The sequence below is a fragment of the Macrotis lagotis genome, chromosome 4 (genome assembly GCF_037893015.1).
Source record: "Macrotis lagotis isolate mMagLag1 chromosome 4, bilby.v1.9.chrom.fasta, whole genome shotgun sequence".
Classification (NCBI taxonomy): Eukaryota; Metazoa; Chordata; class Mammalia; order Peramelemorphia; family Peramelidae; genus Macrotis; species Macrotis lagotis.
In genome coordinates, this window is record NC_133661.1 from 250,849,311 (window position 1) to 250,921,399 (window position 72,089).

General features: G+C 40.5%; 1 protein-coding gene and 1 long non-coding RNA gene across 2 annotated transcripts; one reads left to right on the top strand and one right to left on the bottom strand.

Moving 5' to 3' along the window:
* Positions 1-5,191: 5,191 nt before the first annotated feature.
* VSX2 (visual system homeobox 2) lies at positions 5,192-35,038 on the bottom strand. Its single transcript, XM_074232066.1, has 5 exons — positions 34,669-35,038; positions 32,830-32,914; positions 28,368-28,491; positions 8,954-9,134; positions 5,192-7,412 (listed from the first exon to the last, which is right to left on the bottom strand). Exons 1-5 carry the CDS (start codon positions 35,036-35,038, stop codon positions 7,063-7,065), a joined length of 1,110 nt encoding a protein of 369 aa, XP_074088167.1. The 3' UTR covers positions 5,192-7,062.
* Positions 9,777-10,098, top strand: LOC141520368 (uncharacterized). Its single transcript, XR_012477600.1, has 2 exons — positions 9,777-9,833; positions 9,923-10,098. It is a non-coding gene; the product is annotated as an uncharacterized LOC141520368 (long non-coding RNA).
* Positions 35,039-72,089: the final 37,051 nt, after the last annotated feature.

The following is a 72,089-nucleotide window of genomic DNA, read 5'->3' on the forward strand; positions in this document are numbered from 1 at the left end:
TGCCCAGGAAGAATGCCTTCAGGTGGTGCAATGGGAATCATTCATTCTTTGTTTATGCCTATTTAATCTGGTGTGCAAATCAAAAATGCTGAGGATTTAAGCCTGAGTTAGATAAAAGGAGAAAGACTTTGCTGCAGTGGTTTGACAGGAGAGCTAGGGCAAGAAATGAGAAGTGGGTGTAGGGAGACAGGACTCAGCAGTAACAGTGGCAGATACCCATGTTAGGTTCTTTGAACATAAAATTTTCCTTTATTCAACCTCTTTAGTCCCCTGCTGAAGGGAATCTATAGGGCTATGTCACCCACCTGGCCTCTTTCAACCATCAGGATCCCTATCCATTCTCTCTACATACCTTCCTATCATTTATCTATACTACGCATATTCAGCCTTCATAAATCAGTCCCTCCAAGTGTTTTATCATTCTTCTTGTTCTTTTCTAAGGAACTCACAATCTGCTGTCTCTTGAGCTTAAGCCCAGAATAAAACCAGGCTTCTTGATACCATCTTGCCCTAATCAGCATGGGATAAACCTCTGCCACGGGACGCTTCCAGGGGCACAGGTCACCCTCCCTCACTGCCTGCTTCTTTGTTTCAGGCCTATCGCCAGATGACAACTGTCCTACTTTCTCCTTCTGCAGGTTTCCTTTGGTTCCTGTGACCTCCCAGAGCTCTCCTCATTGATTATCTGTGAACCTAATTACATATTTCTCTGCAGAGGCTTGTCGTTTCCCTGGGTTGAAATCCTACTGGGTTATTTTTCTCATCTAATTTCTAGTGTAGCAGGTTGGTAGAAGGTTGAAACAAGAGTCTGTCTTAAGTCCCTGGGTAGCATTTTATTTTTTCTTACTCTATCAACCTTTTTGGGGTAGGGGAAAAATCTCCAAAATGAATGGAAATGTGGGAACTCTTGCTCCAAATCTGAACTGTTCGATAGCTGATCCATGCAAAATCTGTTATTTTCACAATATGTCTTGTAAATCTTCATCTCTTCATTCACACAGACCCCTTAGGTCTAGCCCCTATAACCTCTCAGACTACTGAGATAGCTTTCTGACTAGTTTCCCTGCCTCAAGTCTCTCCCCACTCCAATTAGCCTTCCACAAACTGCCAAACTAATTTTCCTAAACTATAAACCCAAGTATTTTTCTGTCTGTCTCTGTTTTTGTCTCTCTGTCTGTGTTTCTCTTTGTCTCTATCTCTGTTTCTCTCTGCCTCTGCTTCTGTCTCTCTGTCTTTCTCTCTTCTCACCCCCCCCATGGCTCCCTATGACCTTAAGATAAAGTTTGTCATATAAAGGTCTCCCTGTTTTCCCAGTCTTTTTATACATCCTTCTGCCAACTCCATAATCTATCGACACTGTTTTTCAGTTGTTTTAGTCATGTTCCACTCTTCATGACCCCAAATGAGGTTTTCATGGTAAAGATACTGGAGTGGTGTGCCATTTCCATCTCCAGCTCATTTACAGATGAGGAAACTGAAAAAAAAAAAAGTTAACCGACCTGTCTAGGGTCTAGGAAGTGTCTGAGGCCAGATTTGAATTCAAGAAAATGAGTCTTCTTGACTCCAGACCCACTCACTCTGCCACCTTGCTATGGTACTTCAACTCCATGCATTTCTACTGGTTGTCCTGCATGTCTAAGGTACTCTCCTTCCCCAATTCTGCTTCCTAGCTTCCCTGATCCCCTTCAAGACTCAGATCCTCTACCACAGGAGTTGGTCCTCCAGCTGCTGGAGCGTCTAACATCATCTTCCCTCTATTTTGTATATATCTTGGGCATGCCTAATTGCTTAAGTGTTTTCTCCCCCGCTTAGACTATGAGCAACCTGAGAGCAGAATTTTTGTCTTTCTTTGTTTCCCTGGTGCCTTTAACAAATGGTTAATGGCTCCCTGGTGAGCATTTAACAAATCTTTGACTAACTCACTAATGAATATATTCTTTGTCTCATATCTTCAGTGATCACTTTTATCCTTATATCAAACCCATAAGATAGTTGGGGACTTTATTATTATCTCATTTTAGAGATGAGGAAAGAAGCCTGGAGAAATGAAATGACTTTTCTTCTGATCACAAGTCTAAGGCATCATTGAAGCATACTCAACTAGTGCTCAATAGATAAAGCCCTGGACCTAGAGTCAGGAAGACTTGAGTTCAAATAATCTAACCTCAGATACTCACTAGCTGTATGACTATGGACAAGTCACTTCACCGCTGTCTGCCTCAGTTTCCTCAACTGTAAAAATGGGGTGATAAATAGTAGCACCTACCTCACTGGGCTGTTGTGAGGATCAAATCAGATATTCCCATAAAGTGCTTAGCACAAGGCAAGAGTTGTGAAAAGTTTTAATTCTAAGTAAAATTCAAGCTGAGAAATTGTGACTTGCTTACAGTCACACAGAGAAGCAGCTCAGTTTAGTGAATAGAGAGCTGTCTTCACACCAAGAAGACCTGGATTCAAATCCTGACATATACCAACTGTGGGACCCTGGGCAAGTCACTGAAACTCAAGTGCTATTGGCAGCTAAGACTAAGTTTCATGAAGTTTCAATCTGCCTATTAGTAAAGAGTTTCTTCTCATATGTGATCCCTATGAAATCACCAATGAAACCACCCCCTTTTTCTAACTTAATATTCTTGGTAAACAACTACAAAGTTCTAGGATTTGAATCCAGGTCTTCTGACTTCAGGTCATCTTTTCTACTACCCTATGCTCTCTTGAGTCCTATACTTAATAATTAATAAGCATTTGTTAAGAGCCTTCTATGTGCCAACTAAACAGCCAGGTGGTGCAGTTGATAGAATGCTAGGCTTGGAATCAGGAAGAGTCACCTTCCTGAGTTCAAATCTGACCTCAGACACATACTGGCTGCAAGTCACTTCACCCTGTTTGCCTCAGTTTTCTCATCTATAAAATGAACTGGACAATGAAATGGCAAACTACTCTAGTATTTCTGCTGCCAAGAAAATACCAAAATAGTGTCAGGAGGAGTCAGATCCAATTAAAAATGACCAAATAATAATAAGTGTGCCAAACACTTGCTGGGGTGCAGTGGGGTGAGGGCAAGAATACAAAGAAAAGGGGCAGCTAGGTAGCGCAGTGGGTAGAGCACTGACTCTGGAGTCAGGAGTACCCGAGTTCAAATCCGAGCTCAGACACTCAATAATTATCTAGCTGTGTGGCCTTGGGCAAGCTACTTAACCCACTGCCTTGAAAAAAAACAAAAAAAAAAATACAAAGAGAAGTCTAAATGCTCTTATCACCACATCATGGTTCACTTGAGACTTAAGGTTCTAACAAACAACCCCTGTAGGGGTATTATGAGCAAGATCACAGGCTTGGTTCCAACTGGGGTGGTACAGGAGTTCCACCATCATATTGCTTAAGCAAGAGTAGGGACACTGTTCTCCGAAACAGGAGACATAAAGAAAACTTAGAACAGCTTTACTATGCCCTAGAATTTATCCAAAGCTGAAATCCTGTTCCAAGTTATTCCTCTTTCTTTGTTGGCTGCCAGTCCCTTCCCTATCTCTCAAGAGGCTTCCATCTCCAAGTCAATCTGAACGAATCTTAAGAGATTCCCTGAGTCTATAGGCCAAGTTAATCTATCTATCTACTCTCCTCACTTCACGCTTTCATTTTAAAATTCTGTCCCACAAACCATCAAGTTGGTGGGTCACTGTTGTCCTTAAGATATTTCAGTGAATGATAGCTTTTCCAATTTTATATTAGTTTTTCCATCATCTTGATCCTTGGAAATGTACTTCATTCCTCTTTGGCTGGGATTTTGCATAAATTCATCTGACAATCATTTCTGGGGATACTTTTTTCTTTTTAAAGCAATTCTATATCTTTATTTGTGGGTTGTAAAAAAGATATGGGGAGAGAACAACTATGCAAAGGGAGCAAGGGATGGGTAATCTGTTGTGCTGGTACCTAGGGAATGTTAAAAGACTCCAGGAAGGCTTTCAGCATGGGGATAACAACAATGATGACAATTATTATTTGGGCAGCTAGATGGCACAGTGCAGAGAGTGCTGGGCAAGTCACTTTAACCTTATTTGCCCCATTTCTTCCTTTGTAAAATGAGCTAAAGAAGGAAATGGCAAACCACTCCTGTATTTCTACCAAGAAAGCCTGAAATGGGGTTACAGAGAATTGGAAACAACTGAAAAATAATTTAACAGTGATATATAATAATAACAATAATAGCTAGCATTGATATAACATTTTATATGTGTTAAGTCATTTGAACCTCAACAATCCTATAAAGGTAAATATGATTTCTTCTCTTTCATAGATGAAGAAATTGAGGTACAGAAAGGTGAGGTGATTTGCCTAGGGTCACCCATCTGGCATCTGAAGTAGGATTTGAACTCAGGTCTTTCTAATTCCAAAGAGAGCACTGTATCTACCAAGCTACCTCTAGTTCATTGTATAAATAATGGCATCATTGACTGCCTTGCTCAGCGGGACACAAGACATCCTTAACCTAGTCACAACTTTTTGAAGGGGGAGCATTACCCTTTGACCCCATAAAATGATTTTGCTGATAATGTTGTCATGTAGCACAAACACAACTCCTTCTGTGTCCTGGACTGAACACTATTTCCATGAACAGATGCTGACCCTTCCTCCAACTCCCTGTTGTCTTTACTTGATTTTTATTCTTGTTAGCATCTTTACAGAAAATGACACAGAAATCACAGATTCAGAATTACTAGCGGTTGGTACAGTTTCATATCTCAAACACTTCAATATCAAGTTGTTTTTCTCACTGTATGTACAATATTTACATGGGGGTGTAGGCTATCATCTAACACAAACAGAGACAAAGACGAGGGGGATGACAGGTGGAAAGGTGGGAGAGAAGAACATATTAACCTTTTGATACAGAATAAAACAGTACTCCAGAAAAGACACTCCAAGGTCACTTTTCTTAGGACCTTCTTTTCAGGGAGTATTATCTGGAAGAGAGAGATTGGGGAAAAGAAGAGTTTCTTCTTAGGGAGCTGGGTCCTTCTTGTTATGTTTTACCTATGGCTTGGGAATATTTCAGTTAGAACAGAATTCTATGTTTGTGTGGCATATATGTGTATGGGGGGAGGATGGGTAGGTATGTTTTGGGGATGGTCATGTCAGCATGCCAGACCTGTTGTTAAGGCTAATACTCTATTAGTAGCTGAATAAAAGAGGCATATACCACCAATGTTAGGAGTACCTCAATCATTTTAATAAGTACACTGGCAGGGAAGCCCTATTAATTATCAGAGTCCATCACTTGTGCCTTACTTTTTGGTATTATTGTTATTCAGACTTCTGATTTTATCTGTGTAAGGAATTTTTATGTGGAAACTCCATCTACCATTCCAGATTGGCAATTTAGATCTAAAGTCTTTAAAAATCTTAGAAAATTTCCTGGGGCACCAAGAAGTTGAGACAAACTTGAGCTGGTGGATTACACAGCTAATATTTTTCAGAGGCAGAATTTGAATCTAGGATTTTTCTAACTCCAAAGACATATCTTTGGATTTCTAGTGTCTTACTTTACTACAACATGGTTAAAAAGTATGTGTGTGGATATATACTCCTATGCTCACATGTTTGTGGAATAGTAACCACATACATGTAGACTGTACAAGTGACTGGAGGTCAAGGGAAGAAGACTCAGCTGACACTTGTTTCCTGTCTTACTCTCTTCAGAGATCAATCACTTCCATCCTCTGGTTGTGACTGATGTAGATTTTGTTGAAGCCAACTCCCATAGTCTTATCTGACTCTGGCCTTTAGGGGATAATATAGACCACCCATCCATAAGGTCCACAGCTTCCTTGTCTTCCACTAGGATGGTATAAATGAATGAAGAAAATTCACAAATGTAGTATGGATTTCATGATAAGTGAGTCAAGTCTCCTCAAAAGCAAAGACAACCCCCCCCCCCAAAAGAGATGTTAGGCACCCATGAAGGCCAGGATCTGAATATGCCCCATCAGAGCGGGGAGCCACAGGCACCTGTGAGAAGTGAGGCTGGGAACAGTCACTTCTTCCCCAACCCAGGTGTCAGGACCTCTACTTGAGGACTCCAAATGAATCTAATCAAAGGAGAATGCTAGCACTGGTGCTAAACAGTCAGGTGAGATGATAGGTTATGTGAAAGGGAAGAGTCTCAGATCCTCCAGGCTAGCAATAATGAGCCCCGAAGAACTGATAGAAGGAAATAGAAGGGCATCAGTAGCCAAGGTAGGGGCTGGGGCATGGACAATACATGCTTGTAAAGGGGATTTTGAGTGGTTAAGAGGGCACAGTGGTTAGGAAAGAGGACCACACACATATGGTACCAGTGAGAGGTAGGTTTTGAGTAAGAAACTGTGTATTAGTAATGGGAAAAGCATTAAGTGCGAGCTTCAGATCTTTAAATGATTAGGAAATGAATGGACCTCAGGTGCTCAATGGCAGATCTCTCATGAGAGGGTGGGGATAGAGACAAAAGAAGGAAGACAGTGAGGTGGTCATATGCTATCATGTTGAGGGTATTGGAGTTAGATTTTGGATCTTCTGTCTCTTTTAGAGAAGTAAACCACAACAGGTCTTCAGAAAAAAAGTAGAATGGATCAGAAAAGGGGTTGGAATGGGGATGAGGAAATGGGGAATGTTGGAGGATGCTTTGGAATCAAGACTTCAAAAGAATCAGTAAAGAAGGACTCTGAAGGGATGGGTTATTACATCAGAGTGCAGCTAGAAACTGGGAGGCAAAGAGTTTTAGCAGGAATGGTTTAAGAAGAGTGGGGGAGTCTTTTGAGGGTAGGAGATACAAGGTAGGAGAGAGATAGGTCAATATGGTCCAAAATCTCTGATCAAGATTAAAATAGTAACTGTTCAGTGCCACTTAACAGGGGATACCTAGGGACCTATGGAATGCAGGATGAGGTTGGGAAGCATCTCTGGAAAAGTAACACAGACCAGGCCCCTTTGACCACCCAGAAGCTTGGGCCCTGCCTCTGGAGTACTCCCACCAACAAAACACCAAGAGTCCTGCAGATGCCTCAGCAGGGGGCTGCCCTTGACTTAAACCATCTTCTCATCTGGCTGCAGTGGCTTGGGTCTCTCTGTTTGCCTCTCCTCTTCAGTGGTCACCTCCTCCTCTTCCTCTGCCACCTCCTCTTGCTTCTCTGCTTTCCGGGCCAGGGCTTCCCCCCCAGATATGGTCCCCAGCACTTTGGTGCTGTGTTCCTGAGCTTTGGCCCTGAGGGCGGCAATGCTGTTTTCCCTCAGTTCCTCTTGAGAGATGGTGGCTGCTTGGGGGTCAGGACCCCGTTCTTCCTTCTCGCTCTTGTCAAGCTTGGGCAAGGCCTGACGCTCCACCTCGGGCTTCCTCCCGGTCTCCGCAGCTGCCTCCAGAGACTTTTTGTGCATCCCTAAAAAGAATTGTTGGTATTCGGGTTTAGAAAAGCGCCTGGGCATGGGAAAGCCATCTTGAACTGAAAACAGCAAAGATAAAAGAGAGGCCAGAATTAAAGGATGAGCAGAAAGCCTTGCTTCACACAGAAGTCACCCCAAGGCCTAAGGGCTGTGGGCATTAGGGAAAGGACTGAAGAAATAAAGCTAGAGAAGTGAAACCTAGAGCCAGGGAAAGATCAATGATAATTTCAGGGCACTTGGATGAGAGGACCCAGCCTGAGGTGGTATCTGGAGGTCTATTTATTCAAAGCATCTGTCAGTCAGATATTCAATGAACATTTATTAAATTCTTCCTGTGTACCAGGCATGGGAAGTGGGGTTAAAGCTGGGGATACAAAGAAAAATAAAAATATGGTCCCTGCCCTCAAGTTGCTTTTGTCACAAATTTACCCAGAAAGTAGGGAAGAAAATGAGATTTGTGAAGGGGAAAGAGGTAAGGAAGGCCATTAACCTCTAGAGCAGGACTTCTCAAAGTGGATATGGTTTTTTTTTGTTTGTTTTTAGGTTTTTGCTAGGCAATGGGGTTAAGTGTCTTGCCCAAGGCCACACAGCTAGGCAATTATTAAGTGTATGAGACAGGATTTGAACCCAGGTACTCCTGACTCCAGGGCCAGTTCTTTATCCACTGCACCACCTAGCCGCCCCATGGATATGTTTTTTTTAAAAACATAAATATTAAAAACATTGATAACTGTATTTCAATGTAATTGGTTTCCTTTATAATTACTTCTATTTATTTTATTTATGCATTCAAAAATTTAATTCTTTGAAGGGGTCCACAGGTTTCCCTAGACTTCCAAAGGGGTTCATGACATATAATAGACTCTGGTTAAACCCCTAACCAGAGCTCTGGGGTGCCAGGAGGCAGATCAAATGGACCTATGATTCACCTCAGGCCCCTGGAACTATACCAGCTCATTCATTAGTACTAAATCTTGGGGCAGAAAGATGAGATGGAAAAATCCTAAAGCAGCAGTAGAAACTGTAGCACACCCCTCCCCCATACTCATTGAAGGGGGAAGGCTCCTCATAAGAACCATTGAGTTAATAGATATGAAGGCATAACTTCCCAATAAAAGAGGATGAGGTAGGTAATATTAACTGTAACAGGCTTTTGAAGACACTTGTTATTTGAGCTTTCACATCTAGCAATTTACATTTTCTAGGATTCTGAGCTCTGGACAAAGAGATGCTTTTTCTAAGGGCAGGGCATGGAAATATGGGATCACAGGTCCCCAGTAGAGTCTACAGGGCAGGATTCTGATTTGGGATAGAAATATTTTATTTTCAAGATTTCAGGTTTCTTTTTTAGTCACTCCCTTCTCCTCCCCATCCCTTCATCCCATCTGGTTGGAAGTCATCCATCTATCCAATGCTTTTCTCTTTTTGGAATTAGTACAGGACCTGCAAGGAAGGTCTAGAGCTCTGATTCTCTAGTCTAAGGACAATCACTTTCCTAAAGGGCCCTAGTATCCTGCTAAAGGTGATGGTCTCTTACCAAGTAGCCATGGGGCACAGGACTCCATGATGCCATCCTTGGCAGATTTAAGGATGGACTCTGGCAGTGGAATAGAGTGGCGAACCATAGCTCCATACAAGCCATATTCTGCCATAACACTGCTCCTACCCCAGCACTTCTCCCGTTTCCTCCATTTGGCTCTTCGATTTTGGAACCAGACCTAGGGAGGAAGAAAGCAAAAAGTGGGGTAGTATCATGAATAAAATGCCAAATAGTCACAGAGCTAAAATGTTTTAAGTCCCTAATTAGATACTCATTAGCTATGTGACCATGAGCAACTCACTTAACTCTCTGGGTCTAACTTTCTTGTCTGTAAAATAAGGGATTTTGAATAGATGACCTGGGAGATTCCTTCTTCTTCTAAATTTATGATCCCATGATTAAAGTCATATGTATAAAAGTTGAGGCTCAAAGCCTCTTGTAAACACTAACCCAGACATTTAAAGAAAACGACATGCTTAGGTCCCAACTCTAAGCATCACAGGATTCAGTGTTCCCCAAGGTGATGGTGATATGTTGACTAACCATAAAAGTTATCCAGACTATGTTGTAATCCACAATTTCTTGCTTCTCAATAAGATCTAAACACACACCTCTATCATAAGGAAACTTGGAAAAAGTATTTGGAATCAAAAAACATGATTTTGAATTCTTGCTCTCCAGCTTACTATTTTTGTGATGTTGGACTTTATTCTCTTTGTGCCTCCGTTTCTGCAAAATGAGGATCATAATAGCTATTACCTACCTCACTGGGTTGTGAGGATAAAAATGTTAATAAGTGACAAAATGCATGTAAATGTCAGTTATGATCATCACTGCAGCCTATCCACCTTGCTCCCTCCCAATCTCTGAGCCACAGGTACAGCTGATCTTGCTGCTGAGCAAGGTTAAGTGATCCAAGTAATAAACATCAGACATAGTTTGAACTCTCTTGTCCTCTATTTCCAGATCTATGCACTTTCCACTGAAGTCTAAAGGAAGAAGGAGAAAGTGGATAATTAGAAGAGGAAAACAGTTGCAGGTAAATGATGTCTTAGGACCACCCAAGATTGTTTCTATCCTCATCAAGAGAGAAGAGGGGTTTGGGTTGTGACTTTTTGTAAATCTATCAGGAAACAAATGAACCTGGAGTCAAGATCTGAGATCATGATCCTCCCTCTGATACTTACTGGCTTTGAGACCATTTCTCTGTCTCAATTTCCTACTCTGTAAAATGGAAATAACAATCGCACCTTCTTCCAAGGGTTATGAAGATGAAATAATGTCATATTTGTAAAATGCTTTGCAAGTCTTAATTTAGCTCTATGTAAAGGCTAGTTATTATTACCATTGGCCTGAGAGTAAGCGTAGGTCCCTTCATCCCAATTTACGTGGTCTCTCAATTTTATCTCGCTAAAGAGCTCTCACTCCAGACTTTACATGGGGAAAGAGGTAGGGAGGGGATAATAGCCGATTCATTGAGAAGCCCAGGGGACTCCAGCCTAAGGAGAGATGAGGGATTCTTGGGCTCTAGCATAACTGTAAGACAGAGTTTAGGAGAGAAGAAAGAACCCTGCCCTGCAGTCATGCCGGGAAGAAAGAGGCTTGAGGAGGAGGCGCGTTGCAGAGCCAGAGGAAGACGCCAGTCTCACATCTCCTGGACGCGGGCAAATAAAGACCCTCATCTCTACAGGAAATTGGAAGCTGCATCTCTCCGCTTTGACCCCCGGGGGCAGCGAGTACCGAACCGGAGAAAAAGAAGGGAAAGGATGGGATGAGGATGCGGATGGAGATGGAGACGGGGATTGGGGGGAGGGACAAGAAGAGGGGGTAGAGATCGGCTGGGGAAAATCTATTAGTTTTCTCTCTCTGATTTCCATTCTTCTCCTGTCGCCCCTCTCTTTCTCTCCCGCCCTCCATCCATCCTCCCCTCCCTCTTCTCCCCCTCCCGCTCCACGGCCCCCGCCTCCCTCCCCACTCCAGCCTTTCCCCTGCCCATGGAGGTATCAGCTTTTGATGAAAAATTGCTCCAGCTCTATTCAGGAGGCGGCAAAAGAAGAGTCACCCCCAGGGGCAGCCCTGGGCTGATTGAAAAATAAGTTAATTTCGGTTTGAATCGATGGGCCTCAGGCACTGAAATATCACGGGAAATTAAAGCCGTGGCTCTCCGGGGAGCCCCTCCATTGACCCGCGCTAATTAATGCTGGGGAGTCAGCGCACGCTTCTCCGGGAGCCGAGCTGCCCCCTTCCCGGGGGACCCCCAAACACTTCTCATTTAACTAATTAGAAGGGGAAAATTGGGTGTTAATTTGTTTAGGACTTTTTTCTCTCCCCCCCCCCCCCCGGTAGCGCCCCCGCCCCTCGTCCCTTCCCGAGGAGGTGCGGGCAGGACTGGAGATGAATGCGGGGGGTTCGCTGGCAGATGGATGCCCGGGTCACTCTGCAATCTTCTCCGAGTTGATTGCTTGATTAGGTCGTTAGCACATTAAAAAAAAATGGCTTGCCGTCTGGTGCTGGCGTGATGAGTGGGACGCGGCGGCAGCGCCTGGGTAATTTATCTTTTTATACGGCAAAGAATTTGATTTCCATCTGCAGATATATGGAGGCGCCTTTGACACCTGTTTAACACCCAGGGAGCTGACAGTTTAACTCTTTGCTGTCACCCCAGCGGGGGTAGGGGGTGGTAGAAGGGGGAAGAAAGGCACCCACCCGCCCACCAGGCCCAGACCCCGGGGTATGGGCTTCCTCCCCACCCCCCGGGAATACGGCGCCTAAGTAGAGTGAACCAATAGAGGGCTCTGCCCCACGGAACACCAGGGGGAACACGAGTGGGCTGCTGCCATCATCACGAATCCTCCGTTTCCTGCCAACGCCAGCAGGTGGAGGAGTAAGACCACGGACAACTCTCGGTTTCTGAGCCCCCTGCCCCCTCCCACCCCCCAGCCGGAGGAATGAACGGAAGGATGCTTTTACCTTTTCCCCGGGCTGCGGATGGGGGTAGTGGAGGAAAGAAAATTGCTTCCCCTCCCTGACGCTTCATCCCCCAGCCCAAATTTCTCTGCCCCATAATGCAGAGAACGCCATACTGAAGGTCCCCTGACTTGTTTCCCTGAAGGGCCAAGCTAAGCTTTGCCTGAGATTGTCTTCAGACAGTTCTCGGACTTAAAAAGGAGTGTATAAAATCCTGGCCACGACCTGAGTTTGTGACTACACCCCACTGTATGGTCCATCTCCCCTCAGAGGGAGGGTGCTATTCAGTGTTATTCTGGATCCAGCAGCCGTGGGCCTCCCAGACCAGGTACTCAGACTACCAGTAAAGTTAAACCGCTGGATCCCAGATATTTAACTGGAAAGGATTTAAAACCCATCATTTTACAATTGAGGAAACTGAGACCCAAGGAAGTAAAGTGACTTGATCATCCAAGTGGTAAATATCAGAGATGGTATGAATTCCTCGCTCCCTGAACTCTAAATCCTGGGACTCTTTCCAGTTCCCCTTAGCTGCTACAATTAATTTATTTCTGAGTAAATTAAGCTTCTAAGTCCCTGATATGGTTTCCCTGATTCTACTCTAGCTCCTTCTTGATCTGTGGGGTGGGCTAGAAAACAGTTAAGCACCAAGTTATTAAATAGTTGCTTCCCTCAGTGCCCTCACTTCAGCTTTTTTGTGGACCTCACCTTCCTTTAGGTCTCAAACTCCTCACTTTCTGTTTAATATTTCCACTAGGTGATTTCGCCATAACAGAATATTCAATACTGCTAAAGAGAGAGTGGATTTCTATTTGAAACCCAGAATAGCTTCATACCTATTATCTCTGGTAGTCTTTTGAAAAGTACCAATATGCGAAAGAACTAGATATACATTATAAAAATCCAAATGTTCTACCCACCTAGAACTGGGGACTCTCCCAGGTCTCTCTTTGACCATAATAGCTTGAAAAAAACTATTATATGGTGATCACTTTGGGGATCCATAAATTGATGTCTGGGAATTTGGGGGAAATATATAGCTTTATCTTTAATAATTTCAAACTGAATACTATTTCCTTTAATTATTTTCAAACATTATTCTGAGGAGTATATTAATCAATCCCTGTATTAGATGAAGGACAGGCCATTTCTGGATTTCTTTTCTTTTTTGATTTTTGTAAGGCACTGGGGCTAAGTGACTTGCCCAAGGTCATACAACTAGATAATTATTAAATTTCTGAGGTCACATTTGAACTCAGGTTCTTCCTGACTCCAAGAACAATGCTCTATCCACTGTGCCACCTAGCTGTTCCCATTTCAGGACTTCTAAATAGAAATAGTTAAATGATTCTTCATATCATCTTTCTTTGACTCTTCCCCTATTTCTGTGTGCCGCCCACAGCTTAAGATATTCTATGTTCTTATCTCCTCTCTTCTCCCCCCCCCTTTAAAAACCAATATATGCTAAGATAGGGAGTGAGGCATGATAGAAACCGAACTGGACTGGAAAACAGAAAACCTGGGTTTGAATCACAACTCTGACACTTCCTGTGTGATTGTGGGCAAATAATTTCACTTTTCTGAGTCTCCTCATCCTCACATGTAAAACAATAATAGTTGTACTGGGAAGTAGCTTAAATTTAGTGGATGCTAAATTTGGAGTAAGGATTATCTGGGTTCAAATTCTGCTTTTGGTCACAAGTTCTAACTCTGTGTCTAGGTGTCACCCCTGAGCCTCACACAACTCTCTAAGACTATAAGTGATAGACTGGCTATGATCTGCTTCAGTGAAAGGAATTCCCATATCAAGAAAATCACAGGTCTTTGACTTTGACTTAATACATACATTATCTATCTCATTGGGTTAGAAGGAAGAAAGCACTTTGAAAAAAAGTAAAGTGTTATGCAAATAAGGGCTACTAAGAGTGACTTAGTATTTGAGAATTTTTGTGAGGGGAACTCCCACTTCTGAGCCCCTCAAATTACACCAGATAAGCAACAAGATGGGAAGAATTTTGGTAGAGAAAAGAACACTAGTTCTAGAATCAGCTAGACCTGAGTTCATAGCTCATCTCTGATCCTTACTACCTCTATGACCTTGGACAAGCCCTTCCAGGCCTTAGCTTCTTTTTTGATAATTAGGAGGTTGGGCTAGATGGCTTTGGATGTTCCTTCTAGCTCAAAATCAATATGTATTGTGAATCCTATGATGAATATTTCTTATTCACTGCATCAGCTAGTTAAAAAAAAGAGTAGATTCCTCTTCATGAACCCAGTGTTAGCTAAAAGCACATTTCCATCATAGTGGCTAGGGAAGGTGGGTTGTCTCTGTTCTCAAGCTGCAGAGTGAGACTTGACACTCCTCTCTCTGAAGCCTCTTTTTTATGTCTGACTTATTACACTCAGCTGTGCCCCAGGACAGACCTAATCACCTGACAAGCTGGGAGCTGACAGTGGACTTTAGAAGGGGAAAAAATAACTATATATATATATATATATATATGTGTGTGTGTGTGTGTGTGTGTGTGTGTGTGTGTGTGTATTTAAATGTAATTTATTATTATATACTATTACACTTATATTAAAGTTTGCAAAGATCATGCTATTATTTCCATTTCGTTGTTTTTGTTGTGTTCAGTTTTCTCAGTCATGTCTGACTCTGACCATCTGGGGTTTTCTTGGCAGACTTACTGGAATGGTTTGCTATTTCCTTCTGCAGCTCATTTTTACAGATGAGGAAATTGAGGCAAATAGGGTGAAGTGACTTGCTTAGAGTCTCACAGCTAGTCTGAGGCTGCATTTGAACTCAGATATTCCTGACTCTAGGCCTGGTGTTCCATTCACTTCACCACTAAGCTTGCCCCTATCCTCATTTTACAGATGTTCAGATGAATAAACTGAGGTAGATAGAGGAAGTGACCTATTGAGAGGCTAGTAGTCTATCTAATTATGTCTCCTGGAATAGAATAGTGAGAGAACCCTTCTCATGGGGATCCATCTACCTCTTTGTTCTGTTCCCCCTGGACTGTAGGTGAATTGATTTGGTGACAACTGAGGTAGATTTGGATGAATGTGGATGTCTATCCTGTATAACTCAGTTGGCAGTTCTTCCCTAACCCTTTTTCTTCCCCGTCATCTTATTCCAGTTTTCCATCCTAGTTTGTATATTTTCTAGGGAGGCAGCAGAAGCATCTCAGTTTTTCCCCTGTGCTCTAGAGACAAAGATGGTGAGAGAGAACAACTACCCAAATCAATGCTCAAAGCTGTTCTGAAACTCAAATGAGTTACTACCACTCCTAGGTAAAATCGGGTCCTCTGTCTTCCTGGATCAATGTTGTTTTTATAATAGGGGTAAAGACTCAGAATTTCCTAAGGGCCTGAAAATTCTGGCTTTAGGAGAAGCCTTGGTAATGCGTATGGAAAACATTTAGATCTGAGTTATCCTCTTGGGCCACATAACTTTAGACAGAATAATACGAGGCCTTCAGGGCAAGATTCTATTTTGCCCAGAGATGCTTTCCTGAGGAACTCAGTGTAAGCTGAAACTTCAACCTGAGAACCATCCAGAGCCCTATAAACCCTGTGAAAAAGAGAGCTTGTGCCATATCTTTCTTTGTATCCTAATGACTAGCACAGTGACTTGCATGGAAAAAGAGCTTAATAAATGATTGCTCAAATGAATGGATTTGGCTGGTGATTCCAAGTTCTTGATTGGGGCCAACTGATGCTTAGACACAAGGAAGAAATCTAGGTGACCCAAATGGTGTCCTTTTGGTCAAACAGAGAGGATAAGGAGCAGAGGACTTAGAGGGGAGTTGCCAAGGGAGCAGATATCTACTTTTTAAATGTTTTTAACCATAGAATGACTTCTAGAAACTGTGTGTGTGTATGACTGTATACAAAGGGTGTTTTCCACTTCTCAACCCCTGCTCTCTTCCTCTGGACTAGGAAAGGGGTGATACAGTTTGGGCACCCTGGGAGTAACAATCAAATGTTATTAGAAGGATCATATGATGGATTGACTAGAGACAGTGGTGGGAGAGCCCTTTCTCCTCCAACATACTACCTGTGATTAAAGTCTTCTCCTCAAGGGACCCTGTATGAGCACATCAGATTCTAGTAGGGAATTTCAAACATTCCAATTTCTAACTGAATTTTTATAAATTATGAGCCTAAGCATAAGCATGCCCATGTATGATGTGCCTAACACATGCCCACAAGACCCTGTGCACACCCCAAATTGAGAATTTTTCTTCCAAGTTCCCAGAAAAAGAGAACCTATAAAGTTTTAATTTAATTTTCCCCCCAAAACAATTGGAGTTAAAGGACTTACCTATGGTCACACAGCTAATTAGAATCTGAGACAGGATTTGAACTCAGGTCCTCTGACTCCAGGGCTAGTGCTCAATCCCCTGTGCCAACTAGCTGAAATACAACTATAATTCAACTTTTTCTTCTTCTCTAAACCTATATCTCATGCTTTTCCATCTTCACATTTTTACACAGACTGATTCTTTCCCATTTCTTCCTGGTGACAGCCTTCTTCAATGCCCAGTTGCCACCTCTCCCCATGCTTCCTTTCTTGCTAAGGATTCAGGATCAGTTCTAGATATAGAACTCAGGTGTCTACATTACCCATTCCCTAGTGGAGAGGTCACCTAGACATCAGACACAGTTTTTCTAAGTGTAAAGACATATATCAGGCACTCATCACATCTGGGGTTTCAGTTCATGTATTATAACCCTATCTGGTAAAGGGGAGGCATGAAAAATTAAAAAAGGAAGAAAGGAAGGAAGAAAGGAAGGAAAGGAAAGGAAAGGAAAGGAAAGGAAAGGAAAGGAAAGGAAAGGAAAGGAAAGGAAAGGAAAGGAAAGGAAAGGAAAGGAAAGGAAAGGAAAGGAAAGGAAAGGAAAGGAAAGGAAAGGAAAGGAAAAAAGAGAGGGAAGGAATGAAGAAGGAAGGTGGAAAAAGGGAGGGAGGAAGGAAGGAAGGAAGGAAAGAAAGAAAGAAGGAAGGGAGAGAGGAAGGAAAGGAGAGGGGGGAAAGGAAGGGAAGAAGAAAAGGAGAGAGGGAGGGAGTAAAGAAGGAAGAAAGGAAAAGGAAAAAGGGAGGGAGGAAGAAAAGTTTACAAAAATTACTTTATTTGAGCCTTACAATCACCTTGGGAGGTTCAGATAACCGCACTATTTCTACCTAGTATGATGGAATGTAAAGTGCCTGGCACTCGGAATCAGGAGATTTGGGTCTTAATCTCAGCTATGACATTAAAAAAGGTCTGTGCTCTTTGGCAAGATACTTAACTCCTAAACCACAGTTTACCCATCTATAAAATGGGAATAATATTATTTGCACCATCAATCTCACAGACTTGTCATAACAAAAACTCTCAAGTTTTAAGGAGTAATGTCAGTGAAAGTTATTTTCACTCAAATGTAGTTAATTTTTCATGATCTCAGGTGAGAAATCTCACTTCAGTCTCCAAATCCCACTAGCCCATCACAGAGGTATATCCTCAGCCACAGAAAAAGCTATGCAGACTTCCATTAGAAGACACAGTAGGTTCTCTCTCTCTCTCTCTCTCTCTCTCTCTCTCTCTCTCTCTCTCTCTCTCTCTCTCTCTCTCTCTCTCCCCCCGCCCTGGTTTCTCTCTTTGCCTCTGTCTTTGCCTCTGTCTCTCCTCTCTCTCTCCTCTGTTTCTCTCCCTTTCTCCCTCAGTCTCTCCCCTCTTCTCTCTCCCTCTTTGTTGATATCCATCTCTGTCTTTCTATATATTTTGCTTTTTTTTCTTTCATTGAAAAATCAAGTACCTTTCATTGTATAGATTTGACGTGACCACTACTGGCTATCCTTTCATGGCCTGGCCTGACCTTGGAAATACTGGGCATTATCAGCCCAGTATCAATCACCACATGCAGTGCTTTGTGTCTCCAAGTCTCATCTTGATGATATCTATCATTAGTTGATGGGTCTCAACAATTTTCCCAAGAATGACTTTGGAAGCCTTACTGGAATTTCTTTCTTTAAGGAAAAGTCACTAAACAAAGATGGTTTTATAAGTCATCTGAAGCTGACATTCCTTTTGGAAACATTTCCTCCTGCTTCACTACAGTCTCTTGATCACAGCCCAAAGCTAGATAGTCTTGGACCCTCAATAAGACAAGATGTTAGCAGCCATTTTGCCTTTGCATTAGACAGACTCCCTCACTCTCGGATTTTTCTCTCCTCAGGCAGGAAGCTGATTAATTTAACCTCATTGTTGGGATGATTTAGTATCCTGACACACCAAACCCCACTCAGCACTTCTAACACCATATTTTTCAGCATCGTAGTTTTCAGACCTGGATCCTTTATAGTAGTGGGCTCCAGTGGCCACCAGGTGGTACCTTAGTACACTCAAGTTTCTTATTGTACTCATGTTCTGGTGAATCACAGGGAAGGACAGGACTTTACAATTCATCTGCTCTCTCCCCTACTCAAATCAAGCCCCCTTTCCTTCATATAATTCTCTCTGACAGACATATATCGCATCCCCTTCGGAGAATGAAAATTCCTTAAGGTCAAGGACTACCTTTGGATCTTCAAGGAATACAAAGGCTGACCCAGTAGGCTCTTAGTATATGGTTGCTGAATTGATAAAGTGGAATAGAAGGTTGTCTTTAGCCCCAAGTAGACAAAGAACAAAGGTTCAAGTCTGGTTTCTGACATATAATGACTGAGTAGCTTAATATCCCAGTACCAAAGGCAACTCTCTTGACTATGTCATACATGAGTTGCTGGTGAGACCCAAATGTTTTTCATTCATCTTTCTATTACTTTTCTCCCCATAAAGGCTAGGAATATTTAAAAGACAAATTTATTTATAGAATCAAAGGAAGACCACCAGATTCAAAAGTACTAGAAAAATCAGGGACCCAAAGGAGAAAACTAGCTAAATAAAATATAATAATAAAATTATTATTATTATTATTATTATTATCATCTCTTTATTTTTCAACAAATTGAAGATTATTTTAACTGTCACAAAGGAAATTCATTTTCCATCCCCTATACCTTATATCAGACACGATCTCCCAGGATTACAGATCCCGGGCTTTTTTTTTTTTTAGGAGAGAAAAGAACTTGGAAATATGATTGTGGCTGACACGGGGCCCCAAGGATTTCTGTTATCTGAATAAGATTTTGTATTTGACTCTCCCATCCCAACCCCAGACCTAAAGATATGGAAAAGTATAAAGGGCTTCTTTCCCCCCAGCATACTCAAAAAAGACAACATAGAAGAGCAAGAAGAACCAGTGTTAATAGGGATACAATTGGCTTCTTTGTGATCCTTAACACTTTATAGCCACATCACAATTAGGGAACTGTGTAGCAAAGACTTGGGCCTTAGATATAAGTATACTTTGGCCTTCTAGCCTTCAAGAGACTAAGATCCAAGCTGTCCAACTAAGGTTTCAGCCAGTTTCCCCACTCTCACTCAGAGACAAATTCTGGAAGGAGGTTCTGCCACCATCACAATCAGAGAGTACTCTGATTACCCTCTATTCAGGGTTATTGTTAGTCTTAACAGTGACAGCTCTTTCTATGAGGTATATAAAAAGGAGATGAAGCAAGATGAGAACCATAAAAGGTTGGACATGAACTGCATAGCTAATCACAGCATTTTCTTCTGATAAAGGTCAGAGACTTTTAGAACTGGCTGGCACCTAACAGATCATATAAGTCAACCCTTTCATTTATGACTGAGACCTTATGTTAAGTGACTTGTCCCAGTTCTTATAGCTGTTTAGTGGCAGGGCAAGGATTTAAGACTAGGTCTCCTAATGTGCAATCTAGTGATATCACAATACTTACTCACTCTGAAGGTCATTCCCCTCCCCCCTAAAATTCCCCCGGCCTCATACACAAACTCTCATACACACAATCTCTAAATATGAATAGGTTTAGAAATGCCTCTCTTTCACTTTGCATAATTCTTTTATTTGAGTCTCTTGAGGGCTAGAAGGCCAGAGTATACTCATATCTTTGTCTTCATTCAACAAAAAGTAAGTAACTAAGAAAAGATTTGGCCTTTCTTTAAACAATCCCTTTCTCTGAACTTAACTTAGAGTTAAAACTAAGCTTGGTTTCAAACCTTGGAAACTTTTAGGACTGGAAATATCCCCTATTTTTTAGTCATTGCAGAACTTTCTTGGGACACTTTGTAGAAATAGGGCTTGGCTAAGGCTCAGATGGCTTAATGGTCAGCATTTACATAACATTTTACATATATGATCTCATTTGAGCCTCTCAACAATCCTGGGAAGGAGGCACTATCATTAGATCAGTTTTACAGAGGAGGAAAGGGAGGCTGAAAGAGGTTAAATGCCTTGCCCAGAAACACTCAGATAGTAAGTATCTGAGGAAGAACTTGAACTCAGGTCTTTCTGACTATGGGTCCAATGCCCAATCCACTGTGCCACTACAAAGGAAAAAGTAGTAAGACATTGACTTTCATGTAAAATAAATGAAATGATAGCAGGAAAAAAACACTAGAGCTGGAGTCAAAAGGTCAAGGTTCAAATCTCATTTCTGCTGAAGTGGATAAACCTGTGAGACCTTGAGTAACTTTCCCTGTACTTCCATTTCTTCAATTATAAAATGGGGGGGGGGTGTCTTTCAAGGTTCCTTCCAAACTCTAACTTTATAGATAAATCCTATTATACCCTTAGACCTACACATCACTGGCCCCTTATCCAGTCTCCTTCCCACCATTTCCCCTTCATTCAGATTTAATAGCCAGATGAGGAAGACAGTAATGATCATACCTACAGGCTCCCAAGAGCCCCTTCTAGGAGGTTCTGGAACCCTCTGCTTGCCCCAGAAAGGAGTCTATTGCCCTCTCAAGGTCTCCCTACTCTGTTTTGGCTGGTGGCAGAAGTCCTTTCTGAAGCTATAATACACTCTGGCATGGTATGATTCCACTGCTCTTTAGAGCATTATTGTTCAGTCCATGCCCCCCAAACCCCATTTGGGGTTTTCTTGGCAAAAATACTTGAGTGATTTGACATTTCCTTTTCCAGTTCATTTTACAGATGAGGAAACTGAGGCCAAAAGAGTTAAGTGATTGGTCCAAGGTCACACAGCTACTAAGTCCCTGAAGTCAAGTTTGAATTTGGGCCCTCCTGAAACCAGCTCAGTACTCTATCCACTGCACTATCCTAGCTTCCCATCCATCAGAGTGTAAGGAATGAGAGATCAGTCTATCTAATCTCAGCTTCTTAATGCAGGGTGTACACAATGGCCAGAGCTGGATTTGATAATTATTTATCAGGCTGTCGGGAGCCTTAAGCCATTTTATCCAGGGCTGCTGCCAATACTATTTCCCTAGTCATCCCTCCACACTAATAATGAGTTACCACTGATCTCTGATTAGAGGAGCAGTCGTTCAAGGACTCTGGAATGTCATGAAGATTACTCTGGCAGGATCTGTAGGTCTTGAGATTCACTCTATTGCGGGGATATATCTTTTAACCACAATCTATCTCTGTTGCCCTTTAACAAATGGTTTCCCCCCACCCTCCTAATAGACTGAATTAAATAGTAGGGGATCTACTGTTCAAGCCCTTTTTTTCAGTTATGATAGAAAGCAGGACAGCAGAACCCCATTACCTCCCTTTCTCCTTAATCCCTCTGGCACCCCTCACATCCTGACTTCTGGTCTCTCAGCCTCCATCTAACCCTCATTTCAAATCCCATTCTTCTCATTTAAAAATCCCTTTCTCATATTCCCCTTCTATGCCAGCAATTTTTTTTAGGTGTTTTTTTTTTTTGCTAGGCAAACGGGGTTAAGTGGCTTGCCCAAGGCCACACAGCTAGGTAATTATTAAGTGTCTGAGGCCGGATTTGAACCCAAGTACTCCTGATTCCAGGGCCGGTGCTTTATCCACTACGCCACCTAGCCACCCCTTATGCCAACAATTTTCTATAAAAATCTCCAAAGCTCTTTAAAACCTTGTGTTAATCTTTATAATGTCCTGGAGAATTGGAATGGGTGTCACATGATTTTTCCTCTTGAAACTCTAAAAAAACTGAATGAGTTCTTGAAGCCCCTATTATCCTGCTTCTGGGTCCCACCACTCATTTAAGAACTGGATTTTCCCACGTTCAGCTATCTCAGAGAGTCATGATATGTATATGTCTGTTGGGTTCTTGTTGAACCCTATGTAAAAATATTCTCAGATTTGTGAGCATCTTGGGGAAATGGAAAATGAAATTTGAATAATAGAATTTATAGAATTTTTAAGGTTTGTAGAATACTTTACAACCATATCATTTGATCCATGTACTCATTTTTTTTCAGATGAAGACACAGACAGGGAGGTTAGCTGACATTCTCAGAGACACAGAGAAAATAAGGTCTGAGGCTGAATTTGAACTGTCTCCTTAACTCCAGGCCTAGTACTCTATCCATTGTACTACCTAGCTGCACTTTTAGTATGTCTTTTAATTCTAGGTGAGGAGAGGGTCATTTTTATATTCAGGAACTCAAACCCCATATTAGTGTGGGTCTGGGCACTGCTACCACCAATGCTATGGCCATAAAATAGGGTACTCACACTTCACAGGACAGAGTCTCCTCCACCCTGATCATGATGCCTGAAGTTTAACAGGACATTCTCTTTCCATCTCCAATGAGTTCAATATCTGTCTCACAGTCTTTTTCTCTTCCCCAACTCCTGTCTTCATAGTAGGGGACTTTAACATACATGCTGATACTCCCTTCAACACCCCAACTTACCTATTCTTCAATATACTCTTTTCCCATAATTTATTCCTCTATCTTACCACAGCTACACACAAAGATGGTCCTAATCCTGTGAGTGATGTTCATGGCCTCTCAAATTCTTTATCTAATTATCATGAGTTACCATTTCTCTCTCTCTCTCTCTCTCTCTCTCTCTCTCTGCCTTGCCTTACAACTCCAACCCCTGCTCTTCATCATCTCATTAGTTCTTTCACAGACCATCACCCTGCACTGGCTACTTTCTCTTCCTTACCCCATTCTGACCCTTTGGTGAATCATTTCAATTCTACACTGTCCTCTTTTCTTGATCCCTTTCCCCCCTTATCCCACCGAAGGTCTTATCCTTTCAAACGCCAACAATTTTGGATTACTCCTGACACCCTTAGCAACTGCTGAATAAAACTGGAGAAAAATTACAAAACCATGTTGATGGCTCACTACAAGTTTAATGTTAAAGGATACCAACTGGGTCCTCACTTCATCAAGCCACCATCTCACTCACCACAGCTTTTCCAAGCATTTGTATCCCTCCTCAAATTTCCCATATCTCCTCTGTCCCTACCCTTTCAGTTGAGATCCTTGCCTCGTTTCACTGAAAACATTGAGGCCATTTGCAGAAATCTACATCACTGATACTTTCTGCCAACATCCTTTTGTCACTCACTTCACATGAAGAAATGGCCTCTCCGTTTGTCAAGGTAAGCCCATAAATGTGCATATGTGATCCTATTCTATCCCATCTTCTCTAGCAGATTGCTCCTTTCTATCATTCCTTCTCTTTGACTTATCTTCAATCTTTCCAAGTCTTCTGGTTGCTTCCCTACTATCTACAAATATCCCCAGTGTTTCTCCCATCCTCAAAAGACAATCTGAACTTCAATCTTTAATTACCTTTTAAAATATCTTGAACTGTATGTCTCAAAGACATCAAGCTCAGCACATCCAAATTAAACTCATTATCATTTCCTTTCCTCAATCTTCCTCTTCTTCCTAACTTCCCTATTACCATCTAGGAGTACCACCATCCTCCCATATAGCCCTGGTTACAACCTAGGTCTCATCTTTGAATCCTTTCTCTTTGTCCCTACCTCCCTCCCTATATCTAACCAGTAGTCAAGACTTGTTCCTTCTATTCTTTCCTTACACCTCCACCTCCCTGGTGTAGTACCTAACTTCTTCATGTCTGAACTATTGCAATAATGTTTTAAGCAGTCCCTCTGCCTCTTCTCTCCCTGCACCAATAAATCCTCCCCTCAATTGTGAGATTGATATTCCTTAAGGCAGATCTGACCATATCACTCCCACTTATCCAATAAATACCAGTGGCTCTTTATGATCTCTAGGATAAATAGAATATTCTATAGTTGACTCTTAAAGCCCTTCTCAATCTGGTTTCTTCCAGCTTTCCAGTTTTCTTACAGCTGCCCCCTTTTATGATCCTCAGAATTAGGATTAGTCCTGGTCCTTAGTATGGAATGTCTTATTTCCAGTGAGTACTTAATGAATGTTAACTGAATTGAATTGATCACAAGGGTTATTTTTCAGACTACTTCATTTCCCTGAAGCTGCTACAGCCAAGGAGTGTTGGTAAACGCTGAGAGTAATCCACAGTAACAGGATCTCCTTGCTGTGCCTTGAACAAGATACTCCATCTTTGAGAATTTTCACTGGTTATTCCCCATACCTAAAATTTTCTCTTCTCAGCTCTACCTCCTGGCTTCCCTGGTTTCCTTCAAGTTTCAGATTAAATCTCAACTTCTACAAGGCTCACCTTCTACCAGAAGTCTTTCCTGATCCCTCTTAATGCTAGTACCTTTCCAATGAAACTCCCTCCAGTTTATCCAATCAATAGCTTATTTGTACATGATCAGTTAACCTCACTTCCAAAGACTGTCTTCTCAGTGGTGGAGATGAATGCATGTCCTGCTTAGGAAGGATGAACCTCATCAAAGAAGAACGAAGAAAGACTTTTAGGCTTCAGAAGACCACGACATCAGGAAGGTGATGCCATCATGAACTGGATTTAAGTGAGGGGGTGCTATGCTAATTCACCAGCCTCACTTTCTCCTCTATCTGGGTCCAATGGCCAGATATAAATCAGGATGACTGGAGATGGCCCTGGATTTGAGGCAAGCAGGGTTAAGGGACTTGCCCAAGATCACACAGCTACTAAATGTCAGAGGCTGGATTCAAACTCCTGTCCTGATTCCAAGGTCAGTACTTTATCCACTGCGTCATCTAGCAGTTCAATTCAGGTATGTATGAAACCAATGCTAGACAATCCTTATCAGTACCCTCCTCCACCTAAGCCCTCCAAAAAGGCCAATTTACTAGGCTTAGGAATCATCTCTTCCATGAAGCTTTTTCTGATTCTTACCCCCGGCTGAAAGTAAATTCTCCTTCAAATTTCTTTTTTTTGGAATTTCTTTATGGAGATTTCCCTTATTACCCTTAATCCTATTCTACCCTGTGCCATTTGTAGATGTATATTTATCTTATCCTTCTTATTAGTTGACTTTGAGAACAGCAATGGTGTAATTTTCCATCTTTATATGCCTAGCACCCACTTCTATGTCTTGATCATAGTAGATGTTTAAATTAATCAATGTTTGTTTAATTGAATTAGACCAGACAGGTCTTTCAAGTGGCAAAGGGATAATAAAAATTTGCTAATAAAAGAGTGAGAACTATAAATAAGGAACAGTGACTGAAAGTTTCTTGTGGCCTTTCCTCAAACCCTTGCGCCCAGAACTTCCTGAAGCTTCCCTTGCAGCCTTTAAGATTTTAAAATCATCCAGGTAATGAGCAAGTTGCTTACCTGTAAGTCAGAGGCTCTGAGCAACAATCACAGGAATTTGTCAATCAGCCTTACAAACCTATAATAACCAACTGCTGAGGTCTTTTTGAATACCTCACTCTCAATAACACTTCTCCCTTTACATAAAAGTCAAACTATGTGTGGTGGCAAGAAGCAACCTGACAAAAGTATATTAGCAAATATTTAATAATTTTCTCTCCAGAAGAAAAAATGTACACAAGAAAGATTTTTTAGTTTAATCTGCATTATTAACATTTCCCCATCACTTTCTTAAGGCCAAATAATCAACAAAACAATAAATCAAGCCCTATTGTTCACACTGAAAATTTCACACAGAAAATTTGACAATCAGCTTTCAAAAGCCACCAGAGCTGGCTCCAGCATACCCCTGGGGGACTACCTTTCTCCCTAATCATCTTAGCTCTGGGGCACAGAATGGTCCTTTTTGGTAATTCTCTCTTCATTTCTAGTTGAGAGTTTTAAAGAAATTAATCTACCTTATTTAGTCCTTAATCACATTCTCTAGCTACTTGTATAAGGCAGGGTTAAGATTATTTTTATTTTTTTATTTTCTTTTTAGTTTATTTTTTTTTTTTGCAAGGCAGTGGGGTTAAGTGGCCTGCCCAAGGCCACACAGCTAGGCAATTATTATGTGTCTGAGGTCGGATTTGAACCCAGGTACTCCTGACTCCAGGGCCAAGTGCTCTATCCACTGTGCCACCTAGCCACCCCAAGATTATTTTTAAAATAAAATATAACTAGAATAATAATGGCATTTATATGGTACTTTAAGATTTGCAAAGTACTTAAGTATTAGTTCATTTTATCCTCAAAATCACCTTGGGAAATTGGTACTATTCTTATTCCCAATTTATAGATGAGAAAACTGAGATAGACAAAGATTGAGTGACTTGCCCAAAGTCACACAGTTGATAAATATCTGAGGTCAGGCTTCTTCTGACTCTAAACTCAGTTCTCTATTTGCTATATCACCTAAATGGAAATTTGATGGATAGTGAAGGAATACTAAAGAAGTCATTTCCAAATTAGGACTTGGCCATACTGAGCAAAAGGTGGGGGGAAAAAACTTCACCATGGCAGTCCCTTGGGAATAGTCACTAATTCTCTAAGGAGATAATTAGGAGGAAAAGGGTCTTTTCCATTCAATGTTGAAATCCATCTTTGGCAACTCCAAGACTGCTAGAAGTGCAAACACACACTCAATTTATCCCTTTGGTTGATATTTCACCTTTCTAGTTTGGCCTGCCTTCTGTGAGGGGCAGAGGGTAGACTGAGGAGAATAGGATATGATTTGATTCTTTACCCAGGGAATTACTGAGCATCACGTTTGTACCCCACCCCCAATTAGGATTGATTTTATGCCATAGGGGAACTCTACATCAATGCTAAATCTGTTCCATCAGAGGGATCACTATTCCAACTTGATCAGAATGACCCAGAGCATTTAGGTCACTATAGTCACCTAAAAATGGACCAGACAGCAGGGCAGGTCATTGCCTACAGTCAGTTTCCTGAGTGGGAACAGGAGCCAGGGAGAACCAGAAGTCTGAGTTGACTTGGAAGAGAATGAGAAGACCTGCCTGGTTGGGAGAGGCAGGAAAGAAACTTTTCCCTTTCTCAAGAGGATGGGGGCAGTAAGAACAGGCAGAGTCCAGCTCTATTCTCAGCAGAAGGTTCAATAACTACCAGATAAATTCCTTTAGCTTCAGGCATATCAGGAGGTAATACCAATCCTTTCCCACGTGTGATCCAGACTGCATCCACTCAGTGTATCCTGTAGCTGGCACAGGCTATTAGGTAGGACCAAGGAAAGTCCCTGTTGCCACAGATCATAAATGGAGCAAAGAATCCACATGGATTGACCTCATCTCAGGTTACCTCTAGCTCTCACTGTCTCTTCCATAAAATGTATTTCTCAATACCTATGATTATTAGTCTCAGCTCCTTTGCTATATTTGAAGTTTTCAGAGGACAGAGATCATATCTTTTAAATCTCATATTCCCCATTTCACTTGCCAGGCATTTAACAAATGCTCACTAGGTGCAGCTAGGTCTTGTAATGTATACAAAGAACACAGTCCCTGAAGTCAGTAGAATCTGAGTTCAAATCCAATCTGGGCAAATCACTTAATCCCAATCGCATCATAACCAAAACAAACCAAAAACCCCAAACCAAACCAAAATAAATGCTGCTAACTTTTATAAAATGTGCCTTAATGATAATGATTTATGTGAAGACATCATTCACTAGGACCAAGGAGAATTCCTTGGTGAGCTCCTGATCCAGATCTTGAATATCACTTCCCAGACATATCCATTGCTCTTGAAAACCATACCCCCAGTTTATTTGTTTTAACTCCCTCAATTAGAATGTAAACTCCTTAAAGAAAAGGACTTTTTTTCTTTATTTACTTCTATAACCACTTAAATATGCAAACTTCAGAATGTCATTTGATTTTCACAACAACCCTGCTGTGTTATTATTATTTTCATTTTATAAATGAGGAAACTGAGATGTCACAACCTCCCTGGATCTCAATTTCCCCAATCCTAAAACGAGGGAGCTAGACTAGACAGCCTCAAGGTCTATGAGGTAGAATTTTAACTCAACTCTTCTCCAATACAAGTCCTGTACTCTAATCACTATGCAAGGATTATTAAGATGATCATCACCCAATTACATACACATTGACTACTTTGGATATAGCCAAGAGGGATATTTTTGGAGCAGAACATGGGAAAATGAAAACCAACCCTTTCTATTGGCCCTGAGGAATGGGTACATTAAGGAAGGAAGCGATAAAGTCTGGGGGTAGGTTACCTGTATCCTGTCTTCAGGAAGCTCTGTTTTCATGGCCAACATCTCCCTGGCATAAACATCTGGGTAGTGGGCTTCATTGAATGCCTTTTCTAGTTCCTCCAGTTGGTAGGATGTAAAGATTGTCCTGAGGGAAACAAAACTTATTGAAAATTATGGAAGTAGAGGAAACCATATCAGTTATCAGTTAGACTGATGACCCTTCTCTTTCCCAATATTTCTACCCCTCACCAAAGGAACACAATTCAGCAATAATAATAATGATAATGATGATAGCTAGCACTTATAAAACATTTTAAGTTAGACTGACAATTCTCCTCAGTCTTTCCCAGCCCCCTACAAAGGAACACAAAAACCAACTTTAGTAACAACAACAATAATAATGCCTAGCATTAAACTAGTACTTTAAGTGAGACTGATGACTGTCCCCAGCCATTCCCCTCATTTTTACTCTCACACCAAGGAACACAAAAGCATGGTCAGCAATAAAAATAATAGCTTACATTTACATAGCACTTTAAGTTTTGCAGAGTACTTCACATATATCTCAATCTCACAGCAACCTTGTGAGGTAGATGCTATTATTGTCATTTTATGGATAGGGAAACCAAGGCAGGCAGAAGTTAAAATTACTTGCCAAGGATCACAGCTAATAAGTGTCAGAGGAAAAATTTGAATTCATGTTTTCCTGACTTCAGTTCCAGTACTTTATACACTGTGCCACCCCCTCAGAAGCACATTGTCTTGTCCAGGGTTGTGGTCATCCAGCATACATCTATTTCCAATGGAAAAGTCAAAATAGTACCACTTATAGTTCTAGATGCTTTCAGTATAGCTTGGACCTTATATTGATGCACCACTCTGAGGGATAAGGACTGAGTCCCTTCCATTCCTTCTATACAGAAAGAAATAATATATGGAATTATGCACACACTGAAAGGCATGCAGTTTAACTTCTTTGATTGGAACCCAATATGTCGCTTCAGTGTAGTATGTTTTATTCTGAGCCTGCCAGTGACATTTCATTTAGAAGTCATACTGCATTTGATCTAGAAAGAGTTTCTTTACAGATATGTAGCAGAGAGAGAAATCTTAGGCCTACAGAAAGACCTTTCAAAAAGTCTTTCACATATTGAGAAAAGTGAATGGATCCATTAATTTCTATTCCCTTGTAGAAATCATTCATTCATTTACTCCAGCATTTCCATGAAATCTTCCAAAACTCATAGGCTTCTTATATTCCCACTGTAGCTACAACTCAATAAATATATCTCAGAGTTCCTTATTCCCTCTTTTTTTGTTCCCCAGCCTATTTTACCTTAAGACATAAATCCCACCATATTATCTTTTTAACCTTCTCTGATTTCCCCTCATTGGACTCCCTAAAATGTCAAATGGAAAATACCACCAATTCTAATACCTGAATCAGAGTGTACACTTTCCCCCATACTCTCCGTCTTCTCTCTTTTCCAAAACATACCACCTTGTTGATTTCCATCCGTGCCCTTCCACCACTCCAACCTCCAGTTCTGTAGAGTATCTTCTAGCAACCAAGGTACAAACAGGGCATTTTGTGATCTCCCAGGGAAGCATTTCAAATTATTTTTGCCAGTCCAGTGACAGGCACAATCTCTTCCTTCTCTGAGTCCTGATGTCAAGATTATTTACAGGTGATATTTACCTGGATACTATTCAGCAATGAAAATTGAAATACAAACTAGACTTCAAATACTGAAACTGATTTAAAGATATTCTACAGTTGATTCCATTAGAATTCTATTGGATCAACCTAGATCTACTACAGGACTCTAAAAATGTTTAGAATTCTCCATCTTTTTTTCTTCAAACAAGGAAGTTTCTCTCAAAGAGCAATCATAAATGTAGTGTCTACTTTCAATTCAATTCAATAATAATGTATATTATGCAAGGCAGTGGACAGTGAGCAAGGAATTAATAATATTGTTGGGGAATAGGGTCAAGAAGGAAATTTTAAAAATCAATTCATTTTAGAAAGTTCTTGGTCTGATCCTAAATCATTTCTCCTGTATTACTGGCTATGAAACATTTAAGTGTGCAAAAAGTAAATTCTTTGGCATTTTGAAAGTCTCTCACTTTCTCTTTATTCCTTGCTATTCATAACTGGAGGTGTCTGCAATATAAATCACCCCAATCACAGTTCCTATTTTGTAATTATTGAAATGGCTGAGTACAGGTCATACCATCTGGCCAAGGTCAAAGAGAGGATCAGTAGTAGACAGTATTATCCAAGAACCCTGACTCTCAATTCATTTACTTTTGGAGGCTGTTCATTATATTCAAGTCTAGTTTCCATTAACAACAGATTCTTCCTTTAGATATGACTCAAGTCCTTTGCCTGCCCAGTCTTTGATGATCCTGACCCCATAAGTGACCCAAATCTTATGTTTGTAAAATGAATCCTTATCTAATTCAAAATCTGATCCCAAACAAATCTATTAAAAATTTCAGTTTTCATTTTTAATGGAATTGAAGAATCTTCTGGCATCTAAAGGTATCTAACTATATTAGGAGGATCTCCTTTGATTATTCCTCATCTCTTTTCTCCTACCCCTAGTCAAGAAAAGTGTCTAGTTTGAACTGGATTATCTCCAAGAGAAAAGATATGACTGCTGATTTTCTTTTGTTGAACATTCCTAAATCAAGGGAGCATGGAAAAAAATCTACTTCAATTAATAAAAAAACAAAAGTGTCGGCAATTAGAAATTCTTCCTTGTTCCCTAGTCTCCACAACTGCCAGGTCCCTATGCTTTTGAAATAACTTACAGGATGGGGGAGGAGGAGGGAGAGTGGGGTGGGGGGGGGGGAGAGAAAAGCCTTAACAGAAATCACGGAACAGAAGACCTCCAATGAAAAGGAATCCACTATCTTCTGAGGGAGATCATTTTTGCATAGCTTTAATTGATTAGTTTACATTTCAATATTTATGAATATTTCAAAATATCTATAATGATGACCCCTCTCAGAGCTCAGAATTTTAAAGCGGATTTCTTGGAATTTTTGTACTTGCCTAAGAAAAAGGGTATGAGAGACTCCCTAATTATCTCTAACAGGGCTCTCATTTTGATCTAACTGGATCAAATATATTCGGCGGGGGGAGGGAGGGATGAAGGAAGGGAGAGAGAGAGAGAGAGAGAAAGGAAGAAAGAGAAAGGAAGGAAGGAGATTGAAATATAAGGAACATTGTGGGACACACAAGACTTTAAGGGATATACTTTTTTTTTTGAAAATGATAAGATAGTGGATTTGAGAGCTTGAAAAACACTGATGGCATTTATTCAGCAATAGTTAGCTTTGACTTTGATCCGGGACCCTTACCTCCTTTATCCCTCTCATCCTAAAGAGATTCGGGGGCGGGAGTAGGATAGGAGTGTTAAGGGGGTAGGATCTTGGAGAAATTTGTAATTCTAAGGGAAAACAAAACTGGATTGGGTGGATTCAGAAAATGATTTGGGATCAAAGGAGAAGCCATTAGAAAGGAGCCAATATGATCAATTTAAAGACAAACTCCAGGTTTATATTCATTTAAGGGTCTATCAGAGACTGGTCAGTTATGGAACAGCTCTTTAAGAAGAAATAGGAATACCTTCTCCCACACAGCAGAAGGTAAGAGACTATTAGGACTGCAGCATATTGTATATATCAGGATGGTTTTGTTTTGCTTTATTTTTGCTTAATTTGTCCCAAGGATGGAAATTATTTAGAGGAGGTGGTAGTGAGAAACAGTTGCCATATTAAAGACAAAAATGCCTCTATAAAATGAATTTTTAAAATGAGATGAAAATAGAAAGTAAAATTTCTAATGGGAAAAATGTTAGAGAGAGAGAGAGTCTAAATACTTAGCTTGAGAATGAAAGTGGAGAAAGGGATTGCTAGGATGTAGGTAGAGAGGGAAAATGGAATTAGGAATAATCTAGAGGTTTAACAAGCAGAGGGAAAGTAGAAATGGTACTTAGGTAAGGAGAATGAAGAAAGAGGGAGAAAAAGGATTAAGCTTAAAAAGAGATTGAGAGAATTGAGGAGGAACATCCATCGACAGTGAATAATAGAAAGAAGAGATAGTATTAGTTTTGGAAGACTACAAGCTGGGGATCCAGTCACTTAACTGGTGCCGGGTAGGGGGAAGTCCATGTCGGGTCGCGACAGTAGGGAGAAGAAGAAATCAGCTTCAGCAAAAAGCGGGAGTGGATGTGGAGGGAGCAGAGGAATTGGTGCAGATCTGAGGAACATGCTGACGCACTGAAATCTAGGCGACGGCTTTCCTCATTCCCACTTTGATTTCCGATTAATAAGAAAAGGAAAACATGGGAAGGAAATAGTTACTTCTCACCTTGGCCAGCAACTCCTCATTGACTAGGATCTGACCTACACTTCTTTTCCCATTGAGGTCTGGCCTAAACCATAGTAATAGCGAGTGAGTCGCCCTTACCTGTGACGCCTCTTCTTGCGTTTCTTGGTCTGGTTTAAGGAAGATTTGGTCATTTTTCTGTCACTGGAAGAAACATCTTCAGAATCTGGAAAGGGGAAAGAGTGATATGTAGCATTATGGAGAATCATACCTTGTGCTTTTCTTGAATAATAGTTGTTGGGTAGGAGCAAACTTTGGGGCCCGAGGGCTACAATCCCCCTTGGAATTAGCCCTATCGGGCTGTCCCCACCACCGATTGGGGAATGTGCTACATCCTCCCGTTCTCAACGCAGCTGTAAGAAAGACTTCTGTAGATTTGGTTGTGACAGAAAAGGAATGGAAAGGAAGAAGCCCATGGCTTCTTGAAAAGCTCGGAGAGGGGAATGATTTGGGGAGGAAAGGAGAAGAAAGGGTGGGGGAGCAGGGAAAGAGGGCTTGTGCCCCGAATCCCCGGAGAGATCCAGAGAACAGAGAGAGAGCTCCCTGGTTCTGTGTCCTCCCCTTCCCTTCTTCAACACACACACACACACACACACACACACACACACGAAAGTTGAAGCAAAAGAGCCAGGAGCTGCTGATAAGAAAACCTGTCTTGGACAGGTGGAAGAGGAAGGAGAGAGGAGAGAACAGGAATGGGAGAAAATCAGGGCAAGAGGTTCACCCTCCCGGGGTCACCTCTATGGGAAGATGCGCTGAAGGCCCGGCATATTGTGGCGGGGGGGGGGGCGAAGAAAGGATACGAAAAATTAAAGAAAGAGAAAAGAGACTGGAGGAGATACTAGGAATAAAAATTAGGGATTTGCACCCCGCTGGTTGGAGAGGAGAGAAAGAAGAACGGAAAGGGTGGGGAAGAGTAGCTGCGGCCAAGATCCGATCAGAGCTGATCCAGGAACCAGAATAGCTCATTGAGGATAAATATATTAAATAAATTAATTCACTAAGATATGAGTTTGTTATCAAGAGATTAGATGCTTTTCCCATCCAAGGATTTGTTTGTTTTCAATTGATGGGGGATAGAAGGAGATGGCATTTCTAGGTAGTTTTTATTGGTTTTTATTTTTTGCAAAAGAGAAATTTTTGGTCATTTGCACTAACAACAGCAACCGAAACAGGCGGGGTGCGACAGAGGGGAATAAGAACTTCGGGTTCGGGCAACCGGGGAGGGCAGCAAGCGCAGGGCAACTGCGGGTTCGAGCGAAGCCTGCAGCAGCTTGGGCTCGGCAGACCCCGAAGGGGCCGCCGCCGGGCCCGCTGCCCTTTCGGAAAACGAATAGGGCTCCCTCCCAAGCTGGTCTCTCGCCCCGGCCTGCCTGGCCCTCTGCGCCCAGGCTGCAGGGAACGTGGATCGGAATGAACCCGGACTATCTCAAGCTATCTCAAGAGATTCGCGCTTCTCGCGCGTTCGCCTACGTCTCCCCGAAAGAGACAACGGGCTCTGGCCCCCAACACCCCCTCTGTTTCCCTGGCCCTGCAGCCTGAGACGCCCCCTAAGGTTCTCAACGAAAGTCGGCGTCCCGGGCTGAGGGGGCCTATCCCGAGACCCTGAGAAATCGTGAAGCGGTTCCTGTCGGCGGGCGGTTGTAGGGGGACCAGACTGAGCTAGGGCGGGCGGCCAGGGTGGGGGTCGGGTGGACTAAGGATGGGAGATCCTGGGAGCCGGGATCTTTGGAATCCCCCGATGGAAGCGAGGGTCTCTGTTCCCTCAGCTCCGGCCACTTTGTGGGCCACTAACTTTTTTTCCTTCTGTCTGTCCTGGGGAGGGACTCCAAGGGCGAGAAATGGGCAGCTCTCCAGGCTCTCCTCTTAATCTCCCCCTTACCCCGGGCCACCATTCATCCCTTCTTGCTCGATTCCTACCTGAGCTGGCCGTCTGGCTGGTATCGAGCTGCCCCGAGGTTCTGCCCAAGGGCTGCAGGTGGACATTCTGAGGGTCGGACAGGACTTCCAGGAAGGTGGGCTGCGTGTAGAAGCCCGGGAGCCCCCCTGTCCCCAGGAGCCCCATGCCCCCCACACCGGCCGGGCTGAGTACCGAGCGGGCAGTCAGCAGGTGCCCCGTAGGCAAGCTGTCCAGGGCGGCCCGCGGGTGTGAGCTGGGTGGCTCCTTGTTCAAGCCCAGAATCTCCTGGATGCCGAAACCGGTGCACCTGGGTGGGTTCCCCCCCGAGTTACTCTTGGCCACAGTCTCGGCTTTGGGTTTGCTCAGCGCTTCCCCGGCTTTCCCTGTCATCTCCGGGTGCTTTGGAGGGGCAGAGCCCAAGCCGATTTTTCCTCCCCCCCACCCCCCCTCCTCTCTCCCCTCCTCTTGAAGTTGGTCCCAGGTGCCCCCTCTGGTGTCTAATGCTCTGGAGCCCCAAGGAGATTCCCCTTTTATCCAACCAGGCAGCAGCCCAAGTGGGGTCAGAGCTGAGCAGCCAATCACCGGGGCCAGGAGCGATTAGGAATTCCAAAAAATTCCTACAGGCTACAGGCTACAGGAGGCAGGCGGCAGAGAGGGCCCCAGGGGCACCAGGACAGGGTCCAAGAGGCCAAGGAGGGCTCCTGATCAGGGTGAGAAGGGCTTTGGTCAGAGATCCAGAGAGTTTCCAGGAACAGGACCTGGAAGGCAGGCCCCTGTTTCTAGGATACAGCATGGCAAAGAGATGTGGGGCCCAAAGGAGAGAGGGGAAAGATTGGGCAAAGGGGACAGAGGTTCAATTAGGGCAGATGAGAAGGGTGAAGGGAATAAGATAAGGAGGAATATTTAGGCGATTTGGAGAAAGAGAAGGAGACTATGGTACAGACATCAGAAAAAGAGTCCTGGCAAAAAAACCAAACCAAAACCAAACAAAACCCAAATGTCTAGAAAACAACCAAGGAGTCTTGGGCCCAAATGAATAGATTAAGTGCAGCAGTGTTGAAGAGGGAGGAACTATTAAGAAAAAAAAAAGGCAAGAGAAACAGTCCCAACAGAGAAGAAAGCTACAAGATCATAGGACCAATTAGAAAAAATACTCACTGGTTTCACAGATGAGGAAACTGAGGCAGCAAAGGTGTCTAGAGTGGTTCATATCTCATCAGAAAACCAGTTCATCTGAATCCAAATCTAAGGATTTGGTGGATGTGGGGAAGTAGGCAACAAGAAAATAAACTGGAGAGATTTTGGTATGGATAGAGAGGAGATTTAGAGAAAAAAAAAGAAATTCGGTGTGTGTTGAGTAGAGGGAGAGAAGAAGTGACATTCCGGGAAAAATTTTAAAGATCTATAAACCGGATCTTTGGTAAAATAAAGGACATTTAGGGAATTAGCTAGAAGAGGCCATCCTGGTGGATAGAGGAGGGTGACTTCTCTTAGAAAGGATGAAACTTTCCTCAGGATTTATAAGAGAGACTGTAAAATATGTGTCTGTGCATAGATGCGTGTGGGGAAGAGTTGTGGTGAACATACCTTCTGGCAAGATTTTAGGAAGCTAGCTCTTAAACTAAAGGTGTTTCCGGGGAGGATTTGGGATGGAGCACTGGGTTGGAGAGGAAGCAAATTGTTGGAACTATAATTTTAAAAGAGATCTGGGATTACTGGAAAAGTCAAAAACAGCAGATTATACCAAGTAGGAAAAGAATTAACTACACATAGTCTAGCCTCTCCAGGAGGAGACTAAAACTGAAAAAATATCACTCTGATGCAAAGGTTGGGGACCATGCCCCTGTCATGAAGAAACTGGGGCTTGAAGGAAAAATAACTCAGGGTTCCTGACTGAGTCATCTCTGGAGTGTAAGAAGAGGCTCTCCTCCACCACATCCCACCCTTAACCTCCAATCCCAAGTCTATTAATCATGAAAGACAGTCTCCAGCTCTCAGGGAGTGTGGGGGGGTGTCCCTGTGTCCTTGACAGACATTAGCTATTTCCCTTTTAAGAAACCAATCACCTCTGGTCCCACTGATATGACTGCAGGGATAATCTAGACTATTGAGCTAGGGAAATGACTCACTTACAGTCATCCTGGTGATCTGCAGCAGAGTCTCAAATATTGATACCTTCATATGACATTTTGTATTGCACAAGGCCATTTTAAACACATGTCCTTTAATGTACAAAACCACTTTTTTGAAGTAAGGCAACTCTCATTGTCCACATTTTAAGGAGAAAATTTAAATTCCGAGAGTTTGACTACTTTGTTAATGGCCCCAAAGTTAATTTGTAATGAAGCAATATTAAGATCCAGGAATCCTGACTCTAAGTCCTGGGCTTTTTGTATTATTCCATAAGTACAGATCAACTATTAACTCTTATTCTCCTATTAATGAATTTTTGGCATCTTTTATGCTGTTATTTATTTTTGTCCAGCTCTCTAAGATTTCATTTTTGGGCATACTGCCTAGATACCACCATTTTCTTCTCCATTTATTTTACAGATGTGAAAACTGAGGCAAAAAGAGTTAAGTAACTTGCTCAAATTCTCACAGCTTTGCAAGGATCTGAGGCCAGATCTGAAATCTGGAAGATTAATATTTTTTTAATTTCATATTTATTTATTTTCCAATTACATTCAAAAATAGTTTTCAACATTTATCTTTTTGTAAACTTTTGCGTTCTACATTACCCCATCACCCTCCCTTTCCATCCCCTTCCCCAAGGCAGTAAACAATCTGATATAGGTTGTACATGTAAAATCAAGTTTAACGTATTTCTACATTAGTTAAGCTATGAAAGAAAAACTAAAACTAAGGGGGGACATGAGAAAGAAAGAAGAAACATAAAAGAACTTTTAAAAATGTGAACATAGTATGCTTTGTTCTACATTCAGAATCCATAGTTTTTTCCTTCTCTGGATGTGGATGTCTCTGGATTATCCTTGATCACTGAACTGCTGAAAGGTGTTGTATCTATCATAGTTGATCATTTCACAATGTTGTCGTTAGTGTGTATAATGTTCTCCCCGTTCTGATCATTTCACTCAGCAGTTCATGCAAGTCTAGGAAGATGAGTCTTTCTAACTCCAGGCCTAACACTTCATTCACTTTGACACTTAGCTGCCCCATATAACTCTTGTGTATGTCCTTTGCTCTCTAACTCACACAGCCACCATCTTGGTGAAGAGCCTTATCATCTCTCACCTGGACTTCTGTAATAAGATAACTGCAATTGGTCTTCCTATCTCAGATCTCTCCTACTCTAAATCATTCTTCAACTGACGGTCAAAGCGATTTTTCTAAAGTGCAGATCTTAATTATGTACCCCCTTACTTTGTAAACTTCATTGACTCCCCCATCAAAATTGACTCCAGCATCAAAAATAAAATCCTCTGTTTGGCTCTTAATATCCTTCACTACCTGGCCCCTTTTTACTTTTCCAGTTTTCTTACTCTCTACTCCCTTCCACATATCTTACAATTCAGTTATACACTGTCTGTTCAGTCTCCTCACTGTTCTTCATCTCTCCACTCCATGCCTAGAATGCTCTTTTCTCATTTCTTCTTGGTTAATTTTCTCAGCTTCCTTTAAAACTTCTCAAATCTCACTTTCTGTAGGAGGCCTTTTCTTGTCTCCTCCTTACCCTCATCTGTTCATGCCCTACTACTGTGATTATATATATCTTATATATAATCTTGAGGTTATATGTGCAAGTATTTTGTCCCTTTGAAATACATATTTCTTGTATGTTCATAGTTTTTTTTTGCCAGTTATCTTCCTCATTAGAATGTGAATTCTCTGAAGGCAAAGATCATGTTTTTGTCTATTTGTATCTCCAGTGCTTAACACAGTGCCCAGGATATAGGAAGTGCTCGAGAGGACTACACTATAGAACTTTATAAGTCTCCACCCCAACTAGGTTAATTCATGCCAACAAATGGATTAATTGAATAGAAGGAAAAAAATTTTAGTTAAATGAAAGATAATTCAACCCAACTGAAGAAAACCAAGAAAGAGATCTGATCATTAAACAGAAAAGATGTAGTTACTTTTGACAAGAACCACAGAAAGATGAATGCTATCTCTGAGGTACCACTTCATACCTCTCAGATTGGCAAATATGACCAGAAAGGGCAATGATCAATATTGAAAGGGATGTGGGAAATCTGGGACACTAATGCATTGTTGGTGGAGCTGTGAAGTCATCCAGTCTTTCTGGAGAGCAATTTGGAATTATGCCCAAAGGGCAAGAAAAATGTGCAACCCAGAGGAGGGGTGGGGCTGCTGGGGGGAGGGAGTGCAGGGCCTGGGGTCCCTGACCCTCCTGCCCCCCCAGGGATGAGTCTGGAGGTCAGAGAGCGAGACCCAGGAGCCACCTGCCTACCCTGGAGTCATGGAGTCCACAGAGAGTATGTGTTCTTGGAGCGCCTCACCCCTCCCATTGGCATCCCAGAGCCCCCCCAAACATCAGAGTTACCCCACAGCCTGTGGTTGGCAGCCTCCAAAAGATCTGCCGCCGAACCTCCCCTACTTCATTTGACGTCGCTCCCGGATGCACAATGTCCCCGTCTACACAGAGCTCACACATGGAAACCGTCAGATGACTCTGATCGGAAAGGTGGAGGGGGACATTTGGGCCCTGCAGAAAGATGTGGAAGAATTCCTGACCCCACTGTTGGGGAAGACCCCTGTGACACAGGTCAATGAGGTAACCGGGACCCTGCGTATCAAGGGACTACTTCAACCATTAGTTCAAGGCCTGGCTCCTGGAGAAGGACTTCTGAGAAGGGCCTGAGGATGACCCAGGCCCAGAGACTTGCCCCCACCTGGAGTGGCCCCAGGGCAGACTCTGCTACCAGGCCCTATAAATTCCTCTTGTTCCCCATTTGTGGATGGAAGTCTCCACAGGACTTTGGAAAGGGGGGGGTTGTCAGAATTACTCTAAATCCCCAGCCCCCAGTTGGGGGGCCAGGGGGGCCATGGACCTGGCTTCTGGACTCAGACCCTGATCCAACAGACGACATCATTAAGATGACAAGCTGGACATAAAGCAAAGACGACAGAACATCACCGATGCCCAGGAGGAGGGGTACCATGTCACAGCCTGGCACCAGCTTTAATTCAAGACTTTATTCTGGCCATATATACAATTGAAGCTATTAAAATTTGTACAATATTTACAAATTAAATAATCTGAAACTCCAAAAAAAATGTGCATACCCTTTGATCCAGCAATACCACTACTGGGTCTATACCCTGAAGAGATCATGAAAAAGGGTAAAAATACCACTTGTACAAAAATATTCATAGCAGCCCTGCTTGCGATGGCCAAGAATTAGAAATTGAGTAAATGTCCATCATTTGGGGAATGGCTGAACAAATTGTGGTATATGTATGCTATGGAACTCTATTGTTCTATTAGAAACCAGGAGGGGGTGGGAATTCAGGGAAGCCTGGAAGGATTTACATGAATTGATATTGAGTAAGATGAGTAGAACCAGAAGAATATTGTATACCCCAGCAGCAAAATAGGGGTGATGATCAATCTTAATGGAATTGCTCATTCCATCAGTACAACAATCAGACACAATTTTGGGGTATCTGAGATTGAGAGTACCATCTGCATCCAGAGGAAGAATTATGGAGTTTGAACAAACACCAAATACTGTTAACTTTGATTTTTTAAAAAAATGGTTATCATATTATGTAATTTTGCTATCTCTCATACTTTATTTTTTTTTCCTTAAGGATATGATTTCTCTCTCATCACATTCAGTTTAGATCAATGTATACCATGGAAACAATGTAGAGACTAACAGACTGCCTTCTGTGGAGGGTGGGGAGAAGTAAGCAAGATTAGGAGAAAAACTGTAAAATTCAAAATAAATAAATAAATAGATAGATAAAAGAAAAGAAAATAAAAAAAGAAAGAAGAATGCTATTCTGGGGTTCCAGTACATCATTCTCCACCATAATGTTAATAGAAGAGTTCGCAAAGATGTGGAGAATGTGGAATTCTTTGATAGCTTGGGGCCTAAATCAGTCATTCCATCAGGTTATATAACCCACTGGGGATTTTAGCATGTAATATAATCCAAGTGGAAAGAGTATTGGGCTCCAGATCTGCTTCTGATACATATGGAGTGGCCCTGGGAAAGTTACTTACCATCCCCCCCATGACTCTAGACAACTCTTTTTTTTGTTTTGTTTTGTTTTTTAGGATTTTGCCAGGCAAACGGGGTTAAGTGGCTTGCCCAAGTCCACCCAGCTAGGTAATTATTAAGTGTCTGAGCTGGATTTGAACTCAGGTACTCCTGACTCCAGGGCCAGTGCTCTATCCACTGTGCCACCTAGCCACCCTAGACAACTCTTTAAGACCTTAAGTTGAAGAAATGGTGCCAACTTGCATTGGTAGATGGAGTCTTCTCATCCCAGAGTCCCTTATGCCAATGAAATCATAGAATCTGCCTCTATCTTTGTATTTTTCTTACTCAATTGTTTTCCTCATGCCTGTATTTTTGTTACCTCATTTTGGAATTTTCTTGGCAAAGATACTGGAGTGATTTGCCATTTCCTTCTCCAGCTCATTTTACAGATGAGGAAACTGAGACAAATAGGGTTAAGTGACTTGCCCAGGGTCACACAGTAAGCCTATGAGGATTTGAATTCATTTAGAATGTGGACTCCTGATTCCAACTCCAGTGCTCTATCCACTGTACCACCTTGATATCTATCTATCATCTATCTATCTATGTATACATACATACATGAATATAAATTCTTTGAGGGGAGGGACTGTTCATTTCACTTTTATCTTTGTATCCCACCATGCCTGCCACAAAATCCATGCTCAATAAATGCTTGTTAATTGTTCAAGTGAGATAGCAGATAAAATATTTTGTAATCTATAAATCATCATAGAAATCACAGTTCCACTTATTAGTATTATTATCCCATCTCTCTCTAATTGCAAAGCATCTGGAGAAAAAGACAAAAAGAATTTAGAATGTTTCTAAAAAGTAACTAGAGCAATTATGGTCTCTAAGGGGAATGAAACCTGCCTGTTTCAAAGGCTCCGGCTCCTACTCCTCCAGCTGGGGATGAATGTGTGTGTTATATTAATGGCATTTGTCATGTCACTGACATCACATGACAACCAAGATGAGCTGGGTGAAACACTACGAGGAGGGACATGAGTGATGGAAAACAAAGGATTTGAATGATGGAAAACACAGATCTTGTCAGAAAATGAGGATGAAAAATTTCTAGACCAACTCCTGGGCATAAAGGTGCCAGATTTCCAATTCTGGTGAGAAAATAACCCCTAGATAGGGTTCATAAGCTCTCTGGAGGGTAATTGTTCCAAAAAGAATAAATGTGGGTTCCAAAGCTGAGAAAATAGAAGCACAACAGAGGAGACTTCCATGTGTCCATTCAAGACCCATGGATTTTGCAGATGGTATTTTTGTAACTCATCTGTGTGTGTGTGGGGGGGCACAATGCAGATTGTGTAGCAAATGGTCTATCTCTGTGCAGATTAAGTATATGTTGGTTGCCACTGCTGTGTAACTCATTATAATATGAAAATTGCTATTCTGCATCAGACTTGAGGTTGGAGTTATTCCTAGAAAGGGGAAGAATACTATATCTAGGGTCATCTCCAGGGAGGGTAGGAGCCTGCGATAATCACACTATATAATCCACTATTGGAATTGAGTTAGAAAAAAATCAAAGGCAGCCCTTTAAAAAACATTTTTATTGATATCTTTTGTTTTTACAACATCTTAATTTTTGAGTCACTAAATGTGAGTATTGGAAGGGACCTCATCTAGTCAATCAAACACCAAAATAATATACCTTTCCCCCTTAATCCTACCCAGCAAGCTTTCCCAAAGGTCATCATGAAGGAGAAAAGAAGTCACAAATATGTATTGAATAATAATATCTGAGTTGCAAGAGAACTCAGAGCCATTCTAGGCTACATTATCCCTACCTGCAGAGCCAAAACAATGGAAGAGTGACCTCCATCCACTTTGGCTCAGAGTGTTGCCATTTATTATTTTTTTTTAGGTTTTTGCAAGGCAAACAGGGTTAAGTGGCTTGCCCAAGGCCACACATCTAAGCAACTATTAAGTGTTTGAGATTGGATTTGAACCCAGGTCCTCCTGACTCCAGGGCTGGTGCTTTATCCACTACGCCACTTAGCCACCCCAGGGTGTTGACATTTAAAAGGCACTGGACACCTTTTCAGTTCTTCAACAGGTAGAAACAATCAAACCTGGCACTCATTTATTAAGAATCTGTGGAAACCTCACCAGCAACTTTTTGTGTCTTTCTCATTTAGAATGTGAGCTTCAGGGGTGGGCAGCTAGGTGGTGCAGTGGATAGAGCAATGGCCCTGGAATCAGGAGGACCTGAGGTCAAATCCTGTCTCAGACAGGATTACCTAGCTGTGTGATTTTGGGCAAGTCACTTAACCCCATTGCCTTACAAAAAGCAAAAAAAAAAAAAAATGTAAGCTCCATTATCTAATTTGCTTGTATTTGTTATCTCCAGAGCCTGGCACATAGTAAAAACTAAGAAATTCATGAATATCTATCTCTCTGTGCCACTGTGTGTGTGTGTGTGTGCCCATTCTTTTTCTGTCTCTTTCCTTCCATTTCTTTCTATTTTCTCCCTCCCCCCTTTACTTTCTCTTCATTTTTCCCCTCTCATTCCCTTTCTTTCTCTCTTTTTTTTCCATTTCTCTTTTTTTAACCTTCTCCTCTCTCTCTTTCTCAAGAAAAATCAGATGTCATCCCTTTCCCCCATAGCTGCACCCCAGGACAAACTCTTCTGCCACATCTCCAGACCTAACCAACCCTACTGACTCCGCCTCCTTCCCATCTATGACCTCAAAGGGATTCATGGTCTTTCCCATCTCAAATGGGAAATAGTCCCAAAAAGTTGACTTGAGAGCACATGACCATGATGCTTGGTCCAAGCAAGTTTTATACTTGCTTGTCCTAGCATAAGAACTGCTAGCTAAGACTCAATTTCAGAGCCAGAAACCTCTCTCTATAACCCCCCCCCCCCCCACAAGTCCTTATCTAGCTTTCCAAGTAATGGGGAATTTACCATCTCTTTGAGCAGTCCATTACATATTTGGACAGTGAGGATATATTATTATTAAGATTTTTCTTACATATAGTTGAAGCCTTCATTTCTGCAACCTCCACCTACTGCTCATGCTTTTGTCCTCTAGAGTCAAAGAGAACAAGTCCCAATTACTCTTCCACAGAGCAGTACTTCAGATCTTTAAAATAGCTATCATGTTCCCAACTATATTTTCTTCCTTTTTTCCCCAGAAAATAGATTTTTTTAAAATATATTTTTCCTTTTATCTTTAAAAAATTCTGCACTTAACAAACAACATAAAATGGACATTTCTATATACTTTGTTGAATAAAAGCAGGGAATTGTGCATGAAACTATAAATCTCTATTATGTAGAACTTGCTAATCTTTTTCAACTACATAAGAAATTCAGCATGTGACTTTTATAGCTGATCTATTACTTTGTCATTTCTTCTGGTTTATTTTCTATATACTTTTTAAATCTGAGGATCCCTTTCTCAGCCTCTTATTCCCACCCCAATTACATCTTTTTCCTATCCTAAAATGCCCCATTCTTTTAGATGAATTTTCAGGTGTTATGATTTTTAATTCCTTCATATCTTGATTGTCCCTCCTTTGCATCCTTGTATCAATGTTTTTTTTTAAATTAGCTCATAGAATTGAATACTATATTCTAGATGTGATCTGATCAGAACAGCTTGAGGGGTGTGTGTGTGTGTGTGTGTGTGTGTGTGTGTGTGTGTGTGTGTATGCATGTGCACGCATGCAAGAAAAGACAGTGCCACCTTTTATCTTGATTTTTGAGGGTGGGAGAAGTTATAGGCTGATTTTTTTTTAAATTCCCAAATTCAGGTCTTTTAAAGTATCACTTGGTAGAGTTACACATCTCCACAGCTGACTGACTGTCTTCCTGAGTTCCTGGACCAATCAAGGGCTATGGGTGTTAGAGGAAGGCTGGCACAAAGGAACTCCAAATTCAGTACTTAGACCTCCAATTTAGGGTACTCTAAGGATAGTACTCTTCAGAGTAAAGCCAGACTAGAATTTGTTTCTGACAAGAAGACCAAATCATATCCTTGTTAAGAAAGTCCCATGGAACTGTGTCCATGGGGTTATGAAGAGTGGGACAGGACTGAAACAACCGAACAACACTAACAGCAATAAAAAAAAATAGGTAAAACAATGGGGTGTATCTGAAAATGACTTTCTTATTCCATATCTACAGGTCACTGGTTTTCTGCCTAAAAGTGGGGAAACGTGTTTCGATATTGGTCTTATTCAATTGAGAGGGGTAATTGCATTGAACAGAATTCTTAAGTCTCAATTTTTTTTTAACAATGTAGTAGTGATTGTTAAAAACTGTTCTGGTTCTGCTCACTGTATTCTGTATCAGTTCATGGAAGTCTTTCCAATTTCATATGAAAACAACCCTTTTATAATTTCATATGGCACAATAACAATCCATCATATTAATATTCTATAATCTGTTCAGTTATTCTCTAATTGAAAGGCATTCATCTTGTTTCCACTTCTTTGCTACAACAAAAAGGGCTACTACATATTTTTATGCATATGGGTCTTTTACATCTTTCTTTGATCTCTTTGGGAGAATAAGTTGTTTGGGTAAAATTGTATTGTCCAATCCAAAGACATATATAGTTGAACAACATTTTTGCTAGGTTTCAAATTACTTTTCAGAATGGTTGACCCTCCTCACATTTCCACTAATGTTAGTGCACCTGTCCTCCCACAATCCAGCTTGAGATTGTCATTTTCCTTTTTTGTCATCGTTGTCAATTTGATGGCTGTGAAATAGAATCCAATTCTCTATTCTCAGCAGAAGGGTTGAGGACTAAAGGAGGAGGCAAAGAAGGAGGAGACTATGATTAAGAGGCATGAGGGGAAAGAGATGGATCTGAATGATGAAAGGGTTTTAGGTTTTTCATCTAGAAGCAGGAAAGTAAGAAATACTTACATATCATATATCCAACACAGCAAAGGTGAGAGAAAACCTATAAGGAAAGAAAAGGGCTAAAAAACTGAATAAAAAACCCAATAAACAACAACAAAACCCCAAGAAAGCAATTGTTTGTCAAGTAATTTCAGCACTGTGCTTTTGTTCAAGCTCTTACCCTTGGAATACCCTCTTTCCCTTTCTATAGCCTTTAGGATTCAGACCAAATGTTATTTCCTCCAGGAAAATGTTTCCCTGTAGTCAGAAAGTATCCACCCCAATTAGGGGGTAAGCTTCTTGAGGGGGGGAAGGATTGTTTTATTCTTCTTCTGTGTTTCTTAGTACCCAGCACACTGCCTTGAACATAGCATCTAATAGATGTTTGTTGAACTAATGTTGAATTCCCTTTCTTAGACATTGAATTTCAATTTGTTTGTATCTCCCTTCTGCATTTATCATACTCTATTCTATTTGCTTTTTTAAAAATATAAATTTTGTTTTGACTTCCATTGATAAGTACAGACATTCAAATATATGAACAAGAGCATAAGTAAAGAAACCACGAAAAATAATCTAAAACCAGATAACAAGAGATTGTAAATGGTTGTACATTCCCTTAGCTTCCCTTATTTATTGGTCATTAACCCCACCCTCAAGAGATTCGTATATTGACTTTTTTTTTACTTTCTTGATTTTGTCATGTTACTGTATTTTTTTTTGAATGTTAACTAATGTTTATTTTCCATCAGCATTTTTCCAATACTATTAGAGCATCTGGGTAAAACTTAGGACCACTCTGTGGTAGTTCCTACCCATTCAGTGGCCTGAGCAGTAGGAACTGTAGACCAGTCCTCAGTAGCCTGAGCACTCCAATCTTCAGTAGGGAACTGCTGAATGGGCACAGATGGCACCTGGATGCCCTCAGACCAATCAGCCACCTCTGGCTGAGCAGCAGTGAATTCTGGGGCAGGTGAAGTCCATTCACCCTGAAATTCCTCTTTTGTCACTGCCTTCTCAGCTGCGGCTTGCTCTTCCTTTTCAATCTCCTCTGGAGAAGGAAAGATCAGGCATGACCTCCCATGGGTGCTCACGGGAGATGGTACCACGCATCTGCAGGACTTCTCAGGCCAGCATCCATCACATCAGACCCACTGAGTGAGCTCCCTTGTTGTTACATGGAATGGCAATGTCCACATAGCGAAGTGGGGAGTCTGTGTTGCACAGTGCAATGGTTGGAAGGTTAACATATGATGCTTCAGTCAAAGGCTGAAGATCTGCATGAGGATCAGTGACCACCAAGAGGCGAGGCTCCCTGAAAGCTGCCTGGATCTGGTTAGTGAAGGTGCCCGGGGTGAAGCGTCCAGCAATAGGTGCGGCACCAGTGGCAGCAGCAAATTTCGGAACAGCTCTCTGGCCAGTGTTCCTGGATGAGATGACACTAACATCAGTTGGATTTTCAATGGCAACAATGGCACGAGCTGCCAAGTTCTCTTCAAATTAATGATATAGATGCCATCACTCTTCCTTTTGTAGATATACTGTTCCATCTGGAAGTCCAAATTGGTGCCACCCAAATGGGTGCCTGCAGCGAGGAATTTGAGGACATCCTCCTTCATCTGCAAGACATCCAGGGCTCCAGACATTGTGAAAGTTTCCCTTGAAAGTTATGATGGAAACCGTGAACAACGCCATATGGACCCCCCTTCTGGGCAGTATGGAAAGGCATGTTACTGTATTTTTAAGAGTGAACTTACAGGTTTCACTTTCTTCACTTAAGATCACAGGGTCAGAGATTTACTCCTGAGCAAGACCTTAGAGGCAACCTAGTCCTAACCCTTCATTTTACAAAGGAGAAAACAGAGGTTCAGAGAGGAAAATGACTCATTCCAAGTGGCAGAACCAGGATTCAAACCCAAATCTTCTGATTCCAAAGTCAGCATTCCTTCCTCTGCCTCACATTACCCTTATTTGCTCTCTCACTTTAAATTCAATTAATTTGCACATCATGGCCTCACATCTCTGATGTCATGGTCATCTTCAAGAAAAGACAAACAACAGCAAGAGTAGAAACTTTTCTATTTTGTTTGTGCATCCCCAGCAAATAGCACAGTTCTTAATCAATGATTATTGAATTGAGTTGGCTTGAGATTTGAAAAATATTTTCTTTTTCTTTTTTTTAGATTTTTCAAGGCAATGGGGTTAAGTGGCTTGCCCAAGGCCACATGGCTAGGTAATTAAGTGTCTGAGGTTGGATTTGAACCCAGGTACTCCTGACTCCAAAGCCAGCGCTCTATCCACTGCACCACCTAACCGCCCTGAAAAATATTTTCTTATGAAAGTCATTTCTTATGACACAATATTATTCTATCCTACTTACATTTATAACTTGTCCAGTCATTTCTCAATTGATGGACATTTAGTCAGGGAAGGTAGGCAGGGGGCTATTATGAAGAGACTCTAGGCGCTCAGCCCTTTGCAATCAGAGATGAGGCTCAGATCTGCCTCACCTGCCTGGCCTGTCACCACAAGTCCCTGCATTTCATTTATTCCCAGTTTTCTGTTCTTGGCTTCTTTGATATTACAGATGTAAAGGGAAGAGACACCACACCTTTACCTCAGTAAATGTCAGGTGAGCTCCTTGAGAGTAGGGACAGTTCCTGATATCCGATAGGTGCTTCATAAATGTTCATTGACTGAGCTATTGAACTTTTAAAGTATATAAACATAATTTACATGTGCTCTCTCGTCTCTTTACAGGGTGTGAATTCCTCATTAATTGGATCAAGAAGGGAACTGTTTGATTAGCAGACTCCTCGAGGTAACTAAGCCTCAGGTGGGACTTTAAACAGCAAAGAAATGTGAGCAGTTCACTTAATAGTGGTGAAGGCTTCCAAGCTTTCAGTGCTTTGAGGCAGACCTTTGTGCTCAAGCCAGAAGGCATCAAAGGCAGGAGGAAGTAATCCCAAACAGAGGATTCCCTTCCCTCCTCCCCCATTGACTGTTCTTTGAGAGAATGGGCCAGCAGCAGACAATACATCCAGAAGACTCATCAAGGCAAGACAAATTATAGACTCAAGGACAGCCTTGCAGTAATGGGGGAATGGTGAGTTTTCTTTTCCATAAGTTTCCTCTACAAATATACTTCACTACCATAAGACTTAAATTTTAAATTTAAATTGAAGCCCATTCTCCTCAGAGACTTTGGAGTGGGGGAGGGGGAATGGGGGCAGTGGTGGTGGCATGAGGGGAGGGGGAAGAAAGGGAGTGGTGGCAGAAAGGTGTTGGCTCGGGGTGCCCAGCAGTTCCTGGTGCAACAGTACACTTAATACCTGAATAAATATCCCTGAAAAGTGAAGGGAGTATATGGGCTGATAATCAGTGGAAAGAAGGGACGGGGGTTATGAATAAAAACACCAGAGAAGAATGCCCCCCCCCCAGGTTACTCCTAGAACTTTGAAAAGCGTAAGGAGCAGAAGTCTTCTGTGGGTCCGATTTGCCAATGCTCTGGGAGTTGAAGTATTCTGGGGAAGTGGGTAAGGCAGCTAGCTATACAGATAATGTTGTAGGAATATTTTTGAGCGGATAATCTTTCCTTTCTACACCTTGTCTCTTGATGATCTCATCAATTGTCATGGGTCCATTTCATTTCTTTTCAGATGATACAAATTCAAGTGGCTGATCAAAAAACTAGGGATTTAATTTAATTAATTGCTGGTCAGGGTTGGGGATGAGAATAGGGGGGCAGAATTTAGCAGAATTTAGCAGAAAGGAACAGAAGGGCAGCATAAATCTAGACTGTCAAACTCTTTTAGGAATGTCATCCTCTTCCTTTGCTGATTCCCATTGGGAAACTGGTGGCAGAGGTGAATCCATATTTATGCATCAGGTATCCAGAACTTTTCATCTTGGCCATATTTTTAAAAAAAGAACAAAGAATAGTCCTCGTCTGAGGTCTCTGATTTAGTTGACTGCATAAAGATCTTCTGAGGGCTTCCTAAGCCAATGGCACTACACATCTGGCAGTAGCTTTTCATAGGAACCAGTAACTACCCCCAAGAAGTTGGAGGAAGAAATCACCTGGTGCAGTAAGAGAATAAATCCAAAATCCTACTATTTGCACTGGTTTCCTTGTTTTCATTCTCACTTCCACTCCTATTCTCTCCCTCCTTATGAGGGAAAATATTATGTTAACATAAGATATTAATTTTCCCTAAGGGAAGATTAAGGCTATAACTCCATTTTAATGAAATTCAGCACATTCTCCAAGAAGACCTGAGTCAGACCATATTTCCCTTCTTTAGCTTCATGATTCCTTTGCTCATAGCATTGTTTCTTTCACTTGTGCTGCAGTTAGGTACATAATTGAGCTTTAGACTAGGAGGCATGATCATATCAATCCCTGATCTCACAAAATTTTAAGACAATTTACTTTCATTTTCCATATTTTGGCAATTCAGCTTTTCTAATCAGGTGCCTTATGCACCAATTGGGTTTAATTCTAAGGGATCCATAGGAACTCCCTCTCTGTTCCATTGAGTGGGCTCCCCATATGTACCTAGAAGGGCAACAGCCCCAGGGTGCCAAACTACAGTATCTGACTATTAAAATCTCAAGGTTCCTTTTCTTTTCCAAATCTCTTTCCCTACTTCAACTGCAAAATCAGCTATGAAGTCAACTCTGATTCTTGGAGAGAGAAATGTCCTGGGCTAGATCTAAAGGGCAACACAGTTCAGAAATTCAGACTCAGGATTATAATGCACTAAAACATTCAAATCATAACATTCAATAAAAATTTTATTTATAATACAATTTAAATAATATGATTTACCATTACTCATTAGAGAAATGCCAATTAAAGCTTCTCTGAGGTACCACCTCACACCTCTCAGACTGGTCAATATGACCAGAAAGGATAATGATCATTGTTGGAAGGGTGGTGAGAAATCTGGAACACTATTACATTGTTGGTGGAGCTGTGAACTCATCCAACCTTTCTGGAGAGAAATTTGGAACTACACCCAGAGGACAACAAAAATGATCATACCCTTTGATCCAGTAATACCACTACTGGGTCTTTACCCTGAAGAGATGATACAAAAGGGTAAAAACATCACTTGTACAAAAAATATTCATAGCTGCCCTGTTTGCGGTGGCAAAGAATTGGAAATCAAGTAAATGTCCTTCAATTGAGAAATGGCTCAGCAAACTGTGGTATATGTATGTCATGGAACACTATTGTTCTATTAGAAACCAGGAGGGATGGGAATTCAGGGAAGCCTGGAGGGATTTGCATGAACTGATGCTGAGTGAGATGAGCAGAACCAGAAGAACACTGTACGCCCTAAGAGCAGCATGGGGGTGATAACCTTGATGGACTGGCTCATTCCATCAGTGCAACAATTAGGGACAATTTGGGGCTGTCTGCAATGGAGAATGCCATCTGTATCCAGAGAAACAACTGTGGAGTTTGAACAAAAACCAATTACTTAAATTTAGGAAAAAAAACCCTGATATCTTATTGTCTGATCTTGCTATCTCTTATACTTTATGTTTCTTCCTTAAAGATATGATTTCTCTCTCATCCCACTCAATTTGGATCAATGTATACCATGGAAACAATGTAAAGACTGGCAATTGCCTTCTGTGGGGGGGGGTGAAGGAGGGAAGTAAGATTAGGGGAAAAATTGTAAAACTCAGAATAAATAAAATATTTAATAAATAATTAATATGACTTACTAGAAGTTCCTCCCTTTGTGTCTACATTCACCTGGGTAGCAACAACAGATAAGAAAAAAGCCTTACAGTGATGGGGGAAATTGCACCAACTCCGGATGCTAGACTCTATGTCTTAGACAACAAAGAAAGGACACCAGCACTTTGAATCCTAGTCCTCTGGAATGGCCAGATCCCCAGGATGATCCAAAAACACCCCAAACCTGATCAACATAAGAAAAATGTCATTCCTATCACTTTGTGGGGGGAATTTGCTCATAGATTCATTTGAGTACTTTATTGGTTTAGCCAGGTGGAATGTTCAAGAGCAAAGTCTAATTCCTCTTGACTATTTTAAATCACTTCCCTGGTTTTCTTCTTTTTGACCCTGACAAGTAAGTAATCTTTGTGATTTAAACTAGGGTACTTTGATGAATTATATTTTTCTTCTTAGCTGCTTGTAACTTCCCCCCCTTTTTTTTTTTATCATTGAAGCTTGGGAGTTTGAGGATGTTATCCGTTGGTTTTAAGAGTTCTGGCAAATTTTCTTTAGCACTATCCTGAGAAAAGGTGATTAGACTCTTTTTCTACATTTTTCAGGTCATTGATGACTTATATTTTATCTTTGAGTTTTATTATAATTTTTTACTATAATTTGCAATATAGTTTCCGATACTTTTTTCCGGTTAAGTTGATAATCACTGATTGTCATTCAATCTCTCTAGGACTCAGGTTTCTTCATCTATAAAATGAAGGAGTTGAACTAGACTTCCAAGGTCTCTCGGAGTTAAGTGACTTGCCCAAGAGCATACAGCAGCTAGTAGCTGTGACCTTGTGCAAAGACATAAAATCAGGAAAATACTACTGGATTATAGTCTCTGATCCATGCTGCCCTGCTGTGTGACAACTTTCCTATCTGCAAAATAATGGTAACATTGTCTTATCAAAGGGTTTTGAGGATCCAGAATGATGTGGATGACATTTTGAATTCAACCTAATCCAATGAGCATTTATTAAATGTCTTATGTGCTAGGCACTGAAAATTCAAAGACAAAAAATATGCTGTCTTCAAACTTGCATTGAAGAGGAGGGATAAGGTTAGTTAGAAACATCCCTAGGGCAAAGTGGAGATGCATATAAATACATACTCTTAGCATTCTCCTTTTGGATTCTTACCTAACACTCATTCCAAGGGATTATCAAGATACTATTCTTGGGGTTCAGTGCTCCTTGAAACTGCCACTTTCATAAGGTGACTTTTTCTAGGCACTTTTACTACCAATCAACCACTAATCTCTCTAGTAACTATTGTCCTTAGATTCCAACCACTGATGATTCAGATTGCTGCCTGGAGAATATATGTATGTGTGTGTGTATATATACATACATATATATATATATATATATATATATATATATATATATATATATATATCTTCTACTTTTTACATATGAGAACACTAAGCCTCAGAGAAATGTAACTTAGAGAATGTCACATAACTAGTTCACAGTTAGTTATATGACAAGAGCTTGCTGTCTGATCACCTTCTTAGTGAAATGAATTGAACTGCCTCAGTGGGGCAGTTAGGTACTATAGTGGATAGTGTCTGACTTGGGATCAGAAAGTTTCATCTTGAAGTTTAAATCTGATCTCAGACTCATCTTCATTTTATATAGGAGAAAAATGAGTCCTTCAGGGTGAACTGCTCTGTCCAAGGTTGCAGAGCACACTGGTGATTCTGGTCCTCTGATTTTCAGTCCTGTGTGTTTCCTACCACTGCGGGTGACCTCCCTGGGAAAGAAATCTTAAGTCTCTATCTTTATCCTTATTCCAAAAGCTTAAGCTCCTATATTAGGTCCTGTATTCAAATCTTCTCCCAGCCAGTCAGTAAAGATCTGTTTAGCATCCTCTATGTGCATGGCAGGCACTGTGCTAACTGCTGGGGAGAAAAAGAAAAACAGAAGGAACTCTCAAGAGACTCACAATCTAATAAGAGAGACAACATGCAAAACAATTATATACAAACAAGCTCTGTGTTAGATAAATAGGAAATGATCAACATACAGAAGATACTGTTCTAAGAAGTATGTGTAGGCTATTTCTCCTTTGTTCTAGATCATGTATCATCTAGAAAGGGCATGGCTCAAATCCAAGCACATTTTAATTAATTCTCTGAACAGGTACCACATTTTAGGAAGGACATTGATAAGTCTGAATTTGTCTAGAAAAAGGCCATTAAAAATATACAATAAAAGAATTGGTTAAAGGAACTGTAGGTATTTATCCTGGAATGGAGTTAACTAGGAAATATGGACCTCTACTCATTCATTCTAAGATAACTTTTCTCTCTTTTAGAAATATTAAAAAATCAGATTTTGTTTTTGTGTCTTGTCTGATGTGCTTGATCTCACCTCTCCTTCCCTTCCTCTCTCCCAGGGTTACATAGGTAGCTCTAGTCAATGTTCCACCTTGCCCCCAGACAAATTTTTCAAAGGCAGGACAAATCCTTTCCCTTTGCATTTTCCTTTCTCTAAGTAGAGATACTTAGAAATATATTTTTCTCTGTCCAATTAGTGCCTAAAATCCAGAGTACTGAATTTTTCTTTAACAAATGGGATATAGTAGCACTTCTCACATATTTGAAGGATATGGCACGAAAGAGGATTAGATTTTTTTTCCTGTTTCATCCCAGGGAACAGAACTTGAAGTAATAGGTTCAAGTCACAAACTGTATTATTTATCTTGATATAAACAACATTTCCCAGGACTTAAAGTTTTCCTAGGAGGAATGGACTAAGGTAATGGGTCATCAGTGATATTTTCAGGTGACTGCTGAATAGTTATTCGGAGAGTGTTGTAGAGGATTTCTGTTCAGGAAAATTGGCTATCTGGTATTAGGGTTCAATTTAGGGATTTGTTGATTCTTTGAGAAGGACTGAAAGGATGATTATGAGGAAATCTACAGAGGATATGTAGTTAGTTGGAAACAGGCATGCAGTGAATGGTGACCTCCTTTCTATCAGACCAATAAGAAGGAATCCCTTTTATCACACTATTGGTTGACATGGTAAGGATGTCCTTAGTGGAAAATGAGATTGTGATTTCTTTGACACAGTTTTACTAAGGATCCCCAAAGAAACATCTCTTATAGGAGGCAGTACAAGACAAGTATTAGATTCAGGGTCAGAAGGTCTGGGTTTGAATCCTGGATATTATGTGCCCTGAATCCTCAGTAGCTGTGATTTGTGAGGTAATAAATACATATTGCTTAATATATTGACATCCTTGGAATCTCAAACTTTTATTTGCTTAGAACTTTCAGATTTTACCCTTCATATTCCACCTCTGATGCTTATTATCTGCACAATTTTGAGGGGAGTTGGGGGGGGGTCATCTTACATCTCTCTAAGGTCCTTTCCAATTCTCAATCTGTAATCACCCCAGCCCAACTCCCTAATTTTACAGGTGAGGAAGTTCATGGTGCAATGCACCGAAGTCCTTAGAACTACTGAGGATTCAGAGCAACATAATAAGATGTCCTGAAATTTTTTTTTAGCTTTTGTTATAAGGGATGACTCTTATTTTTAAGTACTTATTTTTACAGATTATGCTCTAGTTTTTAAGAGCTGAGAGACAATGTTTTAAGTTTTAGTTAAAATTGAAAAATACACTAAGATTTTGGGGCCACCCTAATATGCATGAATGTAAATAAAATATACTTGTGTATTTGTATATATGTATTTATATATGTATCTATACTTAAACACATGTGCATATATATATATATATATATATATATATATATATATATATCAGAGAAATATATGTATCTAGAATAGGGTTGGGAAACCCCACTGGCCGTATTGGTCTGGTATTGCAAGATTCAAAATTAAATAAATCTGGGAACTTTTTAAGGGTAAATGTTTGACTAAATATAGCCTACAAATGGTGTTATGAATATTTAAATGACTCCAGGCAGAAAAATTTTCCTCACCTTTGAGCTAGAATTATATGTATATGATTCTGTATGTATAAACATGCAGTATGGGTGGCACACATTTATACACATATGCACAGAGAAAAATGTATGTATTTCTAATATGTTTGTGTATATGTCCATATGAACATGTGTATGTATATATAGAAATGTGTGTACATAGATCTTTCTGTGTTTTTGCATATGTCCTGTGCATAATTTAATTTTACATTATTTACTTTATGCTTATGTATGTGATATGTATATACATGTTAATATATTATATCATACACTGATATGGCAATTCCATATTGGCCCATATTGGCCCTATTGTTGGGAATTGTATCATTGAAAAGAATTGACCTCTTGAGTGTCATAGGGCATCTCATACCAATTTTGTAGTAAAACCTAGAGAAACACTTTACCTTGTCTTTTTTGGGGGAGACACCCTTCCTTGAGATAGCTGTTGTTCCTATGACTTCTAGGAGAGAAAGGAGGAGTTTTCTCCTTTAGCCCCCTCCTCTTCTCACAAGCAGAAATGGCAGCTACAACCTAAGCACGTGGCAACACTTGCCAATCTGAGCTTAAAGCTGGACCTACATCCCAGGTTGTCTACTCTGTTTTGTATTTTTCCCCTAAACCCAGGTCACTGAATAGAGAGCCTAAACAATAGACATTTCTAGACCTGGTTTTGATTTTGAAAAGTTGATAATTTGTTAGTCAGCCCTGGCTACCCAGTGGAAAGTTCTTCTATAGTTAGACAATTTTTCAGAGGGCAACGTGAACCTAGCAGAATCATCTAGGACCCAGAGTGATTAAAGAACCATTCCTCACTGTCTGGAAGATTTGGACCATGTGAATAGCCTCTTCATTGATCTCTCTGTACCCTCCAGTCTATTTCCTCTCTAATCCATCTTTTTGCATAGTAGTCAAATTGATATTTCTAGAGAATGGGTTTGGCCATGTCACTCCCCTGGCAGAACTGTAATATGAGAAAGTGTGGGGTCCACTAAGGAAATATAAGTAGTTCCCCTTCATCAGACCATCTCATACTCTTTCTGGAAAATGTAATGGCAATTTGACCTATAGAGCAATATCTATAAAAGTAAGAATGAGGCCAATTTTAAAGAAGGATGCTTCTTTTAATCCAGGGTCAATTGGACAACCAAGGGTATCCAAGAAGTTCTAGGGTCAAAGCCTTTATTGATGAGAAAACTGAGGCTTGGAGACATTTAGGATTTGCCCAAAGTCAATAGTAATGTCAGAGACACTGACAGAGGTCATTAGGCTCTGTGTTTAGAAGTAGGGAAGTTCTGGTGAGATAGCAATCTGGAAGATGCAAGTGTTTATGGAAAAAATTAATTTGTATGAGCCTTTCATCTCTTGAATCTACTCAGCCTAGCACAAGGACAGTGCTAGGGCAAAGTTTAGGTATCTTGTGTGTTTTCTGGGTTACAGCAGTAGCTGTACTAACTGATGCTCAAGTGGGAGTATCCTTTGGTGGCAGGCAGCCCTATCCTATCCATACCCACAGTTTTCCCACTTTCCAAAAGTCATTATTAACTCAAGGTGACAACCACTAATGGGTAAAGCTCCTTTACATTGACTTCTTTTCTTTCTCCCTGATTCTCTATCTCATTGACCATAGTGGTTGTTTCAAACTTTCTTTTCTCTCTTCAAGCTTCCAATACTCTCACAACTGAGGATTACTTCACTAAGAGGATTGAGGGCATTAATTGTACTCACAGTCTATTGACATCATCCCTTACTCTTTTCTTTTCCTTTAATCTCTGAAGAGAGAGCTTCTCTCTTGCCCAGTCCTTCATTTCTTTCTTGCCTATCTTTTGTTTATTTTAAAGTTGTTGTTTTCTTGGGGGAGGGCTTTGTAGGTCAATGGGATTAAGTGATTTACCCGAGGTCACACAGCTAGTAGGTATCAAATATCAGAGGCTGGATTTGAACTCAGGTCCCCTTGACCCCAGGGCCAGTGCTCTACTTTTGTAACAGATTGCCTCCACAATCTCTAGTCTTTAGTTTCTCCTTATCTAATCTCCTGATCTCCTTACTTTGCTACCCACAAATATATCTGTCTCCTTTTAATAAATGCTCTCTAGGTCCTACCATCCCCTCAACCTATCATTCTATAGTTCTTTGTTTTCTCAATGAAACCACTAGAAAAAGCTGTCTACACTTATTGCTTCCACTTCTCTGGTTCACTTTTTCCTCTTCTTTACAATTCGATTTCTCACATTCTGAACTGAAATTATTTTCTCCAAAGTTACCAATGATATCTAAATAACTGAAGCTGAAGGCTTTCCCCTCAATCCTCATCCTTGATCTCTCTGCAACATTTGTCAACTACCCTCTCTTCTTGAATTCTTTCCTCTCAGTTTATCATGATGCTGTTCTTTCAATTTTTCTCTCTGACTTCTCATTTTCCTTTGCTGATGATTATTGATATTTCTTCTGTCTCTCATTTCAAGGTTCTGTCCTAGGCCCCTTTCTCTACAGTCATTCTTGATGACTCTATCATCTTTATATGTATCTCTCTTGAGCTCTAGCCTCTATCATGAGCTATAGTCTCTATCTTGAACTCTAACCATGCAACCATTACCTATTGACCTTAAATTATGGTCTCTCACTGCAATTGAATGAGAGGAGCTCCAAAATGAGGACACTCAATCAGCTCTCATGCCCATTGCAACTCCCTTTCAGACATTCCCAAGAACTTGTAGTGTTACGGATACAGCAGCACCTACCCTCAGTGCTGTCTAATGGTGAGCCTACTACTCAAGAATTCCGGATAGCCTCTGAACCCAAAAAGCAAGACCCTGGGAATTTGCACTGTGAAAGGGTTCATAAAGAAAGTGTCAACTTGAAATAGTTTTGCTGGATTTTAATCTTGTTCTACTTCTAATTAGTTGTGTTACCTTTGACTAGCCACTTAAAGGACTTCAGTTTTTCATCTGTAGAAATCTGTAGCAATATTTGGGATGGGATTTTAATTTTTCCCCAGGAATACTAATTAGTACTGGAGGGAAAAGTATTCCCCACCCCCATACCAAGGGAATTTTGAGAGTTGAGAGGGTCTTGTGACTAAGTCTTGTCTGGAGGCTTCTACAGCAAAAATGCTCAACTAACTTCAGGATTATTGTGAGGACCAAGTGAAGGACTTATTGAGGTGGTGTCATTCTGAATTGTTTTGTGAAATGCACCCTGGAATTTGTTGAAACTTAGAAATGGAAGAATTACAGGCTTAGTGAGAAGAAGAAGTGGTTTGAGAGAGAACCCAAGGTCCATTCAACTCTTTCCCCTCCCATCTATAAGAGCTGGAGTCGGGGGTGGTAGATAGGAGGTTGACTTATGGCCAAAGCCAGACCAAGGAGAGGTTTAGCTTCAAAATCCAATTCCATTTTATATCCCATAATAAAATGCTGTCAACATGAGCTGCCTGTTCAAATAGATTTGTTAAGAAGACTGAGAAGAGCCTTACTAGGTATGAGGTGATGGGAATGAGCAAGGAACTGGGCTCTGTCTGTCCTAGAAGACTCTAGTGCAACTGGGCAGGGGCAGGCCATGGGAGATTTTGGTATATGTGATGTTTGATATGAAAGTAGAGGTATGGAGCTAAATTATTGGTATGGAGAAGTTAATCATCCTTTTATTCTGCTTTTGTCATTCTTCTCCCATACCTCTTCCTTAATATTCTGGAGCATCCAATGCCCTTGTGTTCTTTTTCCCTTCTGTGATGCTGTGATCAAAACATACTCACAGGATAGGAGCTGATGAATTCATTCTCCCCCAGGTTTAAGTTGCTGACAAAGTTGTATTAATCTCTTGAGCAGGTTTCCATGTTTTTCAGAAGTATCAAAGTCTAATTCTAAATATCCAAACTCTGTGACATTTCATTTATCTACCAAAATGAAGGGAAGTAAAGGATGGAGGAAGAATAGGAGAACCTTCCAGGGAGCCCCTGGAGTTCAAAGATGGTTTTCTTCTAATTTATTCATGTGTAAGATCACTCCTAAAAATTATAGACTGGGAACTCTGACAAAAGACTTTTGTCTTTGAGAGTATATGGAGCCTCTGTCTCCTTCAGGTTTCCTTTTTTGCCTTCAGCAAAGACCTTCATTGGTTACTTGGCACCCACTAGAACCTTGTTATTGTTGAATCATTTCAGGTGTGTCTGACTCTTCATGACTCAATTTGGGCTTTTCTTGGTAAAGATATTGGAATGGATTGACATTTTTTCTCTAGTTCATTTTGTAGATGAGAAAACTGAGGCAAACTGTGTTAAATGACTTGCTCACGGTCACTTAAGGATCTAAGGTCAGCTTTGAACTCAGGCAGATTCGTTGCCTTGATTCTAGGCCTAGTACTTTAGCCACCTGCCATCTACCTACCTAAAAACCTAGATGTTACTAATTGTCCCAGTCAATCACAGGTACCTAATTTCTCTCTAAACACTCACCAGATCATCCTTTACTCCCAAGGTTCATTCCTCCATTGGGATAGGAATGGAGTCCAGTAGATTATCAGAGGCTTATTGGATCCTCCTTCCAGGATAACATTAGTCCATCTCTAGGGTGCTATTCCTACTATATTCTGCCTCCATCAGACTATACCTGAGATATTATTCTAGGATCATATATTGATAGATTCAGAATGGGAAAGGACTTGGAAACAATCTAGCACAACCCCTCTCAGTTTACAGATAAGGAAACTGAGATCCAGGGAAGTTCAGGGAGTTGTCCAAGGCCATATAGATGTTTAATCTCATTCTAATCTTTTTATTTTGGTCTTTTTTTTTTAGGTTTTTGCAAGGCAAACAGGGTTAAGTGGCTTGCCCAAGGCCACACAGCTAGGTAATTATTAAGTGTCTGAGACCGGATTTGAACCCAGGTACTCCTGACTCCAGGGCCGGTGCTTTAACCACTACGCCACCTAGCCGCCCCTATTCTAATCTTTTTAAAAAAATTTTCTTTAATTTATTTACACATTACTAAAATATTCTTGTTTAAGAGTAAACATAATACCCCACCCCCCACAAAAATATAAAACCTCATGAGAAAAAAAGTAAAAGGGGGAAAATGTTTCAATCTGTGTTCTTGACACCATCAACTCTGTCTTGGGTGGATCACTTTTTTTTTTTTATCATAAGTCCATCATAGTAGTTACTTCCATATTTTTCCACAGTTGCCGTTACTGGTTGTAATTCCCTCCATCCATTCCTCCCTACTACCATCTATTATATTTTCTCTCTCCTTTCACTCTGTCCCTCTTCAAAAATGTGCTGTGGGGCAGCTGAGTGGTGCAGTGGACAGAGACCAGCCCTGGGGTCAGGAGGCCCCAAGCCCACATCCCATCCCAGAGACACCAGCAACCACCCAGCCCCGTGGACCACCCAATCCCAGCATCTTGCAAAAAGTAAAAAAGAAAATGTGTTATATCTGACTGATATAATCTACCCTCTTCTCTAACACCCACATCCCCCCTCCCCTCCCCCTCCCCTTTCTCTCCTTTTCTTCTATATGTCTATACCCTATTTAGTGTGTGTGCTGTTTCCTCTCTGAGTCATTCCCGATGAGAATGAAGGTTCCCTCACCTCCCCCTCACCTTCTGCCCTTCCATACCATTGCAAAAGCTACATGAAATGATATGTTTAATCTCAATAGTAGGTTATAGATGCATTAGTGTGGGGTTTTTTCTCTCAAGAATCAGTGACCTGGGTTTATTTTGAGATGCCACATTTATGAAGGAGAGGGCAAGCAGAATGGTGATGACATCCCAAGTAGTATATATAATCAACTGAATGAATTAATGGATATTTCCCATGAAGAACAGACTTGGAAGGACATGATAATATTTGATGAGCTGTCTTGTGGAAGGAGGTCATTAGACTTGGAATCATAGGGTCATAGACTAGAGCTAGAATGGACCTCAGAGGTCATCTTGTTCAAATTCTTTATAGGGGAAGAACAGAATAAGTTGTTGTTCAACCCCATTTTTTTATTTTTCAAGGCAATGGGGTTGAGTGGCTTGCCCAAGGCCGCACAGCTAGGTAACTATTAAGTGTCTGAGACCGGATTTGAACCCAGGTACTCCTGACTCCAGGGCCAGTGCTTTGTCCACTGTGCCACCTAGCCACCCCTCATCCTCATTTTCTAAAAGGACCCAGTAACATTATAGGTTGATGTCTTCATTTTTATGTGAATTGGATTTATGTGAGGCAGTGTAATACAAAGCCATCAACCTCACTCTTTCTTTCAGCGTCTTCCTAATCTAGTGGCAGAACAAAGTGAAGATGGTCTAGCATGCAGTGAATAAGTAGTATTTTAAGCATAGCTAGATGAAATGCTTTGGTATTATTCTTGAGTTTGGGATGCATGGTAGATGCTTAATCAGTGATAGTTGACTTTCTAACAGGATTAGGGAGGGCAAATGACTTCCCAAGGTTCACATAGGTACCAAATGGTAGACCTGGGATTTGAATCCAAGTCCCTTGTCTTCAAATTCCATGCCCTTTTCATTATATCACAATACCTTATTCTGTTTGTCCCCAGAGAACAGAACCAAGAATTAGGATGAAAAAATGATGAGAGGTTAATTTAAAATGTCTCACAAGATCTCCTATTGGATATAGAGTTTTTCTCCTCAGGAATTAGAATATTTAGGGAAAGGCATCCCAAGTTAAGGGGGTAGCTAGATGACTCAGTAGGTAAGCACACTGGACTTGGAATCAGGAAGAGTTCAAAATCCAGCCTCAGATACTTCCTAGCTGTGCAATTCTAGGCAAGTCATTGAAACCTGTTTGCCTCAGTTGCCTCATCAGTAAAATGGATTGTAGAAGGAAAGGGCAAACCACTTTAGAATCTTTGCCAGGAAAAACCCAAATGGGTCACAAAGATTGAGACATGACTGAACAACAACAATTTCCAGTTAGAGTGCATCACAAGGAGAAAAGAATGGTAGAGGATATGGAGACTGAAGTTGTTGGGAATTGACAGTAGGGTTTGGTTTCTTGATTTCCTTACTTTATTGAAAAGAGGCAGGAAAGGAAGGGAGGGAAGGAGGGAAGGGGAATAGTTTATGAACCATTTTAATTCATGTAAATGAGGATTTTTAATTTGTTATGCTGGGTTTTAAATCTATTACCATCTCATTTGCTTCTAAACCCCATTTTGCCCCAGTCTGAACTGAATTCCATTTGATGCATTAGGAGTAATTCTCCTCCCAAAGGGTTAGATGTTTTCTCTCTCTACAAAAGTCTCTTATTTTGGATAAAGAGACGATTAGATTTATCTTTAATATTTTAATGGCAGCCGGGATTAGCAAGCAAACAGTCCCTACTGGGCTTGTTCTCAGAGGATTAGACTCTAATAAACTCTTCAGATGGGGATCCCCCCCTTCTCTGTTTTCCACAAAGTACTTTTATTATTATTTAAAAAAAATTCCCTCCTCTTTTTTTGAGAGTCATAAATTCCATTTGCTGTTTTCTATTAAATCAAATTGATTAAATTCATTGTGGCCATTTGCTCATAGATATTTTTAATTTTAACATCTCCCACATAAAATCTTTAATGGTGCAATTTGAAATACTAGCAATATACAGTAGAGCTCCTTTTAAAACAGATGGAAATGAGCCTCTGAGGCGGGAGGGAAACAGGATGTGTAGTCAGTCTCAAGGGCAGAGGATAAATGTATAGGAGAGAGGTAGGATTCATGGACTGACCTATTCTCCCTTTATTTATCCTGGCACAATTCCCTCCTGCCCCATAAAGTTTAAAGTCAAGGGTTCCTTCCAGAAGAGAATAGGATTTAGGCCCTCTCTCCCATGCAAAACCCCGAAGATAGAACAGTAACTAAAATCAGGTGTCTAGGACTTTGAAGATAAGGGGTGGGAGGGCACGGGAATATCATGTGCTTCTTCTTTAAGGTTATTCTCTAGCTTCCCATTTCAGGTTCACTAGTGTTCTAGAACTGATCCCATGCTATGGTCCCCTATACTGTCACATCAAAATTATCCGCATCCTTTTACCTGATCCTCGCTGGTTACACCTGAGGTCCATTTCCCCCATCACACACCATGCCTGCTACTTCAGCTTCTTGGATGTGGCAAGTCTATCAGATGAGATTCTCTTGCTGACCTACTGCCCAAATAACTACACTTGTTGAGACAGGCTTTCACTGCCCTATGCCTCTTCTACCTAACACAATTTAAATGTGTCCCTTGTAACAGAACTGCTAGTTATGGCTCTGCCTGAAGAGATCCATCTATCTCAACCTTCTTTTCTGGTCCCATCAATAGAGTCCCTGATTCTATCCCACCTCAAATCCTAAATCTCAGTTCAGTTTAGCAAATGGAGTTACTCTCCATAGAACTCAACAAACTATTCTTACCCTCAAAGATTAATCAGTTCCTCTTTAGAAACTCCTGACTATGGGCTCAGCAGAGTTTAGCCCCTGTAAGGGGAGATTGGGAGTCTACATGGAAGTATTATACTGAGAGTTCCTAGCAGAGGTATCAACTTGAGGCCAACACAGTGCAACCTGAACCAGATTAAAATGTACCTGGGAAGGAATAGTAAAATAATTTACATCTATGTAAAAATTTACTATATGATAGGCACCGTACTAAGTGTTTTATTATCTCATTTGATTCTCACCATGACCCTTGCCTGAATTCAAATCCAGCTTCAGAAACTGCCTAATTGTGTGATCTTGGGCAAGTCACTTCTGTTTACTGATGGAGAAGGAAATGGCAAACTGCTTCAATATCTTTGCCAACAAAACCCCATGAACAGAGATTTGTAGGATCACAAAGAGTCGAACATAACTAAAATGAGTGAACCACAGTCTTTACAAAATAATATACTGTCATTATCCCCATTTTACAGTTGAGAAAACTGAGGCAGGATTCTAACTTGGATCTTCCTGACTCCCAGCTTAGTGCTCTATCAAACTGTGTCACTTAGCTTCCTCTAGGTGCTCACAAGAAGAGTTTTATGGAAAAGGTAGGTTTTCTGGCTGTGGACAATGTTATCCCCATCTAGAAGGAGGAAAAACAAAATTCAAAAAACCCCCTATAGAATCTGAATGAACACTACATTCATTTTTTAAAAATTTCTCTTATGTATTTCTTTTCTGTCTCATGGTTTTCTTTCTTTTGCCTTCTTTTAAACATGTTTAACACAAAAGTACCTGACTGTTTGCCACTGAGGGGAGGGGGGTGGGAAGGGAGGGTAGAAGGAAGTTATGTAACTTTAAAATTTGCATATGAATGTGGTTGAATGTTGAAAAACTTTCTTAACATGTAATTGGAAAATTAAAATAAAATACCAATGGAAAAAAGAGAAGGTAGGTCTTGACCTGGATGTGAAGATTTTAGGATTTTATTAGATGGTAAAGAGGGAATGGGCACCCCTGACACAACATTAACAAAGACATTGAGGTGGGAAATGAATATGACTAGTGGAAGAAATAGTAAGAAGTCTGTCCTAACTAGTATGGATGATGGATGTTTAGAAGTAATGATAATAGTTCATTGAAGGAAGAAATGATCATTTTCATAATATTTTAATATTTACCAAGCATTTTCAATAAAACAACTCTATGAGAATGTAGAACAAAAATTATTCTCCATGTTTTTAACCTTGGATTACCCTTGCTAATGGGCCTTCTACATGGTCACACAACCAGTAGATGATGGAACTAGAATTTGCACTCAAGTGCCCAGGTGGTGCAGTGGTTAGAGCATGAGGCCTGGAGTCAGGAAAAACCAAATACAAATCTGACCTCTGATAGTGATTTTTTTGGGTAATTTTGAAAAGCTAGACAGTTAACCTCTGCCTCAATTTCCTCACCTGTAAAATGGAATAGTAATAGCTCCTACCCCTTAGGGTAGTTGTAAGGATTAAAAGTGAGAATATTTATGAAGGATTTTGCTAACTTTTAAAGCATTATGGAAATTCTATGTAAAAATATAAAAAGCCCCATGTAAAAGAGTCAGTCTTGTTTGACTCTTCAATGACCCTATTTAGGGTTTTCTTGCAAAGAAACAGAAGTAGTTTCCCATTTCTTCTTCTGTTTATTTTACAGATGAGGAAACTGAGGCAAACAAGGCTTAAGTAACTTGCCCAGGGTCACAAAACTGTTTAGTGTCAGAGTCTGAATTTGAACTAGAAAATAAATGGGACCTAGAAATAATTGTGGGAGCCACATTGTAAAAGGCTTTAAAAGTCTAATAGAGAAGTTTGTATTTGATTCTAGAAGTTGTTGGTGTTTCTCATTTTCAAAGAGGGTCAATGACATCGTGTGAGGGTAATGATATCCTGAATTGTGTATAACTGGGTTTTATCTTGCCAGTTTTAGACATAGAAGGGAATCCTTACCATTTACTAGGACAGTTAGGTGATGCTGTGAATAGAGTACCAGGCCTGGAATCTGGAAGACCAGTCTTTGAATTCAACTGTAGGTGACTTGCCCTGTTTGCCTCAGTCTCCTCCTTTATAAAATGAGCAGGAGAAGGAAATGGCAAAAGTCTCCAGCATCTCTGCCAAGAACACCCCAAATGGGGATACAACTCATGCCCTATCCCCTTCTCACCAAAGTCTTATCTTCTTCAGGATAAATATCCTCAGTTCTTTTAACCCCAAATTTTTCACCTAAGTCCATGGGACTTTGGGGATGTCAATTATAGACTTGGGAAGAAAATTACATCTTTATTTCCAAAAATTTAGCTTTTCCTTCAATTATGAATATAGACAACTAACCACAGTAGAATTGGGCTTCCCCAGAAGGCTAAAAGGGTCCATGACCCATAAAAACAAGGTAAGAACCCTGGTTTTAACCAGTCTTCTGTGACATGGTTCTCCTCTGGTGTTTTAAGTTTATTGACCTCATTTCTTACCAATTTGGAGATTCTCTGGATATTCTTCCATAAGCCAATGAGCTTCCTAAAATGAACTCTCCAGAAGTGAAGTTTGTGGATCAAAGTTAAGACTAAAGTCTGTTTCTCCCTTCTACTCTTCTATTCCAATGTTCTTTCTATCACAAAGTCTTCTGATTATGGAAAAGAGGTCTTTTTGGATCTTTCTATTTGAAAACCACTGATAAATTTGACTCTGCATACAGTCAGCAAAATTAAAATAAAGTCAACAAAATTAAAACATTAGTGAAATTTTAGGTTCCCAGGGGTCTCTTCATTTTGTCTTTTCTTCCTATATGTTCCCTCCTAAGAGCAATCTTTCCCCCCCCATTCCCCCCCCCCTTTTTTTGGTCCCTCCTCTAATCCCAACCTCATCAACTCCAGGATCAGCTCTGCAGGAGAAAATCCTTCATTCAGGGGCAAAATCAGCTTAATTTGCTGCAATTTGTAGCAGGTCTTTGCCAGGATTTGAATATCAAATTATCCTGAAGCTGGGCATGGGGGAGGTCTCCCCTCAAGCAATATGGACAAACATTTCACTTAGGCTCCATTCTGGAAGATCAGTCTGCAGAGTAATTATGACTGAAATAGGCCTCTGGGAGCTTGAGGACCACCTGGACCTACATTGGCAGGGACATTCAAAGGAGGAAGGGGAGGAGGAGGAGGCTGAGGTCCCTAGGTGAGGATTAACCAGACTGTCAGCAAATGAATACTTAGATAATTAATAATTTCCGGACAGTGTGCAGCTAAAAGCCAGTGACTGGCTTAGAGAAGGCCAGATTCATAGTTAAAGGACATAGAGACAGTATGCAAGGGGAAAAGGTTTTTGGATTGGAATGAAGTATTAGGGAAGAGAAGAAGAAATAGGGACTGGACTATATCTGGGGAAGGAGTTATCCCTTCTCCTGTCTGTGTGGGAGATGGCAGCCAAGAAATCAACCTTGTTAACTTATTTTGATGCCCAAGTCTGATGACTCAGACTTGAAGAATGGATGTGGAATGAAGTAAATCCTGAGTCACAATCTCCACAGGGAGATCATAAACCCAAGGAGCTCCATTAGAAAGGTTATCCCCTCCCAGTATACAGGCAGAGTTGAGAGAATGCTCTTTTTTCTTAAAGACCCCCTCCTTCAAATGATACTTCATAGATCCCTCCCTATATCTTCTTCAAATTGTCTTCCTGTAGCCATCCCAATCTCTCTAATAATAATAGCAATATAACAATATATAAATGAATTAGAATCAAATTAATATAATTTAACATAAGAGCAATAAAATTCAGGGTTCACAAAGTACTTTCTTCATAACCACTTCATAAGGTGATGAATAGTATGAATATTATTAGTCCCATTGTAAAGATGAGGAAACTGGAGTATAGAGAGGTTAAAGGATTTGTCCAAGATGCAATGGCTTGTATTAAGCTGTTATTTCCCAGTATCATCATAGTCCACTCTCATTCTTCCTTTAGCTTTCCACCTTATGCTTCCCATTAGTGACTGGTTAACCTGAAGGAAAGAAAACAAAAATGGGGAACAGGTTGGGTTGAGGGTAATATGGAATCAAATCTGGAATGAGGGGCAGAGAAAGTGGAAAAACTAATTTCTTTCTTTCCTTTCTTTATTTTTTCTGAATGCAATTAGGATTAAATGACTTGTTCAGGGTCTTACAACTTAACTGGTGCCTGAGATCAGTTTGAACTCGGGCCTTTCTGATACCAGGACTGGTACTCTTATCTACTGTCCCACCCAGCTGCTCCTAATTTCTCATTTTATGAGAAATAGTAAGTGATCAGATGATCCAAGGTCTCAGATGATCCAATTCTGTTCTGCCTTCTGCCCATCTTTCCTTCTCCTACTTCAGTCCAACAACATCCAACTCTGCCACTAACCTGAGTGACTTTGGGCAAGATCTGTAACCACTTTAGGTTTCAGTTTTCTCAGCTATAGAATGAAACAATTCTGGATGACCAAAGATTGTCTCTTCCAGATCTCCTTAGAGGCCTAAGATGTACTCCAAACACAATAAATTTCTGATTCATAAATTTATTCTAATCCTTCCCAAACTTGTTTCTTTTTTCAATCCATGTCATCTTTTTTTATGTTTGTTTTTGTTTTTACAAGGCAATGGGGTTAAGTGACTTGCCCAAATTCACACAGCTAGATTTGAGGCTGGATTTGAACTGGGGTCCTCCTGACTCCAGGGTCTGTGCTCTATCCACTGTACCACCTAGCTGTCCAATCCATATCATCTTGAAGGACAGTAAATTAGTTCCTCAAGCTTACAAGCTACAAGATCTTTTTCATTTGCCTGGAACCTACTTTTTTCAAGATTTACAGGAGGAGAGCATGACTCTAGAACTAGTGCAATGGAGAGAGTTCTAGAGTTAGAGTCAATAATTTAATGGCTTCAAATCCCACCTCAGATAAACACTGTATTATAACCCTAAAACCATTGCTGCAGACCTTTTTTTTACTGGTGGAGATCAATGCCCCATCCCCACATGAAGAGCAGGGTTGAGTTGGTGAGAGTGGGTAGAGTAGAGATTTTGGTCTTTTGTTCTCTTCAGATACCATAATAGAAGGGAGATAGACTCTGGATAGAAACTGTTGTGTAATTTTTCAATTAAATCCTTATTCCTAGCTTACTATACTAGGGATTTTAGAGAATTTTTTTCCTTTGAGATTTATGACTCTTGGTTGAAATTTTACCTCTCTCCCAGTGGAAGAGATCATTTACTGAGAATATTATCTGGTATATGTCTTATTATGTATATGTTCTCTGATTTTGTGGAAATGGCATTTGTTGGAAAGGGATTCAAGCCTTAAATATAAAGCTTGAGATTGCCTTTCCCCCATTAATGAAAAGTGATCAGGAATTTAGCTTGAACTTAAAAAAAAATCTCTTCCCCTAGATCAATATTATTTTCCTTTTAAATAGCATTTTATTTTTTCAATTAATTGTAATGATAATTTTTTAACATTTTTTTAAATGAAATTGTTTCAGATTTTCTCCCTCCCTCCTTCCTCCTAAATTTGATATAGGTTATGTATAATGGTGGAAAATATATTCCCTTCTGATTCATGTTATAAGAAAAGAAACATAACAAAAAGGGAAAATGACAAAAAAAATTAAAGTGAAAATAGTATGATTTGATCTGCATTCAGAGAAACCCATCAGTTTTTTCTCTGGACATGGATAGCATTTTCCATCTTAAGTCTTTTGGAATTGTCTTGGATCATTTTATTGCTGAGAAGGGTTTGATTCTAATGTTGCTGTTACTGTACAATGTTCTCCTGGTTCTATTTATTTCACTTTTCATCAGTTCATGTAAATCCAGGTTTTTCTAAAATCATGCTGCTTGTCATTTCTTATAGTACAATAGTATTCCATTACATTCATATATCACAATTTGTTTGGTCATTCCCCCAGTTGATGGACATTCCCTTAATTTCCAGTTCTTTACTCCTGCAAAAAAAGTTATGAACATTTTTGTTCATATGGCCTAGACCAATAATACTAATTAAGCAGATACATATTGTTCTAGCCTCGTACTTATTCTCTCTGAGGAGAGCACAGTAGCAACCAGAATCTGACCCCAAACTCCTGATTTCTCTCCTGGAAGAAATCAAAGACTCCTTTGAAAAAGGGTATGAGGAGAGAGATGTTTGTTTTTGCCTTATTGAGCCACATTGAGTCAACCCCATTACAACACTGAATGTCAACTCTTTGAGAACAAAGACAATTTCATTTTTGTCATTCTATCTTCAAGGTCTGGCATATAGTAAATGCTTAATAATGCTTTCTGATTGATTGCAATTCCCAGGGACCCAAATGTTTTCCCAAGATACAAAACCTCTCTGAGCTTCAATTTTCTTACCTTTAAAATTTCACTGGCCTCAGAAAGGTATCAATAAATATTAGACTCTCTTCTGAAGGTAGTCTGACCCTCCTTAACTCATGTCTTCAATTTTCCTTTTCTGGAATGGGAATAAGGCAAGAAATTCTCCCTATTTAGGATAGAGGATACAGAGATGCATGGACTGATTTAAAGAACAGGATGGTAGCCATGTTTTCCATAATTACTGTGGGATTGGCTCAGATTAAGGACAACTAGCTATCTCTTGCTTTTCCTTTTTCCTATAACAACTAATCTCCCTCTAATCAGCCATTATTAAATTATATTCTATTTTAAATTTAGCCACAGATCACCATTTGGACAGCTGGATGGATAATTGGGAAGAGATAATATATGTAAATGAGAAACAGCAGAAGGTATACAGAGAGAGAAAGGATGATGGCCAAAGTGAGTCCCTCTGAGAGCTGAGAGAAGTGGCTCAATGTTGGCTCAGGGCAGCTAGAGATCTTTCCAAGAAGGGGGAGCTGGATGGGGATTTTCATAGTAAAAAGTGAAAGTCATGGGATCCAGGATTTAGAGCATAGTGGAATCTCAGAGATCAACTAGTCCAAGCTTCTCATTTTCTAGGCAAAGAAATTGGATTCCAGAGAAATTATAGGATTATAGGTCTAGAACTATGACGATACTTCATAGGCCCTGTAGTCAAACTTCCTTGTTTTATGTAGGAGGAAACTGAGAGCCAGAAAGGTTAAGTGACTTTTCCAAGGTCACTCAAGAATAGTGGAAGAGCAGGGATCTTTCCATGTCAATCTCAGATAGGGTTACTCCTCAAAAAACACACATTTGGAAGGACTAAGAAAACATATCTGTGGGTACATTTCAGGTCACACAGATATCTTCTATTTATGACACTTGTGTTCCCAACATGTTTTTTTTCTGTTCTCAAAATAGTGACAGTGTGGTATAATTTCTAGTTTTGAAGGTCACCATCAACTCACAGGGTAGATCCTTTAGGGAAGAAATTCCCCAGTCACTCTGTTGTTCTGCAATCCCTAAAACGAATAGTCAGTCACAGGATATAATTAGTTCTTAAATTTAATATTTTATTTTCCCCAATGTAAAAACAATTTTAACACTTTAAAAAAATTAAGTCCCAAATTTTCCCTTCTTTCCTTCCTCTTCATTGAGAAGACAAGAAATTTGATGTAGACTATACATTTGTAGTCATACAAAATCCTATTTTCATGTTACTTATACTGTGAAAGAAGATATGCAAAATTTTCTTTAAAAAAGAAAAATTTTAAAAAGTAAAGGAAAAAGTATACTTCTATCTATATTCAGACTTCATCGATTCTCTGGATACGGATAGCATTTTTTTTAATCATAGGACCTTCAGAATTGTCTTGGATCATTGAATTGCCAAAAATAGCTAAGTTATTCACAGACATCATGTAATAATGCTGTTACTATGTTCTCCTAGTTCTGCTTACTTCACTTTATATCAGTTCTTGTAAGGTTTTTCAAGTTTTTCTGAGATCATTCTGAAAACAAAGCAAAGGAATTTAATAAAATGGCATAGTAAGAAAAATGGCAACAAAACATTTCCTCCATAAACTTGGGGTACATAGACAACAATAACTGGGAGGAGCATATAAGGACACATATATGACATATATATAAAGAATATGTATAGCCAACATATGCATGCAGTGGGATATTAGGTAACTCATGACCAGGGCAAGCATAGAAGAATAACTGGCACCTGTGGTGCTGATATCTTCTTTTTTAAAAATTGTTCACAATTTTTTATTGTTTTTGAATTTTATAATTTTTCCCCACCCCTGCAGA

Excerpts from the sequence above, each read along its gene's own strand:
- VSX2 (XM_074232066.1), bottom strand. The coding sequence starts at position 35,038 with ATGACAGGGAAAGCCGGGGAAGCGCTGAGCAAACCCAAAGCCGAGACT. Across the intron at positions 32,915-34,668 it reads CAGCCAGACGGCCAGCTCAG|ATTCTGAAGATGTTTCTTCC; the intron begins GTAGGAATCGAG and ends TCCCCTTTCCAG. Across the intron at positions 28,492-32,829 it reads CGCAAGAAGAGGCGTCACAG|GACAATCTTTACATCCTACC; the intron begins GTAAGGGCGACT and ends TGTTTCCCTCAG.